General features: G+C 44.1%; 3 protein-coding genes and 2 long non-coding RNA genes across 5 annotated transcripts in view; 3 read left to right on the top strand and 2 right to left on the bottom strand.

The window, feature by feature from the left end:
- The first annotated feature begins 3395 nt into the window (after window positions 1–3395).
- Window positions 3396–6604, top strand: LOC116063536 (CD5 antigen-like). Its single transcript, XM_031318530.2, has 4 exons — window positions 3396–3472; window positions 5556–5642; window positions 5833–5865; window positions 5989–6604. Exons 2-4 carry the CDS (start codon window positions 5603–5605, stop codon window positions 6279–6281), a joined length of 366 nt encoding a protein of 121 aa, XP_031174390.2. The 5' UTR covers window positions 3396–3472; window positions 5556–5602; the 3' UTR covers window positions 6282–6604.
- Window positions 6381–8812, top strand: LOC118494081 (scavenger receptor cysteine-rich type 1 protein M130-like). Its single transcript, XM_035996511.1, has 4 exons — window positions 6381–6405; window positions 6871–7102; window positions 7153–7409; window positions 7656–8812. Exons 1-4 carry the CDS (start codon window positions 6381–6383, stop codon window positions 7724–7726), a joined length of 585 nt encoding a protein of 194 aa, XP_035852404.1. The 3' UTR covers window positions 7727–8812.
- Window positions 8813–19352: 10540 nt separating this feature from the next.
- Window positions 19353–57352, bottom strand: cdc27 (cell division cycle 27). The gene is made up of 20 exons (XM_031318537.2): window positions 57151–57352; window positions 53655–53730; window positions 53412–53559; window positions 48860–48985; window positions 47041–47138; window positions 46694–46836; window positions 46037–46257; window positions 45806–45911; window positions 40668–40777; window positions 39457–39556; window positions 38892–39072; window positions 26448–26620; window positions 25762–25914; window positions 24943–25023; window positions 23246–23373; window positions 22591–22708; window positions 22357–22485; window positions 20506–20580; window positions 20125–20254; window positions 19353–19674 (listed from the first exon to the last, which is right to left on the bottom strand). Exons 1-20 carry the CDS (start codon window positions 57175–57177, stop codon window positions 19583–19585), a joined length of 2415 nt encoding a protein of 804 aa, XP_031174397.1. The 5' UTR covers window positions 57178–57352; the 3' UTR covers window positions 19353–19582.
- LOC118494101 lies at window positions 21843–22148 on the bottom strand. Its single transcript, XR_004896158.1, has 2 exons — window positions 22007–22148; window positions 21843–21959 (listed from the first exon to the last, which is right to left on the bottom strand). It is a non-coding gene; the product is annotated as an uncharacterized LOC118494101 (long non-coding RNA).
- Window positions 57353–67997: 10645 nt separating the features above from the next.
- LOC118494099 overlaps window positions 67998–71254 on the top strand; it is an 18543-nt gene continuing 15286 nt past the window's right edge. Inside the window, exon 1 of the long non-coding RNA XR_004896157.1 lies at window positions 67998–68558. This is a non-coding gene — a long non-coding RNA (uncharacterized LOC118494099). The remainder of the gene's footprint in view (window positions 68559–71254) is intronic.

Here is a 71254-nt window from a genome sequence, read left to right as displayed (position 1 = left end):
TGAACCAAATTAACCTCAAAAACATGAAGTCTAGTGCTGTTTTCCGAGCTCACTCACTTTGGGCTTGTAGCCAAGGCAGTTTGCTGGCATCAGGAGGAGGGCTGCTGTCTTGACGGCCCTAAAAAACTGGCGGATATCCATTTTTAAAATCCATTCATTACATGAGACGCAATGTAGTGTAGGATAGTGACTGATGAATCTTTGATGCAGTCTGCTGCTTCCTGCTGGCTACGCAAGAGATTGGTCAACACACACAATGTAGCGCAATGGATAGACTTCGTCTTAGGTTTAACAATCTATGAAACTAATAATGAACAATATGAAACTAAAAAGACATAAGCTTCATTTAGAATGGCTTAGGAACAATTTAGAGGTGGATAAACGCAATTTAGAGGTGGATAAACGCAATTTAGAGGTGGATAAACGGAATTTCCGAATTTCGGGAGGTGTGTAAACTGTGTTTATGTGCGTTTAGCCTCCACTACGTCCCTGGGCGTGTCCAAATCCACTTTTGCTAGTTTGATGGCAGAAAAAAGGGTCCGTGCGCCGGGTGCATGGTTCTAAAGGGTTGTACTTAGTGTCTTCATTAATCAGAGGTGTGTTTTGGGCGTAACATGCAATCAACCAATCAGAGATCATCTCCCATTCCCTTTAAAAGCCAGGCGCGTTTGGACCTTGGAGCATTGCTATTATGATGGAGGATTTGCACCGTAATATTTTTATTTGTAATCTTCTGCATGTGTGTGTGCATCGGGCTTTGTGCTGCGCTGCACACACACACACACACACACACACACACACACACACACACACACACACACACACACACCTCCTCCTCCTGTCCCTAATAGATGAACTGAAGAAGAGAAGGACAGCACTATTAAACCAGTGTCTCTGCTGCTCTCTGGTGGACAGAAGTTGAACTGCAGAGAAACAAAACAAGATTCAGATAAATTAAGTTACATTTTTATTGAATTTCCAGGAAATGTCAATGCTATCAAACACACACACAAAGAACAAAAGCGTTCAAAAACATTAAAAGTTTCTTGTAATGTATCTTAAAGTGTAGAAACTATATTGGCCAGACACTGCTGTGATTCTGTTGCTGCTAAAATGTTACTCAATTTCCTTTTTCTCAACGAGGCTGTTCTCTGAAAAGAAACGTCTGTATGTCTGTGTGTGTGTGTGTGTGTGTGTGTGTGTGTCTGTGTGTGTGTATGTCTGTGTGTGTGTGTGCGTCTGTGTGTGTGTGTGTGTGTGTGTGTGTATGTCTGTGTGTGTGTGTGTGTGTGTGTGTGTGTGTGTGTCTGTGTATGTCTGTGTGTGTGTGTGTGTGTGTATGTCTGTGTGTGTGTGTGTGTGTGTGTGTCTGTGTGTGTATGTGTGTGTGTGTGTCTGTTTCTGTGTGTATGTCTGTGTGTGTGTGTGTGTGTGTGTCTGTGTGTGTGTGTCTGTGTGTGTGTATGTCTGTGTGTGTGTGTGTGTGTGTGTGTGTGTCTGTGTGTATGTCTGTGTGTGTGTGTGTGTGTGTGTCTTTGTGCATGCTGGTGTGTGTGTGTGTCTGTGTGTGTGTGTGTGTGTGTGTGTCTGTGTGTGTATGTCTGTGTGTGTGTGTGTGTGTGTGTGTGTGTGTGTCTGTGTCTGTGTGTGTGTCTGTGTGTATGTCTGTGTGTGTGTGTGTGTGTGTGTGTGTCTGTGTGTATGTCTGTGTGTGTGTGTGTGTGTGTGTGTGTGTGTGTGTCTGTGTGTGTATGTCTGTGTGTGTGTCTGTGTGTGTGTGTGTGTGTGTGTGTGTGTGTGTCTGTGTGTGTCTGTGTGTGTCTGTGTGTATGTCTGTGTGTGTGTGTGTGTCTGTGTGTGTGTCTGTGTGTGTGTGTGTGTGTCTGTGTGCATGCTGGTGTGTGTGTGTATGTCTGTGTGTATATCTGTGTGTGTGTGTGTGTGTGTGTGTGTGTGTGTGTGTGTGTATTTCTGTGTGTGTGTGTGTGTGTGTGTGTGTGTGTGTGTGTGTGTGTGTGTATTTCTGTGTGTGTGTGTGTGTGTGTGTGTGTGTCTGTGTGTATGTCTGTGTGTGCATGTCTGTGTGTATGTGTGTGTATGTCTGTGTATGTCTGTGTGTATGTGTGTGGATGTCTGTGTGTGTGTATGTCTGTGTGTGTGTGTGTGTGTGTGTGTGTGTCTGTGTGTGTATGTCTGTGTGTGTGTCTGTGTGTGTCTGTGTGTATGTGTGTGGATGTCTGTGTGTGTATGTCTGTGTGTGTGTGTGTGTGTGTGTGTGTGCATGTCTGTGTGTGTGTGTGTGTGTATGTGTGTGTATGTCTCTGTGTGTGTATGTATGTGTCTGTCTGTGTGTATGTCTGTGTGTCTGTGTGTATGTCTGTGTGTATGTGTGTGTATGTCTGTGTGTGTCTGTGTGTGTGTGTATGTATGTCTGTGTGTTTGCACTTTGTGTTGCATGACCTTTGTATGAAAAGTGCTAAATAAATAAAGATTGATTGACTGTTTTTAGTGCACTGACGGTTGGCCCTATTGTAACATCTGGATGTGTAAATAGTGTAAACCAGGGGTCACCAACACGGTGCCCGTGGGCACCAGGTAGCCCCCAAGGACCACATGAGTAGCCCTCAGGCCTGTTCTAAAAATGAAAAATTAATATTGACATTATCTGTTTCCCACCTTGTTAAGTCATTGTTGATAATTATTGTGATAAATCATTAACGTAATCAGTGTCTTCACATAGATGAGTATCATTAATAATCATATATAACAAAAGGCAAACTGAGCAAATTTGTTATTTCAGAAGAGTGTATCAAACTGGTAGCCCTTCGTATGACTCAGTACCCATGAAGTAGCTCTCAGTTTCAAAAAGGTTGGTGACCCCTGGTGTAAACCATTGAGTGTCAACTACTTAACTTACTGCATTCTGGTGCCTTTTAAGAAAGTATACACAGTTCTGTTTTACATACATGTTGAAGGGTTAAACCAGATCCTCATTTCCACCCTTCATTTAGGGCCTCTTTTTTATTCATTGAGTTTATAAATAATTTATCAGCAGCTGTGGAATGCAAACACTTGTGGTAGGCTGAAGAATCTGTGTTCCTGGTATCTGAGGATGATGTTAGTGAGATTGAAAACACCCTTAGTAATGAATTAGAAAGTGTAAGACAGCGGCTCTTGGCTAACAAGCTTTCAATAGATTTGGGTCAAACAAGTCAATCCTGTATAGAACCAGGAAGAATCTGTTGAGAACAAAAATATTAAAAGTATCTTGTAATGCATCTTAAAGTGTGTTTTAGAAAGTGTTTCATAACAGGGAACACTATTGTCACACACACAAATGTTACTTAAGTCAGCAACTTATGTTCCTGTTTCTCACTACAAGGCAAAAGATGCCATCCCTGACACAGTGTCGTGTAGACTTTGTTCTGCTCGGTACAGTCGTTTGACAGCTGAAATCAGGAACAAACTGCAGGTAATGTAGAATAATTTGATTCTGTATTTATTAAATGTGAACCCATGTTAGTAGGGATGAGTTCAGAAGTGTAGTACTGCTGACAGAGATAACGTGGCAATTCCCACCTGGAGGGCAAAACAAAGCCAAAATGTCAGATAGTTGTTCACTCTGATGCATGAATTGAAGAGAGATAAGCCGGGGCTGTTTCTAGAGAATCTCACATCAGAACAAAACCCACAGAGGAGGATATTGTAGATTTGTGAAATTTTTACGTTGGTCAAACTAGGTGTATCTCCTATCTCCATGGTCAAACCAGCTCATTTAATTTAAATACTTTTAAGGACAATTGCTTCTCGAGCGGCGTTCCTATGTCTGGCTGCTCCCTGACACTTCCCTCTGCTCTCTGGATTCTACACAAGATATATTGCTATGTAGCTAGTCTATATATCGACAATGGTTCATTCACGGGATAGTTAACCCGAAACCTCTGAGCAACGTTTAGGGCTATAAATGTCAAGTTGTAAAGGAAAATTGGATGGTGCAACAAGGCAGGCCTGCTTAAATAGATCACGTTACTGTATTGTGTCAACAGTTAACTTCATTTAATATTGTATGTGGCGTTTTCTTTTACAGGGTGCTAATGTTCCACCAAAACAAGTTCCTTCCTGAGACTATTTAGCAGAGCAACTGTCGCTGCATCTGGGCTTAGCACCACCCAAGACCATTGTGATTGGTTTAAAGAAATGCAATTTCGACGACGATTTTTGTGAACGAGTATATGCTCATATAGCCAGACTTTCCTCCATGGCGCTGTGGAGGAGGGTGCTCTGGTTTATTGGCATTTCTTTAAACCAATCACAATCGTCTTGAGCGGTGCTAAGCTCTGGACGGAGCCACGGCGCCTCTGCTAAATAGTCTTAAACAGAACTTGTTTTGGTGGAACATGTATACTTTCAAAAGTAGTTTAGTTGTGCAACAGAAAACTCAGATAGGACAGATAGTCTAGCTAGCTGTCTGGATTTACCCTGCAGAGATCTGAGGAGCAGTTAACCATAGTCCTCAGAAATCCACCAGAGGTTAGAACGCCAACACAAAGACAGAGGAAGGGGACGGACATCCGGCGGCAACGGAGCAAACCCGGAAATAGATGTTAGTTTCTGACCTCCGCTGTTAGCTAGCGTGCTAGTGAGCCATCCTCTTCCCAGAATCATGTCCGGCGGTAGAACTGCATAGTGAAATGCAATCGATACGCAGATTATATAACAACCAAATGACACATTTTCTTGCAATGGCCTTTCTAAAATGAGCAGTAGGGAAAGTTACAGTATCATGTTATGAACGAGGAGTTGATGAGCAGCGTAGCTAGTGTGCTAGCTAGTTGAAATACACACACTTAATGATTAAAACACCGCAGTGGGTGCTTTATATGGGTCAGATGTGCCTAAGACTTTCAGTTTCTATAAATATTTTTTTCTCTTTTGAGAGGTGATCTAAACACTTGTGGGTGGTGAAAGATGAAGATTTGATATGCTTGTGCAGCAGCTCTATGGAGTTCCCAGTGTGTTTTGCCCGCCAGGTCTCCACAACAGTCACATGACTGAAAACTATGAATAAAGGCTCTGAAAAGACACTAAATCCAGTGAGAAAAAGTTGCCAATGTGTGCATACACACATGACAATAACTAATGATAAAATTATAAAAAAATCACATTTGTTTTTTTAGTTGATATTTTTAAACTCTTAATTCTCCTACAAAACAATTCCTTACGTAGTCCCTCCTTTAACTTTCATGTAGACTAACAAGATATGATACAGATATCTAACAAGTGGAGACTACAAAAAAGCCTCTCGGGGGTTTACCCTAAACTCAACAGGTATACATTTTGAATTTACTGTGAAATTTTGGTAAATTTTTCACCATTTCCAGGTGTTGTACTTTAATAAACTCCTCCTACAGGTTTACCCCAATCAAATTAAAAAATATCCCCCCCGGAAGGGGTTAGCCATATGTGTAGTTGTGTGTGTGTACTGTGAGAGCAATAGAAAGTCCAACTCCCTGTAAGTGTTCTGTGACTGTAACCGAACCTCTTCCTGTTCGCAGATACACCGAGGACAGCACACAGGGTTATCACAGAAGTCCACCTGGACATGGATCACCTGTTGGTGCTGGTACTGCTGTGCAGCTCTGGTAGGACTGCTTTAAAGATGATGTGTTATTATCATAAACTGTAAACCATAGTCCAGAGTGAGTTCAATGAGGTGTTTCTGAGCTGCTAAAAGTTTCTTTACAGAACAACCTGAAAGAGTTTGTTGTGTCCACTGCTGTGGTCACATCATGCTGCTTTATACTGATGTTTACCTTCTGAATTTCTCCTCAGGACTCCAGGCTGAAGGAGAACTAACCTCAACAGGTACACAGAGAAATAAAGTAGAAATAAAGAATCACTGAAGCAGAATCAGCGGTTTCAGTTTGATTTTCTCTTAATTCAATTCACTCATTTTGGTAACTAATCATAACTCTGGTTTCTATTTAGAGTCTGTCAGGTTGGTGGGAGGAGACAATTGCTGTGCAGGAACACTGGAGGTGAAACATCAGGGAGAATGGAGAGCAGTGGAGGGTCACAGTGCCTGGACCCTGAAGACAGTAGATTTTGTTTGCAGAAAGTTGGCCTGTGGCTCTGCTGTTTCCGTAGGAGAGAGCGAAGAGCCCTCGTGTAGACCTATGTGGAGGATCCCATATGAATGTGTTCCGAATGCATCTGATTTGAGGAAGTGTGCATCATCAATTTCCCACTCCACCCTCCTGACTCTCAACTGCCCCTGGTAAGCCCATCAGTGACATAATCTATGACATCATCTATGACAGTAATGTTCCCAGGTAGATACACACATGCAGCAGCTAGAATGGCAGCAGACTCCAGCAGCCATGACGGAGTCTGATGAGCTGCTGGGTCAGTAAATCAGCTGCTGAATGCACCAAGATATATATCTGCAGATATGAAAGATACATGTCTGCTGCTTCAGGAGTCCCCTGGGCCGACCAGCAACCAGCCTGAAATGACTCCTTCCAATGCAGTGAGGAATGAACAGAGATGTATTTTAGGGAAACAAAACAACCATTACACAAATGCATGGCCTAACAAAGAGGGGCCAAGACCTCAGGTCAAGACTCAGAAGTGTACTTACATTTGAAGGGTAAACCTTTTAGTCAGATTGGATGGGTGGTTTGATAGGGGCATAAAGGAAGCCATCTATACCTGGTTAAAGAAACCGTCACTCAACAGGAAGTAGGTCTCTGTCTCTCTTCTGTTGGAACTGTGCTGAGTCCAGTTTGAATCACTGAGTTGTTGTTTGATGACATCGTTTTATTTAGTGTCTTTTCTCTCTCTCTATTGTATCTTCTATCATCTCTCCAGACTCTGTCAGGCTGGTGAATGGGACCAGTCTGTGGTCAGGCAGACTGGAGGTGAAGACTAACCCGTCGACCCAGGGATGGTCCTCGGTGTGTGAAGATGACTTTGACCAGCAGGATGCAGAGGTGGTCTGTAGGGAGCTTGGCTGTGGGGCTCCTTCAGTCCTCCAGGGGGCACTCTATGGAGAAGTGGAGGCTCCAATGAGGACCAAAGAGTTCCAGTGTGGAGGCCATGAGTCTGCTCTTCTGGACTGTAGAAGCTCAGGATCTCTCTGGTTTCTGTCAGGTTGGTGGGAGGAGCCAGTCGCAAATATAAGGGAGAATGGAGACCAGTGAATGACTTTTATTCTGTCCTGACCCTGAAGGAAGCAGCTGCTGCCTGCAGAGAGTTGGACTGTGGCTCTGCTCTTTCTGTAGGAAAGAGAGAGTCCTCACGCAAACCTGTGTGGTTAGTCTTGTCAAGCTGTGTTGAGTCTAGATCTGCTCAGAGGGAGTGTGCTACATCATTTTACACTTCCTCCATCCAGGATCTCATCTGCCCAGGTAAGCCCATCAGATCATTTTCAGGGATCATTTTCTAAACAGATTTTTACTCTGGGTCACAGATCTAAAAAAAATAAGAAAGTGAAATGTTTGAACTTGTCTGTGTGGAGAGCAAAGATGTGGAGTACCTGAGCAGAAGAAACAGAACAGAGAAATTTGCAGATGATGATGTTGAGTTACTGTTTGAAAACACGTTAAAAGTGTTAAAAAATGAAAATGTCTGTCTGTGTGTCTCTGTGTTTCCAGACCTGCTGCTTCAGCCCGACATCTCTGTGTCCTCCTCCATGGACGGGATCTCTGAGGCCCAGCAGCAGTGATTCCAGGTGTTCTGGCGCTCAAACTTCACCATCAGCTGCTCCATCCAGCCACAGTACCCAGGAGGCTCCTTCCAGCTCACCTTCACCTCCTCCGACTCAGCACACAACTCCACCGAGCCAGCTGTCAATCACTCTGCCCACTTCCTGTTTCTTGTTGCAGAGCCTGCCCACCAAGGAAGCTACAGCTGTGTTTATCACCTCTATGTTTTCTCTCATAACTTCTCCTCTGAGAGCCGTCTGCTCTCTCTCACCGTCATAGGTAAGCTGACTGTTTACAGGATTGGAAAAGATGATTGGTCCAAACTGAGTGAAAATGATCAGCTGACATGTTTCTGGACTGACACTGTGATTACTGTCATCTTGTGTCATATAATAACCATACTTATACAAAGTGTTTAAATGGCAACAATAAACAAACTGGACAGAGCATGTGTGGTTTCCAGAATAACTCTGGTTCTCTGAGAACTGAGTGAGGTGTTTCACTATTAGAAGCACCTTCTGACGTGACCAATCACAAAGCTCCACTGCCACCACATCTGTCCTAACATCCCTTAGCCCCTAACTCGCCATTTTCATGTGTAGTTCCTCCACCTGACAGAAGCAGGAAGGGTGGGTGGTCTGATACCTCAAACCTGTTTTATGCTTCTTGCGGTGAGTGCAGTCGGGCGGTGTGGACAGTGATATTACAGAACTGCAGCCTGGGGGGCTGTGTGCAAAGGCCCTGATCTGAGCTGTGCACATTTAAGCTTTTGTAACAACCCTGACTGGGCCAATCATTGCAACAGAACGGGTTGCAATGATTGGCTACAAAATAGAAGAACTCCATTTTTGGAACCGCTCTGACTGCTTTGACCGCTTCAGTATAAAGACGGATGATGACGGTTCCTGGCAATCATGTGCACTGTCTACATTGTTCTGACCAGGCTGACAGCGAGAAGCATGAAACCAGTCACTCAGTGCTCTGAGAACCGGGTTATCATGGAAAACTTTTTCCAACCTCACTCACTAACTCACTGTGGGAAATATGGTCCACCCCCAAACTGCAGGAGGACCGACACTCTCCTCATGGTCTGCCCCACTCTCATTTCCCACTAATCACATAATTTGTTCGGCCCCAGTTGTTAGTAACAATATTTAACAACAATTCACATTGAAATCGACCCTATCCTGATCCACCCCACCTGGCGACCTGGGTTGAGAAGGAGAGTGCATCAAACACAGTCAACCTGGGTATAACCCTGATTGAGCTATCGGTATGAAAGGGGTATATATAAGAAGTCCACGACACACAGAGCTGGTTGGTCTTCCTTTAGTTCTGTTTGTTTTGCACGGGGCAGAGAACTTTACTCACCGATAATTCTAAGTGGTGATGATCGATTTTGTAATCGTATCGCCTGAGGCCGCATGTTTTGGACGCTCAAATTAAGAGAGGGGATAAGCTGTCACCAGATCACCATCTGATCAGTCCCTCCAGGATTTTGCGACGTTGCGATCGCAACAATTCACGCAAATTCAACCAATCACCGTGAATTCAGTGCGACTTGCAATTTTTACCAATCACAGAATCTTTTCCACAAATTTGACCAATAACCGGAGTTTAGAATAGAATAGTATTACAGCAGTCACACATGCCAGACTTTGCATTAGTATGTGACTCTGAGAGCCACTGACCAACCAGACTTTGGGTCAGTATGTTAGGACAGGTTGACGTAACACGAACATCTCACATTTACCAACAAAACATATAGCAAATAACAATGAACAATAACAATGTAAAGATCAACAAGCCACTGGCAGAAATGTTGATTCATTCAATAAATTATTATTGTTTGTCTTAAATCCACCAGCCATTTTCATATTATACCAACATTTGCAGCATCCTGAGGCTTGTTGGTTACTAGGAAAACTCAGCCCGGAGTAGTTTTATTCTCCCCGAAACAAGTTTCCTTTTATTTTTAAAGAAGTATGCCAAAAAAAATACAAAAGACATCGCAACTTTTATCGCAATTTTTTACAAAAGCTCCCGCAAAATCAGACATTTTGGGCTGCAACAATCTCAAAAAAAAGCCGCGAAATCCTGGAGGGACTGTCTGATGGTGAGTTGGGTCAGGGGGTGGGGGAAGACTCTGGACAGACCTGGTAAGCCCAAACAGGTAGTGCGGGATTTGTCATCCAGGAGGTCTCGGGAAGCAGCAGCAGGGCACCGAAGGGCTGCAGTCTTTGCTGTGAAAGAGGCAAAGCAGGTGTGGGAGAGGTTTGTAGAAGACATGGAGAAAGACTTTCACAACTGTTGAACTCATATTGTGTGAAGTAATTAATGTCAATGTGTTTATCAGATCCATCAGATTAGACACCTTTTATCATTGTGGTCGTCCTGCTGCTGACTCTGCTATTGGTTGAACGTTGTCCTTTACTTCTACTACAACTACGCCTGTTGTTTGGACCACGGGGGGTCATCCAACTTTTGTATTCATGAAAACAGCAAAATTTCAAAGTGGCTTGTTTGGTGCATATTTTTCCATGTAGCTCTCAGTCTCTGCCCCCCATCGCTAGCAGATAGGTCCCTCCCTATTTAGTCAGCCAGACAATTTGAGCTATAGCTTTGTAGAGACCGTGGGATTTCCCAAACTGAATAAATCCCGCCCGCACATATAAACCCAAAACTGCTCTGCTAGCTCCATCGTGTTGTAACTAAGACATCTGCTGAAAACGTAACTGTATTGATTAGCATGATTGCCATACTGTTTAGTTCAAAAACATCCAAAACACCAAACTACGAAAACATAACGGCCCAGACGCAAGCTTTTATTTTGAAAAGTCGAAGCTTGGGGACAGCACCAGCCGGGAGGCATGAGACAGGAGGTCTCCAGGCTGCAGCCATACCTGACTCAAATATCCTTTCGGTCCCGGTGATTATTTGTGAAATTGTGCAAACGACAGCCTTTTCAAGGCATTTGAGAAGGAAGGAGTGGTAGCATGCAAGCTCCCAAATTGACGCTCGTCTGAGAAATGGAGTTTTGGATAATGTTCAGCTTGGGCAGCTTTACCTTTATGCTAAGCTGAACATTATCTGAGGAAGCAACCAGTTCATGTGTTGGATTTGTTATTACCCAGTGTGCTTTGTTGGTCTCAATGTTTTATTGTTTTATTTCATGTGAATACTAGTTTAATAGAGGAGTAACTTAATATTTGAAGTAATGCAGTAATGCAGGAAGTGTGCATTTAGTTTCCATGCTTATTGTGTTTCCACAACAATATTAGTGAGTAAATCTACTGAAATGGCCACCATAACAGTGGAGTGTGATGTGTAAGATGAGAAAGCAGAGGTTAAGTCATGTAAACAGCGGCTATCTGTACATTTTTGCCAAGCGCAAACCAGTACAGAAGGCATCAATAAATTATTGGGGAGGGTCATGCCTCTTTTCCCAATCATTTTGGAGGGTCATAGAAAAATATATTGCTGGCGAAAGGAGGGTCAAGTCTATTTTGACTAAAGATCCTAAAACTCCTCCGGTAGCCACTCAAATAAATAACGAACAGTCCCTAAACTAAACGGTTAAAAGTTTGTAATACACTGCTTTAAAAGTTGCTAAAAATAACAGAAAACTAATTTATCCAATTCAATTCAATTTTATTTATAGTATCAAATCATGCAAATAAAAAACTCATCTTTGATGAAACATTCACAGGAATTAATCTGCTGATCAAAAATCCAAATCCCTAGTTTCAAACAAACTTCCTGCAGTTCACTATTTGGGTTTAATCAGTGTGTATACTGTTGTTATGCTTTAAATATAACATACAATATTACACTTAGTCAGTTTACTGAACGATAAAAAGCCCCACACCATTCCTAGTCATCCTGGACATAACATCTGCCCATTGCACATGCTATATATTATTTGTAAATTCTGCACTAAACCATTCAGCCTCTTTTTCTTTATGCAACAGTTACGTTGTATATATTTGTTTCTGTATTTATTGTTTATGTTTAATATGTGTCTTTGTTTGTTCATGTATTTACCATTCACCAAGGAAAATTCCACATCGGTGTAATTGTGGCAATAAAGCCTTTTCTGATTCTGACATCTGTGTGCTGTAATGTGTCTCCAGGACAGCAGGGGGCAGCAGCCAGACAGACAGGAGGACATGGAGCTGGACTATTATAACCTGGGTGTTCCTGCAGCTGAAGGAGGGCCGACGGAAGAGGAAGCAGCTCAGGGAGCAGAGTAGCACCTCGACTCAAACTTAATGTCTCACATTGCCAGACATTACTCCACAGCGCGGAGGAACAGCTAACGTTAAATGCTGGCTATGTTGACAGTCATAAAAGCCTGTGCATACACGGAGCTCTGTACCCAACTGACAGACACCCTATCTCGGTTCAAAATGACTCACCGTTTGTTGGCTACAACCGCTGAACAGGCTACACGGTTGTTAAATTGCATGTTTCCATTATGAGGAAGTCAAACTTGCGGTTTTTGTGAAGGTAGTTGTTAACAGCAGTGGCCCGCTTGCCTGGTCCTACGGTAACGTTAGCAGTTATCACATTTAATTTGCTTTCTTTGTATGTGAGTGCTTTGCATTCACCAGAGTAGAAAACTTCAAGGCTTTGGTTAGGACTTACTATCTATTACCAGAATCGATCTGATACAATTATCAATACAATATCTACAAATCAATACAGTGCAGAGACTTACTTTCTTTTTTGTTTAGCAGCAGAGAAATGCGCCGTTTCAACAAGGTCTTCCATGTGATCGTAGACCTTTCAGAAGCTTTTTAATCTGGCCAGGAACTGCAGTGCCTGTGTGCAATAAATCCATAATCATGAATCCATAAATCATGTTTGGTAATGTTCGATATATTCGCTTCGCTTCATACTAGGGTAGTTGTGATTGTTTAGCATGAAAGCTAACATCAGGGCCTTTCCAAAGAGATCTTCTGTGCGATCATAACCATTCTACAAGCTTTTTTATCTGGCCTGAAAGTACAGTGTCTTTTCGGAGACTTTGCACAACAATTAAGGAAAAAAAAATCCACGGTTGACTGTTAGCATCGGCCATCCTGACTCCCAGAATGTTGTCAGGTGAGTGTGTTGACCAATCAGAGGCTGTCTCCCTGACTATAGTCTTGAAATTATTATGAGACAAAATCCAAACTCCTTTTCACCTTATTGACGTTTTCACAGCTGCCGACCAAATATCAGATATATATATAATATTATAAATTAATCAATGTGCCTCTGGATTAAAGACTTCCTATCGGACCGCTCCCAGAGGGGGAGGACAGGCCTCAGGGTCCTAAATGTTACAGCTGGTTTCTGTATGTTCAGCAGTAATGGGAAATGTCCCAGTTCTGCTCGGCAGGCGTTGTTGGAGCCAAAATTATGATTTCAATATTAACTTTTATTTTGATAAATTGTGGATAAATGCAGTGATAGTTACAGTAAACTAGACTCATTGTAAACTGACACTTTGTGTTGATTGAGCTTGATGCGTGGCATATCGTCACAGCCTTTTGACAATCAGCTGATTAGGGCAGTAAATGCATCAGCTGGTGTATAAGAGCAGAGCTGTCATTCAGTTTGGGGCCTTTGGTTTGGAGCCATACAGTTTTTTGACCGCTGTTTCAAGTACTGCTCAGAACAGTTACGTGATTGTGAGTTGAAGTTGTTTTTTGTTATATCTTTTATTTTTGCTCTGCTGTCAATGCTGGTACACCATCTGGTAAGGACAGTTCATTATTTTGTGGAAAAGAAGAAAACGTATCAAATGGAAGTTTGAGTGATAAAGAAAAATAAATGTGAAAACAGTGGAGTGATTCTTGTTTAGGCGCGTCGACCAAGGCCCATTCCAAAGGAGAAGAGGGATCGAAAACGTCAGTAAGTTGCTCTCATAGACGTTATTTGGTGTTTTCCTTTAAACATTAAAGAGTTCTTTGACAGAATTTAGTGTGGAGGGCCTCTATTAGCGGGCCCAAAATTTCCCTTCCATATAGCTCTATTCGTACAACTACATAATGAAATGTTAAGGTTAAACAGTTTGGTTTGTAATGCATAAGTTGCCCTGTGTGCATTTTCTTTGAGTGGATGTATTGCCTTATTGAAATTTCCTGATGCAGATAAGAAAGGATGAAGTAAGATACTAAGATAGGATTCCTAAAGTTAGTTAGGATTTACCAAATTGGTAACACTTCTATCTTAGACTGAAATGTAGGACACTACAGAATAAGTTCCCAGCGTTGCTGTTGACACAGATCTGTCTGTAGTTATTAGGTCTGGTTGATTTCCATTTTGATGTATTGTGGTGATCAGCCCCTGGACCCAGGCATCAGGAAAGCAGCTATGGAATATTATTCCTATCTTTATTCAAGAGCGCATTCTTTCCATTTGAGATCATGTCTCATTGAATTCGCGATCATATTCTGTAAAAGTTTCCCCTCAAAACCTTGCTCTCACACTCACATAGCCAGTGCTTGAGCTTGGATTTGCTCTGCTTCTGCTCAAACTTTCTGCTTGGACTCAGATATGTTGTTGCTTGGACAGATTTCCTGCTCTCAGCTTTGGCCCTTCTCACACTCTGCTGCTAACCGGGTTTATTTACCCGCGCCATTCAATGCTTTACGATAAGTACATGTCAAAATATATGACAAAATCTGAAAGTGAAACCACTGAGAAATGCTCTCAAATTGAAAGAACGCACTCTATAATGAAGATAGTTATACAACTCCATAAGCAGCCAGATGTCAGCCCCATATGAACAGTTTAAAAATTGAAGTTTGTAACTGAGGGGTAAGGTTTTTCAGAATTTCATTGTCGATGCAATATGTGCCACAAACTTGTTTTGGATTGAGAGATTTCAATAAGTTTGAAACTCTTTTAAGCAGGGGCGTAGGAATGAGTTTAACATTGGGGGGGGACACATATCGGAAACCTAACAGATCCGTTAATGGTTTACAGAAAATATGAAATATGTCATAAATTAACTACACTGCAAAACATTCACCAACATACTTTATTTTACTAAAAAGATACATTTGTAAAGATAAAGGAAAACACATTTTGAATGGCAGTAATTAACTGATAAATATCAAATCAATTATTTAATTGCAGGCCTAATCATCCAGTTTTGTAGATTAATAAATAACATATATTGATCAACATTAGAATTCAAATTTTCTGAATAAATTTTCTTTTCTTAGTTGTATCTTATGCCTCAATGAACAGACACAGACACATGCAAAGGTTAAGGTGAAAGGCAAAAACAGCATCAAGAATTTTAACATATAAACCAACTCATTTTTACTCTCGAGTGTGATATCCTTCCACATTTCCACTAATTAACTGGTGTGCGAAGGTAAAGGTAAACGAAAGACATTAGAATGGATGTAATGAACTGATAAATATCAATTCCTATGTAGTTTTCTGTCACAAATAAAAGTTGGATAGCACTGTACAGTCCTGCATTCAATAATTTGCGTGCTGTGATTTTTTTCAGTGTCAAACATGTGCCGTGGCACACAAAAGGTTGAAAAACACTGGCCTAGGCAAAAGAGCCAAAATATGTTTTCCTCCTGTCATTTGCAGCCACAAATATATACCACCTACCTGCAGCTCTGCAGTGCTGGCTCTCCCTACATCACCCTCACCAGTGTCACCACTGTTAGTTTCCAGCTAACTTCATCTGATCTCTAATATGAAAGCAGTGGAGATGGATAAGGTATAGAAAAATACTGATGGGAATGTCATGAACAAGCGAAAAACACACAGACAGACAAACTCCTTTCTAGATGTGGGAGATGTGTAACGTTGCTCGTTTTCAAGTTACATGGGTTAAGTTAATAGAAAAATCATGTTCTTTTACAATCATCTTAAATACTGTTTTTAGTGTCAAATCGCTTTTGTTCATTACATTACTGGAAAGTACGCCATATTTTCGCCAGCCAACGTTGGCTAGTAACGTTAATAGTAACAATGTTTACCTAGCAAGAGTGTACTAGTTACATGTTGAATCACATCAGCTTAACATCAACAAGTCTAACGTTAGACAGAACATATAATTATCCTCCTGGACAAAATTATTACCAACTCACATTTCCTTTCTTTCTTTTCTTCCCAATGACAAAGAAATCTTAAACTGAGCTGCTGCTGTCTTTTCATCTTAACCTCTGACGACCTGTCGCCAGCTTCAGACCCCCGCTTCCCAAACAGTCTGAGCCGTTGAGGGGGCGGCCCGGTGACAAGACGCTCTGTTGCGCTTTCAAAATAAAAGCATGCGAGTTAAAGATTTCAAAATCAAATATTTTTCTCCTCCGCTGTATAATTTTTGGGTGGGACAAATGCGACTGTCTCCAATATTGGAGGGGACACGTCCCACCCGTCCCCCCCGGTTCCTACGCCCTTGCTTTTAACACAGGGGTAATGATCAGTTTGGTTTCTGTCCAGGTCTTCATGTGGGATACTTGTGTAGAGGTCACTAAAGTAGTTCTCCAGATGTCTGATGTTCGAGAATGCAACTTCTGAAGAAATTGCGGTGTGAATGCTGTATGCTAAAAGGCCGACACTACACTGGATTATTGAATTGAATTATACCAATAATGTTTGAAAGATGTGGAATATATATATATATATTATTTTTTATTTTTTTTTATTTTTCTTAAAGCTGACAATCAAAACGATGGCTTCTATTAGGTTAAAGAAGCAGCTGAAGGAATATGAATGAGATGGAAAAATAAAAAAATAAAAAAAGCTGTATTGAATATTTTTAAAAAAGGCTGGATGGGATTTAAAAGTTGTATTAGGGTGTATAGTTCTCTCTAAAATAACTCCGTCTTCTCAATGCTTGGGTTTACATGTAGGGACCCTCATTATGCTACCGTTGAAGTGTGGTGCTATTTTCAGCCTTGTTAGTGGTGTAGAAATAGTGATTTACCCTCTGCCCCGAAAGCTAGCGTTAGCAGCTAACCACCAGTTTGCAGTAGCTTGTTTAAAGCTAGAGACACATTAGATTAGCATGAAAACATATCCCAGAGAACGGTTGACTCTGTACACATATGTTATTAACCCCTAGGTTCATTTTGCGCCAGAATTGTCCTTTAAAGGGGTTAAAGTGCACATAGAGGAAAGAGTTGTGGATTTGTAGTTTCTAAACTGTCCCAGAACTGATCCTGGTCTCCTGTCTCTCTACTCACCCGTCTGTCTCTCTCCTCACCTGTCTGTCTCTCTCCTCCCCTGTCTGTCCTCACCCGTCTGTCTCTCCTCACCCATCTGTCTCTCTCTTGCCCAGTCTGTCTGTCTCCTCACCCATCTGTCTGTCTCCTCACCTGTCTGTGTCTCTCCTCACCCGTCTGTCTCCTCACCTGTCTGTCTGTCTCCTGCGTTGGGGTTGGGATGCAATGGGGAGCAGGTGATTTTAACCATAGACTGTTAATATTAATGGACAGAGCATGTGTGACGTCACCCATTGGTTTGTGGAGATCTGCTATGAGTCGTCGATTTTGCCGTTACGGGCGCAGCCATCCTGGTTGGGGATGTGATGATTTTAGACACTCGGGAGGAGTGAGGGAGGAGAGAGGGCGGAGTGAGGGAGGAGTGAGGGAGGAGAGAGGGAGGAGTGAGGGAGGAGAGAGGGCGGAGTGAGGGAGGAGAGAGGGCGGAGTGAGGGAGGAGTGAGGGAGGAGAGAGGGCGGAGTGAGGGAGGAGAGAGGGCGGAGTGAGGGAGGAGAGAGGGAGGAGTGAGGGAGGAGAGAGGGAGGAGCTAGCTGAGAGTTGGCAACACTGCTTACACTCGGTTACGTTACACACTTTCACTGGCAATCACATCATAGCCACGCCCTATAACACATAATTCACTAAATGAACATCATTCTGTGTTGCAGAAGACTTAAAACTAGAGATTGAGACCATAAACTCATTATGAAAATGTTCACTGAGGTAATAAATCAAGTGAGAAGTGGGTCACTTTCTCATAGACTTCTACAGAAACCCACCTCCTTTAGCTAGTGCCCCCTGCTGGAAGTTAGAGAGAATGCAGGTTTAAGGAGTCTCCCCCTGCTCTAATTGACCCGTCGCTAAGCCCCGCCCTCCTTAGTTAATGTTGCTACACCTGTCAAGCTTTCGTACCTGGCACGTCCATTACAGTATGTATGCACCGGTGTCAGACATTCATAAGGAGATAATTAGTAATTTTTGGCAAACAGGTGAAATATCTGAGAGAGCAAGACAAAAGGGACTGCAGTATGCATTCAAGGGATATCTCCATGACATAATATGCAACCGATGAGAGAATAATTTAATCAAAATTTAAGCTAAATCCTATAGGTCATGCAATAATGTGAGCCGCCTCATACGCTGACCATTCAAATGGGAAACACACAAATTGAGGAACAGCTATGTTCATGCACAGCAGGGTAAGTGACATTTGAAAATAATCTAATAATTATAAATCAAACAGCTTATCCATAAATCTTGTGGAATAAACACATTAGCTTGAACAATTTGCAATGATAACATTCTCCTGCTTATATTTTTAGCAATTAATAAATGTCTTGCCTTTAATCATTTTAAGGATGGGTTAATAACAAATGTGTACCCACTCTGTTGCTCTCTGGGACATGTTTTCATGCTAAGCTAATGTGTTTGGAGCTTGAAACAAGCTAGCGCGGACCGGTGATTAGCTTACAACACTAGCTAGTATTCGGGGCAGAAAGACAGTAGCTTCCAAGACGGCGGCCGCCTGTATACGAGAACGCGACTGTCTTTATAATCTATCTTTTTAATAAACTGTCTGTACACTTACAAAGTTCTCAATGCTTCGGTTAACATTTAGGGACCTCATTATGCTACCGTTGAAGTTTGGTGATATTTTGAGCCTTTTTAGTGGTATAAATAGCGATTTGTTTTTACTTCACCTGTGCCCCGAATACTAGCATTGTAAGCTAATCAGCAGTCCGCGCTAACTTGAAAACACGTCCCAGAAAGCGACAGAGTGAGTACACATCTGTTATTTAACCCCTAGGTTCGCCGGAATCGTCTTTATTTTACGTTCAAATATATGCATTATGAACAAAGAACCGTCATTATTTCCAAGCAATGCTGTGCTAGCTAGCAGTAGAGTGTTCTTGCCTTGGAGCAAACGTATGTGTTTTTGCTAATACTGTCGACATTTAGCTAGTTGTGAATGGCCCCCCACCCCACACTGTTTGATCCACGCCTGGCCTTTCTCCCCTTGGGTTTTAGGTTTTGGGAAGGGAAAAATTCCACCACCTCGTCCTAACTTTTAGGATACCGGGTATCGGATTTGCACAACGCTTTGGCGTACGGTGTTTCCCTCGCTCAAAAGCTTGACAGACCTCCCGCGCCTAGTTACGGTTGCTAAGCCACGATTGGCCTGTGGCGGTTTTTAGGCGTGGCTTAGCGAAGGGTCAATTCAGATAGAATGCAGGTTTAAGGAGTCGCCCCCTGCTGGACTTCAGATAGAATGCAGGTTTAAGGCACTTCCGCATTTGCAGCACTTTGCCGCACCAGATGTGTTGTCCATTAATATTAACAGTCTATGGTTTTAACATTGCTCTGTCAGTGTAGAGCTCTGATTGGCTGTGGGCAGCAGAAAGTAAACAGACAACGGTGGGCGGGGTTTACACATTTTTATTGATTTATTTCCATAACGATGATAAAAAGAACATAAAAAACAGCTGTGATGTCGTACGAGGAGGAGGGGGAGGGGCTTCAGGGCAGCAGCAGTCTGTTTCAGCCAATCAGAGGACAGGGACGAAGGCCGGGGCGAAACTGGAGATCTGTCTGTCAGAATGTTGCCTAGCAACAGTACTCCTCCAGCCAATCAGGACAGGGGGGCGGGGCTAAAGGATGTCATCACTCTCCGCTGTGTGAAGCTGAGTGTCGTCAGCGTCCGTCATCACGCTGCTGTCCTGACTGTCATCTACCTCCGCAGCTAGACAGGTAGAGAGACAGACATGTGTATAACATTTACAGTATTCATATTCAATCTTGGTGTATCATCAGGGCTTGATGTTAACTTTGTTTGCTGTAGGAAACATCTTGTTTGTAAAAAGTTGACTGTGTGCTACAGTTCACTTGAAGAACCAGAGTAACAAGCCTTTAAATATGAATGAGCAGTGTAAACACCTAACGTTGTGCCTAACACTGCAGTCATTGAATATTCATCTGAGTATGAAAACATGCAGCCATTAAAAGAGCTTCTTCTTCTTCTTGAAGTGGTGCAGGGGTGGAGAAGATCAGTTTAAAATGGTTTCTAGTGAAGCTCAGGTGGAGTCAGCAGCTGAGGAGACTCTAATTAAACATGTAAAAAGACATGGGAACTTGAGATGTGCTGCCTTCACTTCCTGTGTTGGGACCTGTCTGTCTGATGTGCCTGTCTCACCTTCGTCCTCCGGCAGGTATCTCTTGTCGATGGCTTCTTTGATCTGGTTGTTGGCTCCTTTAGGATCCAGATCCATCGCCCAGCTGAAGTTCATCAGAGCCAGGTGGGTCTGCCCCAGCTTCTTATACACCTGAGAGACAGACAGGTTCATCAGAGAGAGAGACAGGTAGGTCTTCATCTCATTCTTTCCACCGTAAATTTGCTTCTATTGTCTTTGTATTGACTTTGTATGTTTGCTCTGCTGAATTAGTGCGAAATGCTGCATAACTACAGTCAGTTGTAGTTAACGCTCTGCTGTAGGGGCTTCATGTATTTCTATAAACCAATCACAGCCGGGGGAGGAGTCACATGAACACATGACGGGTCAGAGGTCAGACTTACCTTTCCTATGAGGAAGTAAACCAGAGACTCTTTGGGAACGATCTGTTTCAACTCCTCCAACTCCTGAAGCGCCGCCTGCAGACAGACAGGTCAGACAGACAGGTCAGACAGACAGGTCAGAGAGAGAGAGAGACATAATGTGTAAACCAGTTACGTGAAATCAAATTTTTGGATTGAATTTCAACACCTTTTGGGGCTGAGATCAAGCCCCCAGGAACAGCTACCATGAGTTCCCCTAACCCTTAGAATACATCCACGGTTCTGTTTTACATCTGCCAGACTGGTGAAAAAACATGGAAACTCACTAACTCTTTGTTATGTATTTATTAAAATCTGATAAAGGAGGGCGAAGTACTAAAGTGGTGCATCCATTGAAATGATGAAACGAGTGGTTGGTCTCGCTCCTTTAAACAGAATCATCAGCACAGATCAGGACTGATTACCTTGTTGTTAGGGTATGTATAGATCAGTATAGATCAGGACTGATTACCTTGTTGTTAGGGTATATATAGATCAGTATAGATCAGGACTGATTACCTTGTTGTCAGGGTATGTATAGATCAGTATAGATCAGGACTGATTACCTTGTTGTTAGGGTATGTATAGATCAGTATAGATCAGGACTGATTACCTTCTTGTTAGGGTATATATAGATCAGTATAGATCAGGACTGATTACCTTCTTGTTAGGGTATGTATAGATCAGTATAGATCAGGACTGATTACCTTGTTGTCAGGGTATATATAGATCAGTATAGATCAGGACTGATTACCTTGTTGTTAGGGTATATATAGATCAGTATAGATCAGGACTGATTACCTTCTTGTCAGGGTATGTATAGATCAGTATAGATCAGGACTGATTACCTTGTTGTCAGGGTATGTATAGATCAGTATAGATCAGGACTGATTACCTTCTTGTTAGGGTATGTATAGATCAGGACTGATTACCTTGTTGTCAGGGTATATATAGATCAGTATAGATCAGGACTGATTACCTTGTTGTTAGGGTATATATAGATCAGTATAGATCAGGACTGATTACCTTGTTGTCAGGGTATGTATAGATCAGTATAGATCAGGACTGATTACCTTGTTGTTAGGGTATATATAGATCAGTATAGATCAGGACTGATTACCTTGTTGTTAGGGTATATATAGATCAGTATAGATCAGGACTGATTACCTTGTTGTCAGGGTATGTATAGATCAGGACTGATTACCTTCTTGTTAGGGTATGTATAGATCAGGACCGATTACCTTCTTGTTAGGGTATGTATAGATCAGGACTGATTACCTTGTTGTTAGGGTATGTATAGATCAGGACTGATTACCTTCTTGTTAGGGTATGTATAGATCAGGACTGATTACCTTCTTGTTAGGGTATGTATAGATCAGGACTGATTACCTTGTTGTTAGGGTATGTATAGATCAGTATAGATCAGGACTGATTACCTTGTTGTTAGGGTATATATAGATCAGTATAGATCAGGACTGATTACCTTGTTGTTAGGGTATGTATAGATCAGTATAGATCAGGACTGATTACCTTCTTGTTAGGGTATGTATAGATCAGGACTGATTACCTTCTTGTTAGGGTATGTATAGATCAGGACTGATTACCTTCTTGTTAGGGTATGTATAGATCAGTATAGATCAGGACTGATTACCTTCTTGTTAGGGTATGTATAGATCAGTATAGATCAGGACTGATTACCTTGTTGTTAGGGTATGTATAGATCAGGACTGATTACCTTCTTGTTAGGGTATGTATAGATCAGTATAGATCAGGACTGATTACCTTGTTGTTAGGGTATGTATAGATCAGTATAGAATAGATAGTATAGATTACCTTGTACTTGTCGTTAGCGAACAGTATGGAGGCTCGGTGGAACTTGCAGAGCGGGTTTTTGGGGTCGATGCCGATCGCTCTGTTCAGAGTCTCTAAAGCTGCATCTGACTTCTTCAGCGCATGCTGCACCTACACACACACACACACACACACACACCAATTAATCAGTGTTGAACATGCTATGTGCTAAATGAGCAGCTGCTGTGGATGGAGGATGCTAACATGCTAACGTACCACTCCGATGTGACAGAGCAGCACAGAGCTCTGAGGGTTGATACTCAACGCTTTCTTAAAGTGGATCTCTGCCAAGTTGAACTTCTCCTGTTTGTAGTAAATCATCCCAAGACCATACCTACACACACACACACACACACACACACACACACGTTAGACTGTGACAGAGATGTGGACCCTCTTGGCGTAGGCACATTTTTGAAATGTGAACTTTAAAATGTGATCTATTAACTGCTCCAGAGGTGATGTAAAGAGGAAATGAGTTCAGGGTGCTAAATGAACTGTGTCTAAGAGAAGATAACCCTTTGTTTAGATCACGATGATGAGAGAGTGACCTACGTACAGTTCATTCATTACAAATGTTGACTGAATATATCTGTAGTCTGTTAATGACAAGAGCTGCAAAGATGGATTAGCTGTCAAATTTAATCGTTGACAACTAATCCAACTATTTTGATAATAGATTAATCAGTTTGAGTAATTTTTTTATTAAAAAACGGTAACACTTGTGTGATGTCAGCTTGTTAAATCTGAGTATTTCTCTATTTACTCTTTTATAAATCTATATTTAATTATAGATTCATAGATATATCTATATGTGGGTGTGTATTCCCGGCGGGTGCTACTCCCACCCTGGTTACCACGGTGATCGTACCATGCGTTGTAGTGCCGGTTGTTGACTCTGATGGCGTTACGGAAACAGGCGAGAGCTCGGTCCAACTCCTCCGTCAGAACAAACTCATGACCCAACAGAGTGTACGCATACGCAAAGCCCGGGTCCACCTGAGACAGACAGGCAGGTAGACAGACAGGTGAGAGCCAGGTAGACAGACAGACAAGTGAGAGACAGACAGGTGAGAGAGAGTCAGGTACACCGACAGACAGGTGAGAGAAGGACAGGTGTGAGAGAAGACAGACAGACAGGGAGACAGACAGGTGAGAGTCAGACAGGTGAGTCAGGTAGAGAGACAGACAGGTAAGAGTCAGGTAGAGAGACCGACAGGTGTGAGAGAGAGAGAGAGAGAGAGACAGGTGAGGGAGAGAATCAGGTAGACAGACAGGTAAGAGTCAGGGTGTTTCCACACCGATAGTTTGGTTCAGTGTGAAGTTGCTGCATTGTTTCATGTTGTTATGTAAACGTTCACACTTCACTTTCTCCTCCAAACCATACGACAACGTTGAGTAATGTCACTCACAAAACAATGTCTGGAAAATAATTAAAATTAAATGAGCTGGTTTGACTATGGGAACTTCCAGAACACAGGACCGTGTTCTGTTTTTGTTGCTCCTGCCCCAGACACATCTGACCAATAAGCAGCAAAAAATTAACAAAATAGTAACAATACATGTCAAAAAAAAAAGCATCAAATAAGTCGAAAATTGACAAATGGTGACAAAAATGTTAAAAAAAGTAGTGATGCATTTCAGTTCACTTGGATTTTTCTCCTTGTCAAACAAAACCGAACAAAGGGGAAAACTCTACAAGTTTAAACTCATTGAATGATTCAGATCAGAGCAAAACAATAACAACAACAACAACAACAACAGGTACAGAAACGCCCAAGCAGACCAGAGTTTAGTGGTTGGGTCTGCACCAGAGTTTAGTGGTTGGGTCTACACCAGAGTTTAGTGGTTGGGTCTACACCACAGTTTAGTGGTTGGGTCTGCACCACAGTTTAGTGGTTGGGTCTACACCAGAGTTTAGTGGTTGGGTCTACACCAGAGTTTAGTGGTTGGGCCTACACCAGAGTTTAGTGGTTGGGTCTGCACCAGAGTTTAGTGGTTGGGTCTGCACCAGAGTTTAGTGGTTGGGTCTACACCAGAGTTTAGTTGTTGGGTGTACACCAGAGTTTGGTTGTTGGGTCTACACCAGAGTTTAGTGGTTGGGTCTACACCAGAGTTTGGTTGTTGGGTCTACAACAGAGTTTGGTTGTTGGGTCTACACCAGAGTTTGGTTGTTGGGTCTACACTAGAGTTTAGTGGTTGGGTCTACACCAGAGTTTAGTTGTTGGGTCTACACCAGAGTTTGGTTGTTGGGTCTACACCAGAGTTTAGTGGTTGGGTCTACACCAGAGTTTAGTGGTTGGGTCTACACCAGAGTTTAGTGGTTGGGTCTACACCAGAGTTTAGTGGTTGGGTCTACACCAGAGTTTAGTGGTTGGGCCTACACCAGAGTTTAGATGTTGGGTCTACACCAGAGTTTAGTGGTTGACCAATCACTATTAGACCAATGATCCAGGGTTTGGTTAAAAATGAACAAACTGGTAGTGGGTGAAAGAAACCTAAAACTAACCCACAGACTAGAACGAGTATGCCCATCTAACCTTAGTAACCATGGAAACTGCAGCTCACCTGGATGGCTCTCTGGAAGAACTTGATGGCGATGTCGTGCTCCCTCTGCAGACTGAAGCAGTTTCCTGCTACACACCAGGCCTGCAGACAGACATATATGTATTAGAGCTACACGATGTGAGGAAAATATGTAATAGCGATGTTGAATATAGCGATAATGATATCATTTCAAGATAATAAAGTGTTCTCAGTTCTGCTGCTTTCAATATTTTGTTAAAATACAACAAACTTGCTTGTTGAGTTTAAAACTTTTTTTCCAACTTTCTTTTATTGAACAAATTGAACGTTGAATTAAATATCAAAAGCAGCACTAAAAAAAGAATAACCATTACATTTAAAGTGCAGATTCTGCTGATATTTTCTTTCAACCAAGTCAAAAAAGCTGACTGTTGCGATGTGTTTATTTTGCCATTTTTTTATCGTGAATACGATGAAAAAACTATATACTGTGCAGCCCTATCGTGAATACTGACAGAATATACTGTACACTGGGACACATATGTTAAAGCTGCTGCTGCTGGTTCACAGTCTCTTTGACAAACTAAAGCTCCCGACCACAAGATGTTTTGTAACTGGCTGGATGCAGTGACTTCTCTGTGTGTCAGTCTGTTGTTGTCAGAGGAGTTTTCAATTTTCCAAAGTAGCAGAGGATGTTGTCTTTGAAGAAGAAACAAAACCTCCTTGGGCTCAGGTTGAGGTCTCAGTCAGTTGGGGTAAGAGCCCGTTTTCGGCCCGTGCAGAACCTGGACAGGTGTGGTTTTTACCTCGGGACAGTTCTTGTCTATGTCGGTCAGGTCTTTGGACAGGTGTAGTTCTTACCTCTGGACAGTTCTTGTCCATGTCGGTCAGGTCTTTGGACAGGGCAGACAGGGCGACGTCTTTCTGCAGGTGCCACAGTGTGGTTGAATAAATCTCCATCCCTTCAACTCTGTACGACTCGATCCTGCGAACCTCGCTGAACAGACGCTCCGCCTGCCAACAAACATCATTACATCATTATTCACCTGAACAGAAACCATCTTGAGTTACCTGTGTACTGGGCCGTAGTGTGTGTTACCTGTGTGTAATGGGCCGTAGTGTGTGTTACCTGTGTGTACTGGGCCGTAGCGTGTGTTACCTGTGTGTAATGGGCCGTAGCGTGTGTTACCTGTGTGCACTGGGCCGTAGCGTGTGTTACCTGTGTGCACTGGGCCGTAGCGTGTGATACCTGTGTGCACTGGGCCGTAGCGTGTGTTACCTGTGTGTACTGGGCCGTAGCGTGTGTTACCTGTGTGTACTGGGCCGTAGCGTGTGTTACCTGTGTGCACTGGGCCGTAGCGTGTGATACCTGTGTGCACTGGGCCGTAGCGTGTGTTACCTGTGTGCACTGGGCCGTAGCGTGTGTTACCTGTGTGTACTGGGCCGTAGCGTGTGTTACCTGTGTGTAATGGGCCATAGCGTGTGTTACCTGTGTGCACTGGGCCGTAGCGTGTGTTACCTGTGTGTACTGGGCCGCAGCGTGTTACCTGTGTGTACTCGGCCAGTTCAAAGTAGGCCCTGCCGATGTGTGTGAGGACCCAGCCGGTGTTGTAGTGCTGAGGAGGGAGCGAGGTCAGGATGTTGATGGCTTCTCTGCAGTTGTACGAGCACAGTGCCTGGTAACCACGGCCCAGTTCCCGTAGCAACGCCATCACGCTGTCTGTACACACAGATATTTATAAAAACAACATCAGTGTGATTTCCTGTCAAATTTCACATAGATAACAACTTCCTGCTCTGTTTAGATCTGCAAAGATTAAAGGATTAGTTATCAACAATTACATTATTTTTTTTTATTATTACTAAACTAAAACTAAACTTAGCACAAAAAGTAAGGAAATTTGTGTTTGGTAGATTATTTAAACAATAAATGTCAAATGACATGTAAACCATGTCCTTATTGGAAGCAGTCCTGGAGCTTGGATAGGGCAGTGTCAGGCCAGGTTTTGATAGTCCTACTAGGGCTCGGCGATATGGCCTAAAAATAAAATCCCTGATTTTTTCCAAAATAATCTGTTTTAAGATTTAAATCGATTTTTTCTCCCCCTACTTAAAATCAGTCTGCAGATGACAAAGAAATTGTTCAAAACAAGTTTTAACTTTATTTTGTTTTGACTCAAACACACGCACACACATGGGGTATGTATACTATTCCAATTTTGTGGAAATATAAATTGGTTTGAGTGTTTTCCCTAGCTTTGTTTTTTTTTTTTGGGGGGGGGGGCTATATATTCAACAACAACAACAAAACGGATGCGTGAGATAAAGCTGTTTTCACACATACAGGTAATTCACTTCTCGTTCCTCGCTAAAAGTTCAAATCATTTTAACGTTACTGTGCATTAATCCGCAACCTTGTCCCTGTTTTCACCTGTTGCTGAGTAACGTACATTAACATCCCATGGTCTCTTGAATGTAGCATACCTGTAGCAAGCTCCTTCGTAGTAACTAGTGGTAAAAACAAACGTTGAAGAGGAGCTCCGTGCTACAGAGCGGCGATTGCTAGTTGTTTAAGCCGCTACAGACCTCCGTCACAGCTCGGTCGTATCAACGGCATTTAGTAGATGTGTTGAGCCGCAACAGAGTTCCTCAACACCGCTCCTTCAGGTCAGTGTTAGTTGGTGGTTCGGTTATCCGAGAATAGGTGACTCTCAGCCGGGGACAGAGCACCGGTCATTTCGGCGGAGATTACGGATAAGTAAGTAATGAAACGACTAGTTAAGAAAAGAATTAATGTTAGTCCCTGTCGCTGCCATGTTGTTTGTGTATCTCCATGGCAAACTCGCGGGGGGAGGGCTGAGCCCGTTCAGAGCTACGGAGCCCAGAGCGGAGTGTCGGCGGATTTAGAGGAGAAAATCGATTTTCATTTAAACAAATCGACGTTAACTACACATTCCAGTTAATTGATAAAATCGATTTATCGCCCAGCCCTATCTTCTACTTGGCTGTATAGTCCTTCTGACCGGGATTTATGTTGGGATAAACACAGCCAAACTCAGAAGGTTAAGGCTGGCTAAGGAAGAGGCGTTCAGGAGTGGGGACAAAGACAGATTTAAAGAGTCAAAGTACAAATTTAGCAAGGCAGTGAAGGAGGCTAAACATCGGTACTCTGAGAAGCTCCAACGCCAGTTCTCAGCTAATGACTCTGCGACTGTCTGGAAAGGACTTAGGCAGATCACCAACTTCAAGCCTAAAACCCCCCACTCCTTCAATGACCGACACCTAGCCAACGACCTGAATGAGTTCTACTGTCGATTTGAAAGACAAAAGGACAGTCCTGACACCATCCCCCACGACACCTCCCTACAGCTACAGCCACTGTGCATCACCTCCACCTCGCCCACCTCAGCAGGGTCCTGGGCCCCCCCACCAATGCCCTCCTTAAAGGTCCCCTCCACCCCCCCTCCCACCTCAGTGACGACTCTCTCCATTCACGAGAGGGACGTCAACAGACTGTTCAGGAGACAGATTCCCAGGAAAGCTGCTGGACCGGATGCTGTCTCCCCATCCAGCTTGAAGCACTGCGCTGACCAGCTGTCTCCAGTGTTCACAGACATTTTTAACACCTCACTGGAGACATGTCACGTGCCAGCCTGCTTCAAGACCTCAACCATAATCCCTGTCCCCAAGAAGCCAAGGACCACAGGACTTAATGACTTCAGACCCGTCGCCCTGACCTCTGTGGTTATGAAGTCCTTTGAGCGCCTTGTGCTTTCACACCTCAAAAGACCTCACCGACCCCCTCCTGGACCCCCTGCAGTTTGCCTACAGAGCCAATAGGTCTGTAGACGATGCAGTCAACCTGGCCCTCCACTACATCCTCCGGCACCTGGACTCCGCAGGAACCTACGCCAGGATCCTGTTTGTGGACTTCAGCTCTGCCTTCAATACCATCATCCCGGCTCTGCTTCAGCAGAAACTCTCCCAGCTTGGTGTGCCTGACTCCACCTGCAGGTGGATCACTGACTTCCTGTCTGACAGGAAGCAGCATGTGAAGCTGGGGAAACACGTCTCCGACTCACAGACCATCAGCACCGGATCCCCCCAGGGCTGCGTTCTTTCTCCTCTGCTCTTCTCCCTGTACACCAACAGCTGCACCTCCAGTCACCAGTCCGTCAAGCTTCTGAAGTTTGCGGACGACACCTCCCTCATCGGACTCATCTCTGATGGAGACGAGTCCGCCTACAGGTGGGAGGCTGACCACCTGGTGACCTGGTGCAAGCAAAACAATCTAGAGCTCAACGCTCTAAAGACAGTGGAGATGGTTGTGGACTTCAGAAAGAACCCAGCCTCACCTGCCCCCATCACCCTCTGTGGCTCCACAATTGACACTGTGGAGTCTTTCCGCTTCCTGGGAACTACCATCTCCCAGGACCTCAAGTGGGAGCTGAACATCAGCTCCCTCGTCAAGAAAGCACAACAGAGGATGTACTTCCTGCGGCAGCTGAAGAAATTCAACCTGCCAAAGACAATGATGGTGCACTTTTACACAGCCATCATTGAGTCCATCCTCACATCCTCCATCACCATCTGGTACGCTGCTGCCACTGCCAAGGACAAGGGCAGGCTGCAGTGTCATTCGGTCAGCTGAGAAGGTGATTGGCTGCAATCTGCCGCCGCTCCAGGACCTATACGCCACCAGGACTCTGAAGCGTGCTGGAAAGATTGTGGCTGACCCCTCCCACCCCGGACACAAGCTCTTTGAGCCACTCCCCTCTGGCAGGAGGATGAGGTCCATCAGGACCAAAACCTCACGCCACATAAACAGTTTTTTCCCCTCCGCCACTAGCCTTCTAAACAAGGCTCGGAATCCATCCTGACTCTCTCCACACCCCACCTCTGGCTCCTCATGCCACTGTACCTACTCTGCTGTAGCGTCCCTTTTCACTACTGTTTAACTTATTTTACTATTTATTTAAATTTATTTTATCGTTATTAATACGTACTGTGTGTATATGTTTATACTTATATTGTTTATATCTTTTTATCCTTCTTATATTTGTATGTGTGACATGCTCCAACAACACCATGACAAATTCCTCGTATGTGCAACGTACTTGGCAATAAAGCCCTTTCTGATTCTGATTTCTGATTCTGATTCTGATCAGGAGTAGTTGGATGTGATCTGACTGTGTGATCATCCCTCCAGGTGATCGCGCTGCAGTTTGTTCACTATGGTTAGCAGTGAGCCAAACTTGTGCAAACGTTAGCATTGGGCGCTATGTAGACGGCAGCGGTTAATAAAATGGCCTGTATATCACCGACAGGGCTTCCAGGTCAGGTGAGCAATGCTGGGCAACGATCCTGCTGTTGGTACTCCATTCATTATGCACAAAGATGCACAGTCCTCCTCCTTTGGTCTTACTGGAGTTCTTGTCTCGATCCTGCCGGTAGCTAGCTCGGCCTGCTAGCTGCCGACAACAATCCACGGAGCGCCCGGTGGTCTGGCTATGTCCTCCGGGATGTTATGAGCCGCCTGGAAGGCTCTCGTAACGGCTGTGTTGTATCCTAGTCCTATATTGATTAGTTCAGTGTGGCTGTACTTGCATATACACTGACAGGAGAGCTAGTAGCCGTTGCACAATCGCGCGCCGCCATCTTTGTTGACATTAGTGAATGTGTAGCGTTCCAATGCGTGTGTTGAAGTGTTTTTTTCTAAGTAATTTAAATACTCGATAATGTCAATTTACACATCGTTAACACAACAATGATGATATTATCGTAGACAATGTATATCGCCCACCTCCCATATCTCCACAGTCTGGGACCGAACTCTATCCTCCAAGATGACAACGCTCGCCCCCACAGGGCGGGGTTTATCAGAGACTACCTCCAGAATGTGGGAGTGGAGTGGATGGAATGGCCTGCCAGCAGTCCTGACCTCAACCCCATTGAACTCCTGCTGGCTGCATGTGTTACTGCAAAGAGTGAAAACTAGTTTTGTGTTCAAGTTCAAATTGTCTCACTGCTGTTTGTCACAAGCCTTTTTTTTTATATTTCGCTGTATATATACAGACAGTCTCGCAACTTTACCACTTTACCATAATTCTTGTTCTTGGGGATTCAAGATGGCCGCTGAAGGCAGGTGTTGATTGTTGGGCTCCACTAATCCACTAATGTTATTGAGTGCTTGGACCTACAACTTTTCTGTGCATACTAAGGGCAACCTGGCTGGTCCGAATGATGGTGAACACACTAAACTTTACTATTTTGGACATGGACATGCCTTTCTCCATTCTATCTGGGCATCTAAAAGTCTGTGCAAGAATGACGGAAACAGCGCTGTCAGGTCAACATCACGTCAAGATAGAGCGCATGTATCTAAAGTATTAATGGTGTTAATACTTTTATGCGATATACATCTGAACCCAGGCCCCACGCTTGAATGCCAGGCTAGCTCTGTGGAGGTGATGCCTGACACAGGTGAATCTGCGCAGGTGACACTGCCCCTGATTGCATCAGCGCCTCATGCAGCAGATCTGGAGGAAATGTTGACCCAGTGCCAGGAGCTGGCGGAGCAGCGTCATGCAGGGAAGCGGAGTGCATCAGAGATCCGTGTGAGGACATCGGACCGTGTACACACCGGTGAGCTACCCCGCCTGATAGATATCCTTTCGAGGACTGGACCGGGGGGCTACTTCGGTTGTGGGGACCGGCGAGGGCTTTCACCTTCGGTCGAGTGACAGAGCAGCGGCGTTAGCTGCAGCGGAGCGTGCTAACCTCTCTGAGTCTGGGGTAACAGACACTAGAGTTGGGGGAAAAAATCGATTCTTAGATGCATCTTGATGCAGGACGTGGACGATTCTGAATCGATTCACAAATGTCAAAAATCGATTTTCTGAAAAAAAAGTTTTCTAATAACGTAATATTGACGGAACGCAAAAGGCGGAACCCTGAAGCGCGGAAGTGCAGCGCCCGGACAGTCTGTGGCGTGCACATAATGACAGACGCAATCCGAAGCAATGGCTGAGCGCGAAATACGAACACCCTCCTCGTTAAAAGCTGACGTGTGGAAATATTTTGGCTTCTATGAAGTTGAAGGCGGAAAGGAGCTAGACAAGAGCCACACTATTTGTAAGTTATGTCAAACAAAACTAAAATATTTCGGAAACACGACAAGTCATATTACACGTTTCCACCCGGCTGTACCGTCCGTTGCTGCCAACCAGAGGACCATGGAGCAAACAATATTGTCAAAGCTTCCACCCGGCTCGGAAAGGGCAAAGCGAATTACAAAATCAATCGCAACATTTATTGCCAAGGATTTGCGTCCGTATTCAGTCGTTGAGAACCAGGGCTTTTGCGCTATGTTGCACACTTTGGAGCCGAAATACAACGTCCCATCTCGGAGATATTTTACAGATACAGCGATCCCCACACTCTACAACGAGACCAAAACCGAAGTCATGGAATCACTGAAGAAAGCGGGTAGGATAGCTGTGACATGTGATGCCTGGACATCCATTGCCACCGAATCTTATGTCACCGTAACTGCGCATTTTATTACTGATGAGTGGCAGCTAGCGTCTCATGTGCTCCAGACAAGAGCAGTGAATGAGAGCCACACGGGTGTAAATATCGCTGAGCTGTTAAAGAATGTAGCAGAGGAATGGCAGATCACTAAAAAAGCTTTAGTTTTAGTTACTGATAATGCATCCAACATGGCTGTTGCTGCTGAACTGTGTAAATTCCTGCATGTGAAGTGCTATGCCCACACGCTAAACCTGGCCTCTCAGCGGGCGCTCAAGTTGCCCACTGTGTCAAGGCTCCTGGGGAGGGTGAGACGTATTACTACGTATTTTCACCGCAGTACCACTGCAAAACACCAGCTTGAAGAGAAGCAGATTCTACTTGGTCTGCCGAAACACAAGCTGAAAATAGATGTGAGCACCAGGTGGAATAGTGCGTATGAGATGGTTGACAGGTTTCTGGAGCAACAGCCTGCAGCCTGCGCTGCCTTACTGTCTCCTCAGGTACGGAGAGGAAAGTCGGACATCTGCACACTCACTGAAGCAGACATCTCAAACGCAGAGGATATTATCAAGGCCCTAAAGCCAATGAAGGATGCAACTATTCTCATGTCAGAGGAGAGCAGCCCCTCCATCTGTTTGATTGCTCCTTTGCAAGCTCAACTCATCCAGGACACGAAGGACAGTAGTGGAGAGTCAGAGTCATCAATGGTCCGGGAGATAAAGCATGCCATCAGTGGGGACCTCAGCAAGAGATACAATAGCGAGCAGGGGAGAAACACTCTTTTAACAGCTTCTGCTCTGGACCCGCGATTCAAGGGCCTGCCTTTTCATTCTGAGGAGGAGAGAGGAGATGTATGGAAGACTGATTGCTGAGGCCGCATCACTAGAGGTAAATAATTCTGCCATTTTACTTCATGTAAAATGTCACTCTGGGCTTACTACTTAAGATTTAATAATAATAATAATAATAATAATAATAATAATAATAATAAATTATATAATACAAGGTTTTTCATATTGAATAGAACAAATACATTTTTGTTTTGTTCAATTTTGTTCAAAATAAAATGTGATTCGGATTGAAGCTAATGATTTAAAAATGTAAGGCTTTTGTGTTTACCTCTTCTTCTCATTGTGTTTACCTACAGCAAGAGGTGAGAGTTGAAGAGGAGGAAACCCCAGAGCACAACACATTGAGGGAAGAAGACACCCTGACCACTGAGGAGGAGCATCACCAAAGCCTTCTAACAAAAGAAAATCCTCATCTTCTCTGCTAGAGAATCTGCTGGGGCAGACCTTTACTGATGCTAGAGTCCAGCAGCAGCCCATGTCTGCCTATGCCAGAGCTGAGGAAGAAGTGACCAAGTACCGCAGTGCTCCATCACTCCCTCTCTCCGAGGACCCTCTTAGCTGGTGGAGTAAGAATCAGATGATATTTCCTCTGATTTCCAAGTTGGCCAAAAGATACTTGTGTATTCCTGGCACCAGTGTCTCTGCAGAGAGTCTTTTCTACCGCAGGTGATATAGTAACAGCACAGCGGAGCACACTTGCATCTGAACATGTAGACCAGCTCCTGTTCTTACACAAGAACTTACACATTAGCTCTCACTAGCTAAGCACATTTGCACTGCAACACATTTCATTTGCATAATTTCATTGTGGCCTATTTTGCTACAGCAAAATGTTTATTTATTTATTTTTATCTGAGATTATATTGCACATGTTGGTTTGAAGTCCATTTTATGCTAGATATTCAGAATATGCTGAAGTTTGTTATAATTTGTTAGTTATATTATTTACTACAAGTATGCCGCTAGTTCAGACACACATTTATTTTCCTGTTAGTTCTTTGCAATGTTAATAAAATATATTGGAATTAAATTCTTCATGGGTCATTACTTGGTACTTTTAAAGCAAAGTATATAGTCACACACAAAAAAAAGATTCAGATAATCGTTTTAGCATCGCATCGCCGCCCTCTGAATCGTAATCGAATCGTGAGGTGCCTAGAGATTCCCACCCCTAGTCAACACGCTACAAACACGTTCGGGCGGCTTAGATAGTAGTGCTGCACAGAAACAAAAGTGTAATTTACTCTTTCAAACTGTCAATCGTGCCCGTGTGCTTTGGGATGTAAAGTGCAAACCAAAGGGAATATTAGGCGGACAGTTAAATATACGTAGCCTTATCCCCAAACGTGATCAGATCTCTGCACTTCTCCTGGATAGGGCTGGGCGATATGGAGAAAATCAGATATCACGATATTCTTGACCAAATACCTCGATAACGATATTGTGGCGATATTCTAGGGTTGACAATTGGTGCTTTAACAAAATATCTTCACACTTAGATTTTTGATAAATAATCATCAATAATGTGGACATAATGTCTAAGTGGGTAAAGGCAAACAATAGAACAGCTAGAACAGTCTGGTAAGTTCAGAAAATGACATGACTTTACTGTAATGCAGCCTTTAAAACCAGGAAAAGACTAAACTTATGTCATATCACGATATTACGATATCCAAAATCTAAGACGATATCTAGTCTCATATCACGATATTGATATATTGCCCAGCCCTACTCCTGGACTCAAACTTGGATTACCTCTGTTTAACAGAATCGTGGCTCCACAGTAACATTCCAACTAATATGCTTGACATTGCTGGGTATCAGTGCTTTAGAAAGGACAGAATGACAGGCAAAGGGGGAGGAGTATTAATATACATCAAAGACACATTTAAATGTCAATTAATCGATCTGAACACCACCCTGGAATGTCTAGCCATAAATGTAACCCTATCGCCTTCTATGAATTTTAATATTTCTGTCCTTTATTATCCACCTTCTCATAATGTTAAGTTCTATGATGAATTAAATGTTATAGTTAAACAACTGGACTCTTATAGAGAGACAATATGGTATGGTGACTACAATATTAACTGGTCTGACAAAAACTGTAAACAAAAACAGCATATATGACAAAATTTAACTATCGACAAATGATTGTAGGACCCACAAAGATAACAAGGCAGACTAAGACTCTCATTGACTTGGTATTTACTAACAGACCAGAATGAATAACAAGGATTTATAATTTGATTACTGGACTCTCGGACCACAACATGACTTTGACTGTCAGGAAACTGACGAAGAAGCGCCTGCAGTACTTTGGTAAACCCGATTATGAAAAAATACAATTCATTCTACCGAAAGGTAAAATTCTGCAATTTGAAAGAGAACTTAAAAACATAAACTGGGAACAAATTATGACACTAGATGATGTAGAGGAGTGTTGTAACTCCATGACTACATCTATTACAAGTCTGATGGAAAAATTTACAAAGCAAATAAAATCTAAACAAAAAGATTCTACGGTGCCCTGGATAACTAATGAAATACGAAAACTCATGAAAAAGCGAGATTTAGCTTTGAAAACATTTTTAAAATCTAAACTTAATACCGATCTCCTGATTTATAGAAGTTTAAGGAATAAAGTCGTAAGTGAGCTGCAGAAAGCAAAAGTGACATATTACACTCATCTAATTGACAGTGCTAAAGGTAACAATAATTCACTTTGGAGGCATTTAAATAATCTGACTAATAAATCAAATAAACACAAAAAGATTACAGAACTTAACATCAATGGCAATATTATAACCGATTGTGCCACTATGGCTGATGGATTCAATTCATACTTTGTACAATCTGTTAAAGAATTAACAAAGGAATTCCAGCCTGTGAATCCTCTTAATCATTCACTGATAGTCACTGCAACAGATTCCTTTTATATTAAAGAGGTGTCGGATACAAAAGTTGCAGAAATAATCACTAAACTATCAAATTCCAAGTCTGATGACATTTTTAGGATGAATAGTTGTTTTCTTAAAAAGTATAAGGATGTTCTTGTCAAACCATTGACCCATCTTGTTAATCTATCCATAAGAACCAGTACATTTCCCAGTGCATGGAAAAAAGGAATAATCATCCCTGTGTACAAAAGTGGTAGCCTAGACTCAATGAGTAATTATCGCCCTATATCAATTTTACCAGTTTTATCTAAAATTATTGAAAAAGTTGTAGTAGCGCAATTGAATGACCATTTAGAAGCCAGACAGCTACTCCATCCACACCAGTTTGGGTTTAGACCAGGTTATTCAACTGAAACAGCAAACTGCTGTTTAATTGAAAATGTTAAAAAGTCCCTGGACAAGGGTAATGTGGTGGGAGCTGTATTTATTGATCTCAGAAAGGCATTCAATACGGTCAATCATAGTTTGCTTTTATCTAAAATGTTACATTTTAATTTTTCAAATGAGGCAGTGTTGTGGTTTACATCTTATCTCCAGTCCAGAGTGCAGTGTGTTAAAATTGATCAAAACATATCTGCACCCTCAAACATAAAAATGGGTATTCCTCAGGGCTCTATACTTGGCCCTTTGCTGTTTAGTCTCTTTATAAATGACCTACCTCTGCACTGCTCAGATGCCAGTTGTCAGCTATATGCGGATGATGCCGTTCTTTATGCACCTGCTAGGTCACCTGAGCAGGCTGCAGCTGTACTATCCACTAGTATGTCTGACATCCAACAATGGCTCATTCAAAATCAGTTAGCTCTAAATCTCTCAAAAACAGTTTCCATGTGCTTTTCCATTAAAAAAACTTGATTTAAAAAAGGTAGATTTAATATTAATATACAAAATAAAGAAATTCATCCAGTTACAGAATTTAAATATCTAGGATTGGTTCTAGATCCTCAACTAAAATTTGACAAGCACATAAAGAAAATCTTAAAAACAATACAAAGTAATCTCAACTGTTTCAAACTAATCAGAAGCTACATCCCAAAACAGGCAGCCCTGCTATACATGCATGCTATGATTTTTACTTGTATATCGTACTGCATGACAGCATGGGCACAAGCCGCTCCCACTGCAACCAAATGCATAGGTTCCGTATACAACAGAGCTATAAAAATCATGGATAAAAAACCAACACGTTACCATCATTGTACCATCATTAAGAAATATAATGTAATGAATTTTGAGAGCTTTAGCAATTTTTGCTTCCTTAAATTAATTCATAAGTGCATTAATCATTTAGCACCTAAACCACTAAGTTCATTTGTTGAGAGACTGAGCAGCACCAGAGTCGCTAGAAGTTCCTCAAATCATGACTGCAAACTACCATACTTCAGGACCAGCTTAGGTCAGACGACCTTCTCTGTGAAGAGCTCTCAACTCTGGAACTCATTACCGTCTAACATCAAGACTAGAACTGACTTTAGAGTGTTTACCTTCAGGCTCAAAAACTGGTTAAAAACAAACCAAAAGTGTATTCATTTTTAATTAGGTCAGATTTGTATTTGATATGCATGTTTTTATACTATGTTTATTATTCTATTTATTAGGACTGGAGTTGTTTATATATCATGTTTTGATTTTTTGAATTGAAATAGTTAAGTATGTAAATTTTATTTTGTATAAAAGCCCAACCAGGGACTGGAGTTGAAAATTAGCATTTGCTATAAACTTTTTATGCAGCACTTCAGTGACGAGCTTTGTTTTTGTCACTATGTCTGTTTGTATTGTCCCTGTCAAATAAATAAATAAATAAAAAAAACACTTGTGGGATCAGCTTGGGCGTGCTGTTGGTGCCAGAGTGACCAACACAACCACGTTGGCTGACTTGCGACAAATGCTAGGATGCCATCCCACAGCAGTGTGTGACCAGGCTGGTGACCAGCATGAGGAGGAGGAGCCAGGCTGTTGTGGCTGTGTATGGTTCTTCCTCACGCTACTGAGGCTCCTGTTTGTGAAATGAATACATTGTTCAATGGCCAATATGTCTTGTTTCTTCAAACTTCAATCATCCAATCCACCAAACCAGTCAATGGCAGAATAAGCTGTTTGGCATTGGCAGAGAAGATTTGGCAAATTTTTCATGGGCTCATCCCCCATACTCAGCGCTGCTGCTCATCCCGCAAATGCATGTTCCTTATAAATGGGGCACCATTTGAAAGGGAACTAAACAGGCTTTCCAACGGTATAACATTTATTGCCAAAAAGAATTGTTACCACAGAGAAATAATCTACCAAACACAAATTTCCTTACTTTGTGTGCTAAATTTATTTAGATAATCCATTAATCAGTTTGAGTCATGTTTTATAATAAAAAAGTGAAACTTGTGTGATGTCAGCTTTAAAATGTGAATATCTTGTAGTTTCTTTTCTCCTCTGTGACAGTGAACTGAAAATCTTTGAGTTTGAGAATCACTGATCCACCTTTTTTTTTTTCTTTTTTTTTTTTTACCATTTTCTGACATTTTAGAGAGCAAACAACTCATTCATTCACCCAGATAATAATCCACAGATCGGTAGTTGCAGCTCTGGTTCTGACTATAGAAGCTGAAAACGTTTGGGCTGACACTCAGTAGTTATAGTGTTAGTAATAGATTACCTGCAGCAGCCCTCTGGTACTGGGGGATCTTGGTGTCTGGTAGACTCAGACTGGGATCCAGTCTCAGGATGTCCAGGCTCTCGTTGAGGTTGCTGCTATTTGACGTCTTTGCTGATTTACATTTAGTTTTCCTGTTGGGGATCTTCGTAGGAAACTTCATCTTTAACTTCTTGCTGTTCTCCTGCACAGACAGAGACCGACGTTAGTAGGCAGCAGTACTTTAGTTTACTAGTATTAGTTAAGGCAGTACAGTATGGTAGTACTAACGTAACTGTGTCCCTGTTCGGACACATTCAGTATGACCCAGTATCCGGTCTGTTTGCGGGCACAGGGCTAACTCCCCACTGTAAGCTTCCTTTAACCCGATCTTGTAAAGACAAAACGTGTAAAATATTTGTTAGAAAGTAAGAAATTACTTTAGTTTGACACCTTTAAGTAACTGAAAACATTACATTGTTTATATTTAAACATTATCCTGAAAGTCTTACTGCAGTAGAGCTGGCCCTACAGTAGTAATACTGTAGTAATATACAGTATTACTGTAGTAATGTAGTAATAGGGTTACCTTGGCAGTAGAGCTGGCACTAGTGAACAGTCTGGAGCTTCTTCTGGGCTGAACGTTTGGAGGACCAGACATACTGGGACTGAGGACCTGAGGGGAGCCACTGAGAGACAGACAGGTCATCAGACAGACAGACAGGTCATCAGACGAACAGGTCATCAGACAGACAGGTCATCAGACAGAAAGCGTCACATTTAATAATAAACTGTAAATAAAACTAAGCAGCCGCTGTGTGCAGGATTAATGAATAAACAGACCCAAACAGAAATTCTGCAGTATTGTGCGTCCACAGGTTGTGCTAATGATGCATCACACTTGGCCCAGTTAAACAGCCCGAGCACGTTCACCCCAGAGTCCGTTCATTTGACTGGTGTGATCGCTCCGTGTCGTCCCGCCTGAAAGGGGTGGGCACGGTCCGGTTGGACTGTACGGTACGCATCAGTGTATCGCTAAACGTGCCTGGGTCTGGTTCTTACCATGCAGATTAACGGCGAGTCCAGCATCATAATGACCTAAGCGTGCTGTGGCCTGAATGTTTTATTGCAGTGTGAGTGCATGCCAGCTGGGTGCTCGGCGCGTTTAGAAGCGACTGGTCCAAGTATGAGTACGCCCTTATTTTAATGTGATATTTTCTAAGTAGAATCTGAATCTGCAACGTAACCAGTAACATTTCTCTGTCAGGTAAATGTAGAAGTATGTTTTCCTCAGTCAGTAGTACACAGTGGGGTCCTTCTGGAAGATATTTCGGGGTACAATGGTTCTGGAGAAAGCTGTGAGGCGAGCAGTCAACACAAACCATTTGCTTTACTCTCCACACAGGCAGCACTTTCAGGACCATATTTTCAGGATCGCCATTCTAGGACCCTAACTAGAAAGCGAGTGGGATTCATAATAACGCGACAGGAACACATTTCCACCAAGAATGGAAGAAGAGCACGTCAAGCCAAAAGTGTGAGTAACACTAGCTACTGACTGTGGATAACGTTATTTTTATTTGTGTAACTCTTACTGTGGAGTCTTGAAATGGACAGTGAAGTTAGCTGTGAGTTAACTAACTTTAAAAGGGTTAAAGTTCCTAACGTTACAATTATCATTAGCTTATGATAGCTTGCAACATAACGTTTTAGTTATATTTGGTGAGCCCAACTACAACTTACAGGTAATGACACATTCACCTGGAGGGTGGGAGGTCTGGGATTGGTTGCTATAGTTACCTGGTGTGAGCGGCAGAGGTCTGTGATTGGTTGAAGGGGATGGGGAGAACATCTCTGCTGTTTCCACTCTGACTGAAGACAGACTTTGACTGACTGATTCTGGACACAGACTGCCAGACAGACAGACAGACAGACAGACAGACAGGAGAGACGGACAGACAGTCAGGTGAGAGACAGACAGGAGAGACAAAGTGACAGATTACTAACAGGAAGTATAAAAGGACACCTCCCCTTTTTTATTGTGTCCGCACCTCAAGAACTAGGAACAATTGTAGTTCTAGAACTAGGAACCATTGTAGTTCTAGAACTAGCGATGCCTCGATTGATCACCCACCGATTATTAACATTAAAAATATGCGATTGGGAGATCACCAATAATGCCCACAATTAATGCACGTAATGTGGAACTAAAGTAAAGCCTAACTGAAGAGGTTCCACTATTTCTTCTGCGATCTGCGAGCGAATGTGTTAAGCCGGGTATGTAACCAAACACAGGAAGGCCACAGGGAAGCTGGATGCTTTACAAAATAAAAACACATTTCAAAATAAATCACCAGGTTGATGGTGATTTGGGCTGTCTTGACTTCTCAGCTGTGTGTAGATCGAAACAGGCGATCAGGCACACGGAGAGAGAGACAGACACCCATGATGAAAAGAAATCTGCTCTGTAGAGTGGAGAGGAGCAGGATAGCTTTGTGAGCATGTCTGGAGTGACCAGCAGGGAGTGTGGTGTGTCATAGCGTCCCTCTGCCTCCGATTGGCTTACCCTGGTATTCTTACTCTAACCCTAACCAATCCAACCATCGAAGGCAAGGAGTACTCGCCAATTTCTGAGGACTATGGTTAACTGCTCCTCAGATCTCTGCAGGGTAAATCCAGACAGCTAGCTAGACTATCTGTCCAATCTGAGGTTTCTCTCGCACGACTATTTTGCTAGCCTGGACTCTGGTCCATTTCATTGGTCCAGAGAGTCTGGCCACTTCCATTAATAAGTGTTAACTTCCTTGAAGGTGGGTTCTCTGTTGAAGTTTAAAACTACTGGATCTGCCCAGAGCCACTCTGGATCTGCCATAACCAATCACTAACGTTTGGTTGTGACGTCAGCTTAGCATCGCTAGCGTTAGCCTTAGCCAACTCCTTCACCGCTAACGGAGCGAGCCAGAAAATCAAACTGTTCCCGAACCCCATGTGGAGGAGGGCCAAAACATCATGGCCACCAACACAACTCAGCAAAGATTGTTCTTGCTCGGGCTTTAACTTCTGGATATTCTGCAGCGTTGCCACAACGGACCGAATGGCTTCGCTCGCATCTTTCTCCACCGCCATTACGGAACTACAACTCAAACTAGCACACAACCTCAACATCATTGTTCTCAGCCACTCCCTCTGTTCGCTGACTGGACCGCCAAAGATTTGGCTGGAGAAAACCCAAGAACATACCGCAAACCCAGTAAAATTACAGGTTGTGAAGGAATTTAAATATCTTGGGTAGAGGTCGACCGATATGGTTTTTCTCTGGCCGATGCCGATCTTTAGAAATCAGGGTCAGCCGATGGCCGATTAATGCTGCCGATTTATTTTAGCCGATATTTGGCCGATATGTGCTTGTTTTTAAACCTCTATTTGAAAAATAAAACGTAACACTAATATACACAGAATTTCTCAACAAAAACATTTATTGAACACTTCACCAATCTACACGTATAATGTAAAAACATACTGTAGCCTATATTGTATAAATAATGTATGAAAAATATATAAATAAACGAAACCGGTAAGAAGAAAATAAACTTTGTCAAATAAACCTTTCAATGAAAAAATAAAGTTTAGTGCACTTAGCAGCATTTATTAAACTTCTGAGAATACAAATCTGCTTCACAGAAAGTGACGTTATTATTAATCTCAACACTATTTCCTCCTAACTCCTGTTGAATCACATCAGACTAGGACTATCTAAAGTCACTTCTTCTTCACCTGGTTTGTTAGATCATTGTTCATTAGTTGAAGTGTTTCTCTGTGTTTTGGGGATCCTACTGTTGCATGTCCTGTTGACCTCATCAGGATCTTATCTGAGCACATTTCTGTCATTCAAACAACTCTGAGTTGTAATTTAAAACTCATCCAGCCAATTTAATAAAATTAAGGGTTTTATTCGTGCTCAAGTCCATAGATGCAGTTAATGGATACAGGCACGGAGGACTGAAGGCTCTGTTAGCAACGATTAGCGCCGTTAGCGGTTAGCTCCAGTTAGCTCCGTTATAGGAGTGGATGAGACTGCCACGGACAGGGGTAACAACCAGACTCTGATAAATGACATTCGGGGAGCTTCCACAGCGGTGTGGCCGCGGTGTTTTGTACGGTTTTATTAGTACAGTTAATCCCACGGTAAGAACACCAGCAACATGCTACTGCTAACGGTAGCGTCTGAACCTGAAGTGGCTGCGAGACACACGGCGCAAGAATTCACGAGGGGAGGGGCTGGAGGCAGCTGGTCTGGGTACGCTGTAAAAAATGTCGCCTATTTATGTTTTTAACACTAGGCTGCCCGCAGATGCGCCTGCTTATTAATCGGCTTGATATTGGCCGATGCCGATTATGTAAAAAAATGCCAAGAATCGGCCGATTAATCGGTCAACCTCTAATCTTGGGGTGCTAATTGACTCGAACCTCTCCTTTAAGTCACATGTGAAATAAATCTGTAAAACAATCAGGTTAAATGTTGCTAATTTTCGTTCCATCAGAAATCACGTCTACAGAGGCTGCCAAAATGTTTTTACATTCTATGATTTCCACCCATCTGAATTATTGTTTGACAAGCTGGTCCCAGTCAAACAATAGCACACTGAAACCACTTGAATCACGTTACAAACAAGCCATAAAAACTTTAGATAAAAAAACTAAGCGTTTCCATCACTGCTTAATTTTGAAGAAGTACCAGCTTTTAAGCTGGGAAGACCTAATGAAATATGTAAACGTATGTCTGATATATAAAGTCACTCACAACCCTTCTCAGGGCCATCCAATCTCTGTACGACCAAAGCGAGAGCTGTGTCCGGGTTCTCGGCAGTAAGTCGGACTCGTTTCAGGTGAGAGTTGGCCTCCGCCAGGGCTGCGCTTTGTCACCAATCCTGTTTGTAGTATTTATGGACAGGATATCGAGGTGTAGTCGGGTTGGAGAGGGGTTGCAGTTTGGTGAGCTGGGGATCTCATCGCTGCTTTTTGTGGATGATGTGGTCCTGATGGCATCATCGACCTGTGACCTTCAGCACTCACTGGATCGGTTCGCAGCTGAGTGTGAAGCGGCTGGGATGAGGATCAGCACCTCTAAATCGGAGGCCATGGTTCTCAGCAGGAAACGGATGGAGTGCCTTCTCCAGGTAGGGAATGAGTCCTTACCCCAAGTGAAGGAGTTCAAGTACCTTGGGGTCTTGTTCGCGAGTGAGGGAACAATGGAGCGGGAGATTGGTCGGAGAATCGGCGCAGCGGGTGCGGTATTACACTCAATTTATCGCACCGTTGTGACGAAAAGAGAGCTGAGCTAGAAGGCAAAGCTCTCAATCTACCGGTCAGTTTTCATTCCTACCCTCACCTATGGTCATGAAGGTTGGGTCATGACCGAAAGAACGAGATCCAGGGTACAAGCGGCCGAAATGGGTTTCCTCAGGAGGGTGGCTGGTGTCTCCCTTAGAGATAGGGTGAGAAGCTCAGTCATCCGTGAGGAGCTCGGAGTAGAGCCGCTGCTCCTTCACGTCGAAAGGAGCCAGTTGAGGTGGTTCAGGCATCTGGTAAGGATGCCCCCTGGGCGCCTCCCTAGGGAGGTGTTCCAGGCACGTCCAGCTGGGAGGAGGCCTCGGGGAAGACCCAGGACTAGGTGGAGGGACTATATCTCCAACTGGCCTGGGAACGCCTCGGGATCCCCCAGTCGGAGCTGGTTAATGTGGCTCGGGAAAGGGAAGTTTGGGGTCCCCTGCTGGAGCTGCTACCCCCGCGACCCGTTACCGGATAAGCGGAAGAAGATGGACTCACAACCTAGCTCCACCGCCACTTGGAGCCTATATCAACAGAAGATCAGACACTGCACGAGTCACAAGGGGATCCTCAAGAGGAGACTGTGTTATTCCGCTGTGGAAAAGTTCTTTTAGTCAGTCAGCCTGGTCCATCAGAGGGTCAAGAGAGTGGAACTCAATCCCAAACCACATCAGACAGTTAAACACATATACGTCTTTTACTAAGCAGCTAAAACACTGGATGGTCAATACATATACATGTCAGCACTAACACCATTTATTATTCTGTTAGTTTGAGTAAACATATATGAATTTTACTTATTGTTTCCCCCTAGTTTAATACTGATTTTATTGTTCTTAATGGCTGTGTCTGTTCTAATTCATATATATATTTTTTTACTTTATACCGTGTTGTATTGCCTTGTTGTATATCTTTCTGTTTTTCCGTTGTGTCTTGTTTTATGCTAAGTTATGTGTTATATTTTGTTTTGTTGTTTTCTGTCTCTGTGACGCGTTATGCTAAGTTTTGTTTTGCTTGTGTTGTTTTTTTGTATTTTAAAAAGCCTTTTTTAACATTGAAGGCAGGGGACTACAGATGAAAAATAGCCTTTTGGCTAATTCTGGCTTTTTTAACCCATGGGAAATCATGTGTTTTATTAAATTGCGCTGTCCCCTTCCATAAATAAACTAAACTGAAACTGAAGGAAAATGAAAATTGAGCAGTAGTACGTAGGAGGGCGGAGCCAGGCTACTATTTTGCAGCTGCTCTGTGCGGAGTTTAGCACCGCCCAAGTAGATTCTGATTGGGTCAAAGAAATGCCATTAAACCAGATCACGTTTTCCTCCCATCCCCGAATGCTATGTGGAGTAGCCAGACCCTCCTTCAGCACGCTTTGGAGGAGGGTCTGGCAAAGCGAGACTAGTCACACTATGGCGAGAGCAAATGATACGGCAGAAAACCAGATATATTTTTATAATGCACCAGGTTAATGTTTACATTAAGAACTGAGAAACTGAAAAAGGTTGTTTAAAGGACTTTTTACTTCTGCACCCATGGTGAAAAGACAGATATTAAAAGATCCATTTCTGGATTTTATTCATCTATATAAAGAAGTGTCAATGTGTGTGTACCTTCTTGCTGGGAGCTGTAGATTGTGTTTCCATGGTAGCTGAATAGTTCTGTAGATATGTGGGGTCTCCAGGGCTGGGCTCCAGGGGCAGGGGCAGGATACCAAAACTACAGACACACACAGACACACACACACACACCTGTTCTGTAAAAGTGAACTTGTCCTTCAAACCAGTGTACGAAGAGTCATGTGAGCACAGCTGTATCCGTCCAGCTGTTGTTGAATAACTCACCTGGGCGTCAGCGGGCTGAGGGCTGCAGGGCCTCCCAGTAAACTCCGCCCACTCTTGGGCTTGTTCTGTTTAGCCAATAAGGAGCCAGCTGATGCCATGGAAACCGTGTTACCCAACAGGGAGCCGGTCTCCGGGGAGATGAGGGAGGAGTCGATGTAGGACACCGACAAATCAGACGTCAGCTTTCCGTTAGACGATTCTAGATTCAAACGATTCAACTCCTGCAGACAAACACATATTTCAGTACTGAGAACTGTGTTGTAAGTTAAGATTCAATATGATATCTCCACCGACACTGAAACCACACCACGGCAAAACATCAAGAAAGGTAAAGACAGTACATGGAACTTAAAATTCTGTTTTTTAATCCTTATCTGCAAATACACAAACAAGTTGCACAAATCAAACAGACGGATTTGTTAATCCAGTTTGTATCTGTGAATGGAAAAGGCATTACTGGATCTGCTTTTTACACACAGAGTTGAAGACATACTTTATGTCAGTCTGAAGGAAAATGTCTGTTCACACAACTATAATGAGACATCTCTCTCCCCAAAAGAATATGTTTATATACATTAACATGAGTACCATCATCTAGTAATCTGATTACCGTTCCCTTTGTTCAGAGAGTATTAGAGGTGCGTCTGTGTTACATACCAGTGTGTCCTGGGGCGTCTCCATGAGGGCGGTGTCTAGGCGGTGGGAGGGGTTCTGGGCGGGGCTAATAGGCGGAGGGGGTGGGGCTAAAGAGTTTTGTAGAGACGACAACCTAAAGACCTGATCTGGATCTGGTTTCTCTCCTGAAACACACAGTGAGGATAGTTAGAGTGTGTGTGTGTGTGTGTGTGTGTGTGTGTGTGTCTGTGTGTGAGTGTGTGTCTGTGAGTGAGTGTGTGTGTGTCCGTCTTTGTGTCTCTATGTGTGTGTGTCTATGTGTGTCTCTGTGTCCGTCTTTGTGTGTGTGTGTGTGTGTGTGTGTGTGTATGTGTGTGTGTGTGTGTTACCTAGGTGACAGAGGTTCTGGAAAGGCGACCAGAGGAACGGGTTGAGAGTTAAACTTCTCTGAAAACACTCGGCACCTTTAGCAACACGATCTGTCTTGCTGCTCAGAGAGAGACAGACAGACGGACAGGGATGGAGACAGACAGATGGACAGGTGTTCAGACAGACAGGGAAGGAGAGACAGGTCATTAATCAGTGGGTCTAAAATCAATAACACCAGTAACAGCAGGTTTGGGATAAAATAATGGATTATCCAGTAAAAACCAAGGGTAAGCCTCTCTCCACAACGCGTAGCTCCTATGGAGCCATTTTGTTGCTACCAAGCCATCACCTCCCGTTAGCATCCCATTGACTGCCATTCATTTTGACGTCACTTTGACAGAGAATAACTTTACATCTGAAGAGTTTAAAGACTCTATTTGTCCATTGTTTATTTCTAAAGAAACACGACAATGTATAAAAGGCTCCATTACCTTGTAGCTCACGTTATGGCTCCGTAGCAGACGTTTTTATAAAAATAGGCTAACGATTGGGTCATAACCACGAGACTTACTGTCTCATAGTAGAGGAATTACCGTATAGTACAGGAGAAGATCTCAGGCAGTTTGGACTTCCATTAGCTGTTTAAGTTTAATTACTAATGTTAACTATCATTTTAGTGATCAATAATTAGCCTGTGTCTATGTTATCTCCTTACATATACCTACGCTCTCCGTCTCTGCTAGATTGGGAATGATTGAGATTTCTCTTGGCACAGCTACCAGAAGACTTCCAACTTTCAGACAGGTTGCTCACGTCACATCTACGTCTTCAAGCTCAGTTGGAGGCTGCTCAGTAACGCTCAGCCATCACCGGGAAAGAGACTTCACTGGTCTCCGTCCAGAGACACGGGACCTGCTGGTCCATTTATATACTGTCTATGGTAAAAATGGATCTTTCAAATAGCCCAGTAAACACGGCTGGCACATATTCAGATTACTACAATATAAACACGAGGAGGAAACACACTTGTTACCAGTTGTTAAAATAAAACGCTTTTACTTTAAATATCTGATATTTTCTTGATCAGTACGTCTTATCCTCTTCATAACAACGCAGGAAAAGTTAGCTATGTCACATGATTTAAGAACTAAAACATGTACATGTATACCACACGTGTTTTTTCTGGGCCAGTAAAGCACTGATCTATGGGAAAACTGAGGCTAGAGGGAACCATCTCTTTCATATCCAAGCTAGATTTAATTCTAACACCAGGCCTGTTCCCACCTGGTATTAAAGTCTGATCTGAGTGATCCGATCCCAAGTGGACAGCTCTAGGTACAGTACATGTGTTTTCAACTGTCTGTACAATGTGTCTCTGTGTGTCCTACACTAATGTCCTACATTGGTGAATTCGGGGATGTTTTATCAAACTAAAAATAACGTTATTTTCAAGGCAACAGCGCTGCCAAGAGATGGAGACAGCCAGGGATATAGGAGCAGGCAGCACGTAGGAAGAAAAACACGCACACGCACGCACACACACACAAACACTACTAACAGAATATGATAAGAACATCCAAAACACACGATTCACTCAGTGTTCTGTGACATGAGAAAGACTTTGAATGAGTAGGGTGGCCTACGGATTTGCACTGACAGTTGAGCAGGTGGTCTTTAATGTGGACACAGGACACGTTCCCGTTCTCACTGCTATTACAATATGGACACATGGGGCTCAAACGATCTGATGTCAATGCGTCCGGAGAGTGTTTTCAACAGTACTTTGAGCTGTCCACTTGTGATCTGATCACTCAGGTGAAAACAGGGTCAGACGTTTACCAGTAAATATGTCCCAATAATGAGAGGGTGAAGGAGGCAGAGTCTCCAAACTCTGTGATGATGTCATCCTGACTCTTCTGTTTGTTCAGCACTCCACCAATCAGAACCTGCTCTCCTTCAGCCAGCCTGACAGACAGACAGACAGGTGGAGAGAGAGAGAGACAGACAGGTGGAGAGACAGACAGATGAAGTCACTTCTGTTGTTTCATATCAGATGTGTCTTAAAATAAAAGCTTCTTAAACAGAAAATAAACTGTGTGTGTGTGTGTGTGTGTGTGTGTCTGTGTGTGTCTCTGTGTCTCTCTCTGTGTCTGTGCCTCTGTGTGTGTGTGTCTCTATCTGTGTCTCTCTCTCTCTCTGTGTGTGTGTGTGTGTGTGTGTGTGTGTCTCTGTGTCTGTCTCTGTGTGTGTGTGTGTGTGTGTGTGTGTGTCTCTGTGTGTGTGTGTGTGTGTGTGTGTGTGTGTGTGTGTGTGTGTGTGTGTGTGTCTCTGTGTGTGTGTGTGTGTGTGTGTGTGTCTCTCTGTGTGTGTCTCTCTGTGTGTGTGTAGGATGTGACGTTGCAGTGTGTGATGGCTGGGTTCAGTAAAAACTAGTCAAAAGAAGGCTTATGAACTATTTATTGAAAACAGTGACTAGGCTACATAACATTAACAGATTATTTTGAAATAAATAACTATTTACATATTAACAGGGCTTAAAGTGAAAAAACTCCTGAGCCTTTTTTTGAATGGGGGGGTGGGGGTAATTTGACTGGCAAAACTGTTAAAGTCCTTCTTACATTACACAATAATAAAAGTCATAATTTTTAAGAAGCAACAAGTTTTGGATACATTTGTGATAATATAACCCTACAATGAATCATTGTGAAAACTAAACTTTCTACATGTTGTGTTACTTTGGCCAGGTCATTATCAAAACAGAGAATTAGTTCATTCATGATGTTGTCCATGTTGATATTAGTTGCTTCATGTCCATTCATTAAAAACGTCTCATTGTTTATCTTTTCATATATCTAGATGTCTAAACTCTGGGACAAGGCCGTGATGTTTAAATACCTGCCATGCTGATTCCACACAGACAGCTTTGTCAAGGCAGTTTGGGCTTCAGATAGCTTTACACAGCGGCCATCGTTAATGACTAATCATGTTCCTCTATGAACATGCACACACGTTGTATTGTTTATATCACAAACACGGTCGGTCACAGCGGTAGCCGTCGTTGCCGGGGTAACGTACTCGTATGACAGAGTGCACGGACCGAAGCTTTGGGACAAGCATCTAATGACTAGCAGCCCTGTCTTACCGCTGCTGTCGTACAGGGTCTTCCTTCAACATGCACTGCAGAAGCCCCCGGCTCCCTCAGTCTGAGGCACCGTGCTGATCTGCTTCCCGTCTCCTCCATAGACTTATATAATATATAATATGTATAGTCATGTGAAAAAATTAGGACACCCATGCTAAAGTTGACTAAAAAGAGGAATAAGAAAATCATCTTTTGCAAATTGATTTTAATGCCTTAATTAAAAAAAAAATGAGGAAAAATCCAATCTTTAAAAGGACACCAATTTTCTTTGTGAATGAATAATGTATTGTAAATAAATAAATGTTCTTCCTTAAAATACAGGGGGCATAAGTAAGTACCGGCGGAGCTTTTCGTGCATCCCTGTGGAGGCTGGGGGCATTGAACCCGAGTGGACAATGTTCAAAGTTTCCATTACTGAAGCTGCGGTCTTAGGGTCTTAGGTGCCTCAAGGGGCGGTAACCCACGAACACCGTGGTGGACACCGGTGGTCAGGGAAGCCGTCCGACTGAAGAAGGAGTCTTTCCGGGATATGTTATCCCAGAGGACTCCGGAGGCAGTGGCAAGGTACCGAAGGGCCCGAAGGGCTGCAGCCTCTGCCGTGAAAGAAGCAAAGCAGCGGGTGTGGGAGGAGTTCGGAGAAGGACTTTCGGTCGGCACCAAGGTGCTTCTGGAAAACCATTCGCCACCTCAGGAGGGGGAAGCGGGGGAACCATCCAAGCTGTGTACAGTAAGGATGGGACGCTGTTGACCTCAACTGAGGAGGTAATAGGGCGGTGGAAGGAGCACTTTGAGGAACTCCTAAATCCGACTAATACGCCCTCTATGGTAGAGGCAGAGCTGGAGGATGATGAGGGGATTTTCGTCAATTTCCCTGGTGGAAGTTGCTGACGTAGTTAAACAACTCCACAGTGGCAAAGCCCCAGGGATTGATGAGATCCGTCCAGAAATGCTTAAAGCTCTGGGTGTGGAGGGGTTGTCTTGGTTGACACGCCTCTTCAACATTGCGTGGAAGTCGGGGACGGTGCCTAAGGAGTGGCAGACCGGGGTGGTGGTTCCCCTTTTCAAAAAGGGGGACCAGAGGGTGTGTGCCAATTATAGGGGTATCACACTTCTCAGCCTCCCCGGTAAAGTCTACTCCAAGGTGCTGGAAAGGAGGGTTCGGTCGATAGTCGAACCTCAGATTGAAGAGGAACAATGCGAATTCCGTCCTGGTCGTGGAACAACGGACCAGATCTTTACTCTCGCAAGGATCCTGGAGGGAGCCTGGGAGTATGCCCAACCGGTCTACATGTGCTTTGTGGATCTGGAGAAGGCGTATGACCGGGTCCCCCGGGAGATACTGTGGGAGGTGCTGCGGGAGTATGGGGTGAGGGGGTCCCTTCTCAGGGCCATCCAATCTCTGTACAACCAAAGCGAGAGCTGTGTCCGGGTTCTCGGCAGTAAGTCGGACTCGTTTCAGGTGAGAGTTGGCCTCCGCCAGGGCTGCACTTTGTCACCAATCCTGTTTGTAGTATTTATGGACAGGATATCGAGGCGTAGTCGGGGTGGAGAGGGGTTGCAGTTCGGTGGGCTGGGGATCTCATCGCTGCTCTTTGTAGATGATGTGGTCCTGATGGCATCATCGGCCTGTGACCTTCAGCACTCAATGGATCGGTTCGCAGCCGAGTGTGAAGCGGCTGGGATGAGGATCAGCACCTCTAAATCTGAGGCCATGGTTCTCAGCAGGAAACCGATGGAGTGCCTTCTCCAGGTAGGGAATGAGTCCTTACCCCAAGTGAAGGAGTTCAAGTACCTTGGAGACTTGTTCGCGAGTGAGGGAACAATGGAGCGGGAGATTGGTCGGAGAATCGGCGCAGCGGGTGCGGTATTACATTCAATTTATCGCACCGTTGTGACGAAAAGAGAGCTGAGCCAGAAGGCAAAGCTCTCGATCTACCGGTCAGTTTTCATTCCTACCCTCACCTATGGCCATGAAGGTTGGGTCATGACCGAAAGAACAAGATCCAGGGTACAAGCGGCCGAAATGGGTTTCCTCAGGAGGGTGGCTGGTGTCTCCCTTAGAGATAGGGTGAGAAGCTCAGTCATCCGTGAGGAGCTCGGAGTAGAGCCGCTGCTCCTTCGCGTCGAAAGGAGCCAGTTGAGGTGGTTCGGGCATCTGGTAAGGATGCCCCCTGGGCGCCTCCCTAGGGAGGTGTTCCAGGCACGTCCAGCTGGGAGGAGGCCTTGGGGAAGACCCAGGACTAGGTGGAGGGATTATATCTCCAACTGGCCTGGGAACGCCTCGGGATCCCCCAGTCGGAGCTGGTTAATGTGGCTCGGGAAAGGGAAGTTTGGGGTCCCCTGCTGGAGCTGCTACCCCCGCAACCCGAGACCGGATAAGCGGACGAAGATGGATGGATGGATGGATAAGTAAGTACACCCCTATGTTAAATTCCCATAGAGGCAGGCAGATTTTTATTCCAGGATCCAGGATACTATGCATCCTGATAAAGTTCCCTTGGCCTTTGGAATTAAAATAGCCCCACATCATCACATACCCTTCACCATACCTAGAGATTGGCATGGTTTTATTTCAGTTAGCCTAATAGCTAACTGAGATAAGATCCATATCAATGCAAATCAAACCAGCTATTAGGCTAACTGAAATAAAACCATGCCAATCTCTAGGTATGGTGAAGGGTATGTGATGATGTGGGGGTATGGTGAAGGGTATGTGATGATGTGGGGGTATGGTGAAGGGTATGTGATGATGTGGGGTATGGTGAAGGGTATGTGATGATGTGGGGGTATGGTGAAGGGTATGTGATGATGTGGGGTATGGTGAAGGGTATGTGATGATGTGGGGGTATGGTGAAGGGTATGTGATGATGTGGGGGCCAAGGGAACTTTATCAGGATGCATAGTATCCTGGATCCATGAAATAACTGGCCTTTAAAAATAAAAATCTGCCTTCCTCTATGGGAATTTAACATAGGGGTATGTATAATTATGGCCCCTGTATTTTAAGGAAGAACATTTATTTATTTAAAATACATTATTCATTCACAAAACAAATTGGTGTCCTTAAAAGGTTGGATTTTTCCTCATTTTTTTAATTAAGGCATTAAGATCAATTTCCAAAAGATGATTTTTTTATTCCTTTTTTTAGTCAACTTGAGCATGGGTATGAATACTTATGAGCAGCACTGTATGTGTGTGTGTGTGTGTGTGTGTGTGTGTGTGTGTGTGTGTGTGTATGTGTGTTCTTACTTGCTGAGTTCGACGCAGCATTTTGCCAGCAGGAATCTAACCTGCGGTGTGGAGCAGCTGTGGGCCTTCAGCAGCCGGTATGCTTTATACGGCTTCCCAGAGCGGTAGTAACATGTCGCCAACAGGTAGAGGGCGTCCTCTGACCTCACTGACAGACAGACAGACAGACACACAGGTTAGACAGACAGACAGACAAACAGTTGTTCAGACAGACAGACAGGTGTTCAGACAGACAGGTGTTACCTTCAGCGTAGAGTCTCTCAGCGAGGAAAACGGCGTCCAGGAAGGCGTAGTGGTTCAGAGCCTGCCACACTGCAGCCTGAACACAGAGAGGGAGACAGGTTTATGATCAGACAGAGACAGACCTTATTCGGAATATCCAAACAGAATATACTGTTTCTAGGAGTCATATGAACTCAGATTAACACATATTAGTGTCAGAGGTAAACGGACCAATCAGATGAGTTTCTACAGTCAGTCAGGATGTTTATTTACAGTAACACACTGTGTACTACAGCTGCAAAGATTAATCAATTAAATTCCTCTCCAACTATTCTGATAATCCATGAATCAGTTTGAGTCATTTCTTATGATAAATCAGGTAAACTAGTGTGATGTCAGCTTGTTAAATATGAATATGTTCTAGTGTCTTCTCTCCTCTGGGACAGGAAACTCAAGATCTTTGAGTTGTGGACAGAACAAGACATTTAAGGACGTTATGAAATACTGCTAACACTGATGTAACAGGCTAACCTCTGGAACACAGAAATAACAGCAGCCTGAACGTGTTCATCATAGTTTTCACATGACCTTAGGGCTCTCTGGGAAGGCCCACCTGGAAACCAAACTGCCCCCCCTCTGTCTGCTAAGGAGGGTTAGGGTTACCATGACGACAAACTGTCTGATCAGCTTTACCAAAGTGGAGATTAATGTCAGATAGTTGTTGTTCATAAAGAGAGACCTAACCCTAGCCTGGGCTGTTTCTACACAATCACACCTCACAACCAACTCCCTGAGAGGACGCCCTGCACTATCAGACAGACACAGACACACAGAGACACACACACAGAGAGACTCACACACACACACACAGAGACACACACACACACACACACACACAGAGAGACTCACACACACAAACACACACACACACACAGAGACACACACAGAGAGACTCACACACACACAAACACACAGAGACACAAACACAGACACAGAGACACACACACAGAGAGACTCACAAACACAAACACACACACACACACACAGAGACAGACACACACACACAGAGTTTCTACACAATCACACCTCACAACCAACTCCCTGAGAGGACGCCCTGCACTATCAGACAGACACAGACAAACAGAGACACACACACACACACACACAGACAGGCAGACAGACAGACAGACACACACACACACACACACAATCGCCTGGTCCAGCTAACCATCTCTCCATCTCCGTTCCCCAGACAGTGAGACAGCTGCTCAGTTAGTATCAGCAGTGAGACAAGTAACAGCAGCGAGACAGGTAAGAGCAGTGTATCCTGCTCAGTGAGACAGGTAACAGCAGTGTATCCTGCTCTGTGAGAAAGGAAACAGCAGTGAGACAGGTATCAGCAGTGTATCCTGCTCTGTGAGACAGGTAACAGCAATGAGACAGGTAACAGCAGTGTATCCTGCTCTGTGAGACAGGTAACAGCAGTGAGACAGGTAACAGCAGTGTATCCTGCTCTGTGAGACAGGTAACAGCAGTGAGACAGGTATCAGCAGTGTATCCTGCTCTGTGAGACAGGTAACAGCAGTGAGACAGGTATCAGCAGTGTATCCTGCTCTGTGAGACAGGTAACAGCAATGAGACAGGTAACAGCAGTGTATCCTGCTCTGTGAGACAGGAAACAGCAGTGAGACAGGTAACAGCAGCGTATCCTGCTCTGTGAGACAGGAAACAGCAGTGAGACAGGTAACAGCAGTGTATCCTGCTCTGTGAGACAGGAAACAGCAGTGAGACAGGTAACAGCAGCGTATTCTGCTCTGTGAGACAGGAAACTGCAGTGAGACAGGTAACAGCAGTGTATCCTGCTCTGTGAGACAGGAAACAGCAGTGAGACAGGTAATAGCAGTGTATCCTGCTCTGTGAGACAGGAAACAGCAATGAGACAGGTATCAGCAGTGTATCCTGTTCTGTGAGACAGGTAACAGCAGTGAGACAGGTATCAGCAGTGTATCCTGTTCTGTGAGACAGGTAACAGCAGTGAGACAGGTATCAGCAGTGTATCCTGTTCTGTGAGACAGGTAACAGCAGTGAGACAGGTATCAGCAGTGTATCCTGCTCTGTGAGACAGGTAACAGCAGTGAGACAGGTATCAGCAGTGTATCCTGCTCTGTGAGACAGGTAACAGCAGTGTATCCTGCTCTGTGAGACAGGTAACAGCAGTGTATCCTGCTCTGTGAGACAGGTAACAGCAGTGAGACAGGTATCAGCAGTGTATCCTGCTCTGTGAGACAGGTAACAGCAGTGTATCCTGCTCTGTGAGACAGGTAACAGCAGTGTATCCTGCTCTGTGAGACAGGTAACAGCAGTGAGACAGGTATCAGCAGTGTATCCTGCTGTGAGACAGGTAACAGCAGTGAGACAGGTATCAGCAGTGTATCCTGCTCTGTGAGACAGGTAACAGCAGTGTATCCTGCTCTGTGATTGGACAGAACAGAGATTCTGTTGATCTTCTCTGTAATAAAAACACAAACTGCTGCATGAACCAACAGACAGTTCATTTCTGTTGATGATGTCACAAATGTAGCGATGATGTCATTTTGGTCCAGCAGATATTCGTACTGACGTCACTGCAGTCTGTTTTAACTGTGTTTAATCTGACATGGCAGCTAACAGCTGATGGCTAACACTCTTCATGTTACCGGCAGCTAGCTGCTGTTAGCTAGCATGCTAGCAACGAGAGGCTAACACCAGAGAGAGTGCTGCGGCTGCTCTGCAGTCAGACACTTTGATTTAATTCTCTTCTAACCCGTTTATGTTCACTTCTAACCTTTAGAGGTGAACTTCTGCTGACTGAAGCCTCTCAGCTAAACGTTAGCTCCACTGTTAGCTTCTCAGCATTAGCGATGCTAATAATACAAAACTCCATTTGAGATCTGGCTGATTATTATTATTATCATCAGCAGAAAAACACAACTCTCTTAAAGACCTTTAAGCAACCAACACGGCCCGCTGATGTATTCGGTACACACGGTCTGTTCGGGTAGAATATAAACTTTAATAACAGTTTGCTGTGGAGCTAACACTGCGACCCACAGGCCAAGTTAATGTTTTTAACGTCGTATTATCTAACCTAAACACAGGTTGGGTATTCAGTCTAAGCCGAAGCGACGAGAAACATAAAGCAAATCACCAAATATCACATCAATTATTCCATTTAGTTTATTTCGTAACGAAACCACCGGGAATCTAAAAACTGATACGACCTCAGGTATCTGAACTAGCATAGTGTGAAAGTCTTGAACCAAACGGCTCTAATATTGTGTTGAACCAAAGGGCCCCTGGCAGACCAAACCTCCCTGTAATTACCGGGGTTTTTAATAAAACGTCCCGTGTAGCTAGCGGCGGGCTGCGGGGGCCTGTGGCGGAGAGAGGGCTCTCACACCGCGGACTGGACCGGCCGCTGAGGCCGCCGGAACACGCTTCATAAACACATGACAACGAAGTGAAGATGTGTTTGTACCTGGACAGGTTCCTGCAGCACCGTCATTCCGCTTCCAGACTCCGTATATCTGTTCTTGTCGTCTGTTTTCCCTCTTTTCTGTCGGCTCTTTCTTTACTTCAGTCTCCAGGAGGAGCTGCGGCCGAAGATTTGAACACACCGACCGTTAGCAGCCGAGCACAGCCGAAGAATACCGAGCAGGGTGGAGGGCCGGGGGCGGAGATGACCGACAGTTAGCAGCCGAGCACAGCCGAAGAATACCGAGCAGGGTGGAGGGCCGGGGGCGGAGATGACCGACAGTTAGCAGCCGAGCACAGCCGAAGAATACCGAGCAGGGTGGAGGGCCGGGGGCGGAGATGACCGACCGTTAGCAGCCGAACACAGCCGAAGAATATCGAGGAATGATTGTGGCATATCTATAAGTGTTGCATTAGCGCCATCTACTGGAGAGAGCTGGATCTTCTACTGGAGAGAGCTGATCTTCTACTTGAGACACACAAGTAGTACATGTAATAGTTATGTGTAACTCTTATCAAACTTTGATCGAGTGTGACATCATTAAGGTTAGCAGAAAGACCTCTGCTCTCTGTGGAAGAAACAGAAAAATCTAAACTCAGCTCGACCGTGCACTGTTTCTGTAAATGTGTAGTTATGCCGTCAGGCCGGTGCTGTTATGTTCCTTCATTCATCCGGCTACTGAACCCACACCGATTATCTAACTCTTGTTGGCATGTTGATGTGTTGCTGTCATGACTCTTCTACTTTATTTATTATATTATGGGATAGACTGTAAAAATGAATTGCCCCTCTGGATTAATAAAGTTTTCTGATTCGGATTCTGAATCTGAAAGGAGGTTTACAAATAAATTTCCATTGAAAAATACTAAGTTGAATTACAAATGATGAAATACGAGTTATAAAATAGTGGCATGGACACAGATACACATTTACAGATAGAAAACACTGAGTTCTTCCAGTCCCTCCAGGATTTCATTTACAGATAGAAAACACTGAGGCCCTCATGTACGTACATTTGTGAATGTAGCGTTATCAGCACCATGGCCAATCCACAGAAAGAGCACGCTGTGATACTTTAGCTCACGTAGTTTTTACCAAACCTGCAGCTCATCAGGTAATCAGCGCCTTTCTCCGCCCACTATGCCGTAAATTGTGCTGTAGCAAAGCGTTAAGTACTGTTGCTATGATAGGGCTGAGTGCAGACTGCCATATTCCCACTGCTGATGCTAGGACTGATTGAAATGATCCTGATGCCAGTATGTGTAACGTAGCGAGGAGTTTAACAGCTGCTGGAATGGAATGTGAACGCTGAGTCTGAGATATGATGTCATCTTTGATTTCTTCCAGTAACTGTAATATTGCATGGCTGCTTAATGTGTAACGCTTAATGATTTCCTGTTCACTCCACTGAAAAAGTGTGATCCTTGTGGCAGCTCGTCTCCTTGGCCTATGTCTTCGTCTTGCTCGGATTACTGCTGCCATTTCACCAGGAGGCATATGCCAGGAAACCCACTTCCTGTTTTACAACTGCTTTTAAGAGGCAGATAACATTCACCGCAAAATAGAGGCGTGCTTTCACAGGCGGTTTTTGTACATACAGCAGAATACATAATTAGGCGCACTTTATGCTTCCCCTCCCATCTCTTTATGGGAAACTCCCACTTTCTCCTTCACCCTCCCAAGAATGCATATGAATGACACGGAAAAGCACAGTTTGCCATTTTCAGTTCCCGCGACAAGCAGTCTGTGCTTTTACCTTAGTGCGGCCTGTTAGTACATACCTCGCCATGCTGTTACCTCAGTGCGGCCTGTTAGTACATACCTCATCATGCTTTTACCTCAGTGTGGCCTGTTTGTACATACCTCGCCATGCTTTTCCTCAGTGTGGCCTGTTAGTACATACCACGCCATGCTGTTACCTCAGTGCGGCCTGTTAGTACATACCTCGCCATGCTGTTACCTCAGTGTGGCCTGTTAGTACATACCTCGCCATGCTGTTACCTCAGTGCGGCCTGTTAGTACATACCTCACCATGCTTTTACCTCAGTGTGGCCTGTTAGTACATACCTCGCCATGCTGTTACCTCAGTGAAGCCTGTTAGTACATACCTCGCCATGCTTTTACCTCAGTGCAGCCTGTTAGTACATACCTCGCCATGCTTTTACCTCAGTGTGGCCTGTTAGTACATACCTCGCCATGCTTTTACCTCAATGCAGCCTGTTAGTACATACCTCGCCATGCTTTTACCTCAATGCAGCCTGTTAGTACATACCTTGCCATGCTTTTACCTCAGTGCAGCCTGTTAGTACATACCTCGCCATGCTTTTACCTCAGTGTGGCCTGTTAGAACATACCTCGCCATGCTTTTACCTCAATGCAGCCTGTTAGTACATACCTCGCCATGCTTTTCCCTCAATGCAGCCTGTTAGTACATACCTCGCCATGCTTTTACCTCAGTGCAGCCTGTTAGTACATACCTCGCCATGCTTTTACCTCAGTGTGGCCTGTTAGTACATACCTCGCCATGCTTTTACCTCAATGCAGCCTGTTAGTACATACCTCGCCATGCTTTTACCTCAGTGTGGCCTGTTTGTACATACCTCGCCATGCTTTTCCTCAGTGTGGCCTGTTAGTACATACCTCGCCATGCTGTTACCTCAGTGCTGCCTGTTAGTACATACCTCGCCATGCTTTTACCTCAATGCAGCCTGTTAGTACATACCTCGCCATGCTTTTACCTCAATGCAGCCTGTTAGTACATACCTTGCCATGCTTTTACCTCAGTGCAGCCTGTTAGTACATACCTCGCCATGCTGTTACCTCAGTGCGGCCTGTTAGTACATACCTCATCATGCTTTTACCTCAGTGTGGCCTGTTTGTACATACCTCGCCATGCTTTTCCTCAGTGTGGCCTGTTAGTACATACCACGCCATGCTGTTACCTCAGTGCGGCCTGTTAGTACATACCTCACCATGCTTTTACCTCAGTGTGGCCTGTTAGTACATACCTCGCCATGCTGTTACCTCAGTGAAGCCTGTTAGTACATACCTCGCCATGCTTTTACCTCAGTGCAGCCTGTTAGTACATACCTCGCCATGCTTTTACCTCAGTGTGGCCTGTTAGTACATACCTCGCCATGCTTTTACCTCAATGCAGCCTGTTAGTACATACCTCGCCATGCTTTTACCTCAATGCAGCCTGTTAGTACATACCTTGCCATGCTTTTACCTCAGTGCAGCCTGTTAGTACATACCTCGCCATGCTTTTACCTCAGTGTGGCCTGTTAGAACATACCTCGCCATGCTTTTACCTCAATGCAGCCTGTTAGTACATACCTCGCCATGCTTTTCCCTCAATGCAGCCTGTTAGTACATACCTCGCCATGCTTTTACCTCAGTGCAGCCTGTTAGTACATACCTCGCCATGCTTTTACCTCAGTGTGGCCTGTTAGTACATACCTCGCCATGCTTTTACCTCAATGCAGCCTGTTAGTACATACCTCGCCATGCTTTTACCTCAGTGTGGCCTGTTTGTACATACCTCGCCATGCTTTTCCTCAGTGTGGCCTGTTAGTACATACCTCGCCATGCTGTTACCTCAGTGCTGCCTGTTAGTACATACCTCGCCATGCTTTTACCTCAATGCAGCCTGTTAGTACATACCTCGCCATGCTTTTACCTCAATGCAGCCTGTTAGTACATACCTTGCCATGCTTTTACCTCAGTGCAGCCTGTTAGTACATACCTCGCCATGCTTTTACCTCAGTGTGGCCTGTTAGTACATACCTCGCCATGCTTTTACCTCAATGCAGCCTGTTAGTACATACCTCGCCATGCTTTTCCCTCAATGCAGCCTGTTAGTACATACCTCGCCATGCTTTTACCTCAGTGCAGCCTGTTAGTACATACCTCGCCATGCTTTTACCTCAGTGTGGCCTGTTAGTACATACCTCGCCATGCTTTTACCTCAATGCAGCCTGTTAGTACATACCTCGCCATGCTTTTACCTCAGTGTGGCCTGTTTGTACATACCTCGCCATGCTTTTCCTCAGTGTGGCCTGTTAGTACATACCTCGCCATGCTGTTACCTCAGTGCTGCCTGTTAGTACATACCTTGCCATGCTTTTACCTCAGTGCAGCCTGTTAGTACATACCTCGCCATGCTTTTACCTCAGTGTGGCCTGTTAGAACATACCTCGCCATGCTTTTACCTCAATGCAGCCTGTTAGTACATACCTCGCCATGCTTTTCCCTCAATGCAGCCTGTTAGTACATACCTCGCCATGCTTTTACCTCAGTGCAGCCTGTTAGTACATACCTCGCCATGCTTTTACCTCAGTGTGGCCTGTTAGTACATACCTCGCCATGCTTTTACCTCAATGCAGCCTGTTAGTACATACCTCGCCATGCTTTTACCTCAGTGTGGCCTGTTTGTACATACCTCGCCATGCTTTTCCTCAGTGTGGCCTGTTAGTACATACCTCGCCATGCTGTTACCTCAGTGCTGCCTGTTAGTACATACCTCGCCATGCTTTTACCTCAATGCAGCCTGTTAGTACATACCTCGCCATGCTTTTACCTCAATGCAGCCTGTTAGTACATACCTTGCCATGCTTTTACCTCAGTGCAGCCTGTTAGTACATACCTCGCCATGCTGTTACCTCAGTGCGGCCTGTTAGTACATACCTCATCATGCTTTTACCTCAGTGTGGCCTGTTTGTACATACCTCGCCATGCTTTTCCTCAGTGTGGCCTGTTAGTACATACCACGCCATGCTGTTACCTCAGTGCGGCCTGTTAGTACATACCTCACCATGCTTTTACCTCAGTGTGGCCTGTTAGTACATACCTCGCCATGCTGTTACCTCAGTGAAGCCTGTTAGTACATACCTCGCCATGCTTTTACCTCAGTGCAGCCTGTTAGTACATACCTCGCCATGCTTTTACCTCAGTGTGGCCTGTTAGTACATACCTCGCCATGCTTTTACCTCAATGCAGCCTGTTAGTACATACCTCGCCATGCTTTTACCTCAATGCAGCCTGTTAGTACATACCTTGCCATGCTTTTACCTCAGTGCAGCCTGTTAGTACATACCTCGCCATGCTTTTACCTCAGTGTGGCCTGTTAGAACATACCTCGCCATGCTTTTACCTCAATGCAGCCTGTTAGTACATACCTCGCCATGCTTTTCCCTCAATGCAGCCTGTTAGTACATACCTCGCCATGCTTTTACCTCAGTGCAGCCTGTTAGTACATACCTCGCCATGCTTTTACCTCAGTGTGGCCTGTTAGTACATACCTCGCCATGCTTTTACCTCAATGCAGCCTGTTAGTACATACCTCGCCATGCTTTTACCTCAGTGTGGCCTGTTTGTACATACCTCGCCATGCTTTTCCTCAGTGTGGCCTGTTAGTACATACCTCGCCATGCTGTTACCTCAGTGCTGCCTGTTAGTACATACCTCGCCATGCTTTTACCTCAATGCAGCCTGTTAGTACATACCTTGCCATGCTTTTACCTCAGTGCAGCCTGTTAGTACATACCTCGCCATGCTTTTACCTCAGTGTGGCCTGTTAGTACATACCTCGCCATGCTTTTACCTCAATGCAGCCTGTTAGTACATACCTCGCCATGCTTTTCCCTCAATGCAGCCTGTTAGTACATACCTCGCCATGCTTTTACCTCAGTGCAGCCTGTTAGTACATACCTCGCCATGCTTTTACCTCAGTGTGGCCTGTTAGTACATACCTCGCCATGCTTTTACCTCAATGCAGCCTGTTAGTACATACCTCGCCATGCTTTTACCTCAGTGTGGCCTGTTTGTACATACCTCGCCATGCTTTTCCTCAGTGTGGCCTGTTAGTACATACCTCGCCATGCTGTTACCTCAGTGCTGCCTGTTAGTACATACCTTGCCATGCTTTTACCTCAGTGTGGCCTGTTAGTACATACCTCGCCATGCTTTTACCTCAGTGCTGCCTGTTAGTACATACCTCGCCATGCTTTTCCTCAGTGCAGCCTGTTAGTACATACCTCGCCATGCTGTTACCTCAGTGCTGCCTGTTAGTACATACCTTGCCATGCTTTTACCTCAGTGCGGCCTGTTAGTACATACCTCGCCATGCTTTTACCTCAGTGCTGCCTGTTAGTACATACCTCGCCATGCTGTTACCTCAGTGCAGCCTGTTAGTACATACCTCGCCATGCTGTTACCTCAGTGCAGCCTGTTAGTACATACCTCGCCATGCTGTTACCTCAGTGCAGCCTGTTAGTACATACCTCGCCATGCTGTTACCTCAGTGAAGCCTGTTAGTACATACCTCGCCATGCTTTTACCTCAGTGCTGCCTGTTAGTACATACCTCGCCATGCTTTTCCTCAGTGCGGCCTGTTAGAACATACCTCGCCATACTTTTCCTCAGTGCAGCCTGTTAGTACATACCTCGCCATGCTTTTCCCTCAATGCAGCCTGTTAGTACATACCTCGCCATGCTTTTACCTCAGTGCAGCCTGTTAGTACATACCTCGCCATGCTTTTACCTCAGTGTGGCCTGTTAGTACATACCTCGCCATGCTTTTACCTCAATGCAGCCTGTTAGTACATACCTCGCCATGCTTTTACCTCAGTGTGGCCTGTTTGTACATACCTCGCCATGCTTTTCCTCAGTGTGGCCTGTTAGTACATACCTCGCCATGCTGTTACCTCAGTGCTGCCTGTTAGTACATACCTTGCCATGCTTTTACCTCAGTGTGGCCTGTTAGTACATACCTCGCCATGCTTTTACCTCAGTGCTGCCTGTTAGTACATACCTCGCCATGCTTTTCCTCAGTGCAGCCTGTTAGTACATACCTCGCCATGCTGTTACCTCAGTGCGACCTGTTAGTACATACCACGCCATGCTGTTACCTCAGTGCGGCCTGTTAGTACATACCTCGCCATGCTGTTACCTCAGTGTGGCCTGTTAGTACATACCTCGCCATGCTGTTACCTCAGTGCGGCCTGTTAGTACATACCTCACCATGCTTTTACCTCAGTGTGGCCTGTTAGTACATACCTCGCCATGCTGTTACCTCAGTGAAGCCTGTTAGTACATACCTCGCCATGCTTTTACCTCAGTGCAGCCTGTTAGTACATACCTCGCCATGCTTTTACCTCAGTGTGGCCTGTTAGTACATACCTCGCCATGCTTTTACCTCAATGCAGCCTGTTAGTACATACCTCGCCATGCTTTTACCTCAATGCAGCCTGTTAGTACATACCTTGCCATGCTTTTACCTCAGTGCAGCCTGTTAGTACTTACCTCGCCATGCTTTTACCTCAGTGTGGCCTGTTAGTACATACCTCGCCATGCTTTTACCTCAATGCAGCCTGTTAGTACATACCTCGCCATGCTTTTCCCTCAATGCAGCCTGTTAGTACATACCTCGCCATGCTTTTACCTCAGTGCAGCCTGTTAGTACATACCTCGCCATGCTTTTCCCTCAATGCAGCCTGTTAGTACATACCTCGCCATGCTTTTACCTCAGTGCAGCCTGTTAGTACATACCTTGCCATGCTTTTACCTCAGTGCGGCCTGTTAGTACATACCTCGCCATGCTTTTACCTCAGTGCTGCCTGTTAGTACATACCTCGCCATGCTGTTACCTCAGTGCAGCCTGTTAGTACATACCTCGCCATGCTGTTACCTCAGTGCAGCCTGTTAGTACATACCTCGCCATGCTGTTACCTCAGTGCAGCCTGTTAGTACATACCTTGCCATGCTGTTACCTCAGTGAAGCCTGTTAGTACATACCTCGCCATGCTTTTACCTCAGTGCTGCCTGTTAGTACATACCTCGCCATGCTTTTCCTCAGTGCGGCCTGTTAGAACATACCTCGCCATACTTTTCCTCAGTGCAGCCTGTTAGTACATACCTCGCCATGCTTTTACCTCAGTGCTGCCTGTTAGTACATACCTCGCCATGCTTTTACCTCAGTGCTGCCTGTTAGAACATACCTCGCCATACTTTTCCTCAGTGCAGCCTGTTAGTACATACCTCGCCATGCTTTTACCTCAATGCAGCCTGTTAGTACATACCTCGCCATGCTTTTACCTCAGTGCTGCCTGTTAGTACATACCTCGCCATGCTTTTACCTCAGTGCTGCCTGTTAGAACATACCTCGCCATACTTTTCCTCAGTGCAGCCTGTTAGTACATACCTCGCCATGCTTTTACCTCAATGCAGCCTGTTAGTACATACCTCGCCATGCTTTTCCCTCAATGCAGCCTGTTAGTACATACCTCGCCATGCTTTTACCTCAGTGCAGCCTGTTAGTACATACCTCGCCATGCTTTTACCTCAGTGTGGCCTGTTAGTACATACCTCGCCATGCTTTTACCTCAATGCAGCCTGTTAGTACATACCTCGCCATGCTTTTACCTCAGTGTGGCCTGTTTGTACATACCACGCCATGCTTTTCCTCAGTGTGGCCTGTTAGTACATACCTCGCCATGCTTTTACCTCAATGCAGCCTGTTAGTACATACCTCGCCATGCGTTTACCTCAGTGTGGCCTGTTAGTACATACCTCGCCATGCTTTTCCTCAGTGCGGCCTGTTAGTACATACCTCGCCATGCTTTTACCTCAGTGCAGCCTGTTAGTACATACCTCGCCATGCTGTTACCTCAGTGTGGCCTGTTAGTACATACCTCGCCATGCTTTTCCTCAGTGTGGCCTGTTAGTACATACCTCGCCATGCTTTTCCTCAGTGCAGCCTGTTAGTACATACCTCGCCATGCTGTTACCTCAGTGTGGCATGTTTGTACATACCTCGCCATGCTTTTCCTCAGTGTGGCCTGTTAGTACATACCTCGCCATGCTTTTACCTCAGTGTGGCCTGTTAGTACATACCTCGCTGTTACGGCCCCTCCTCTGCATTGCAGGGGAGGTTCCTCCTGCAGGCAGAGTAGGGTCGTTAGTGATTGGAGCCACCTGGGCTCAGGGTATTTAAACTGCTTCTAACCACTCTTCTCTCTCTCTCTGCTCCTCCAGGTATGATCCTGTTTTGTTTGTTCCTTTATAGTTTTATTTAGTTTTCACTCAGTCATCTTCATACACACAGATTTACTCATTCATGCACTTGACATACACCTTACATTATGACATGCTCATACTTCATTCCTTTTTCTTTGTTTAAAGTTAATTGCTTTGATTTACAATAAAATATCTTGATTGGCCTATACTTGTTGTTGGTGTCTCCTCATTCTTTGCCACAGGCTGTGAGCCGGCTTGTGACAAGTGGGGGCTCGTCTTTAAGTTAAAATTAATTATACTTTAGCCTGGCTTTAGTATTTTAGTTTACTTGACAATTTCTCATAGTTGGTTAAAGTTTTGGCTAGGTTGTCTTTGCCTTGTTATTGATTTGTTTGTTTGCTTGTAGTTTGACTTATTTGATTATTGTTTTGTAGTTAATTTGGGTTAGTAGTTTTGTTAATTTAGTTCAGATTGTCAAACTTTTGTTTGAGGGGATGCTTTGGTATGGCCAATATTATGGGAGAGAGCATTGAGAGCCATGTGTTCCTTTTGTTTGGTTAGCTTCATAGCTAAAATTTGGTTAGTAATTCTCTCTGGGCCTTTTCTGGGTTTTGTTTAGGTGGGAGTCCTCTCCTGTTGAGGCTTATCAGCGAGTGCCAATAGGAGGCTCGTGGTGTTTTTGTTTTAGGTGGCAGTGAACGTGGGTAGAGCTTCCCTTTTCCCTTTTCCCCTACATCGGCTCGGGAGCACCTCCGTGGATGTGAGGGGGGGCCGCCAGGTTCTGGTTGTCTTTTCCACTCCACTGGTTTTGTGTGCATAAAACCCCACCACATGTGACTGCACGAAGACCAGGGGCCAGTTAGTTAGTTGTTTTTGGAGGATAGTGGGGTGTGGCTCCTGTCCTTAAACCCAGATTGGCAGCAGGTGAGGTGTGTATTTTTTTTTTTTCTCCAGCATTTGTAATAGTTGTGTTGGTTGAGGAAAATGTCTTCTATTTTGAGTAGTTTTGTTCAAGCTCCTTCAGAGGTAGCTTTAGAGTTGTGTACTAAGGAGCAGTTAATTGAAATTGCTGACCATTATCAGATTGAGATTGCTGATAAAAAACTTAAAGAGACTGTTAAGGCTGGATTAAAACAGGGTCTTAGGGAAGAAGGTGTTCTTTGGGGTCAGTCTGCTAGTAGTGAGGGTGCAAGTTTTCAGTCTAGCCCTTCATTAACTTTTGAACAGCAGAGGGAGTTGTTGCAAATGCAGTTAGAAATAGCGCGATTACGAAATGTTAATGGTCCAGAAGGAGTACCACAGTTTGATGTTTCACAGAATCATCAATCAAAGCAGTTCTGAAGGTCTACGAGCTTGTGCCGGAGGCATATCGTCAACGTTTTCGTTATAGGGAAAAGCTAGATTCACAAACCTATTCTGAGTTTGTTCGCGATTTGACTTCTGCATTTAATCGTTGGTGCAGAGCTTCTGAAGTTAGTACTTTTGAGGGTCTGTCTAACTTGATTGTGTTAGAACAGTTCAAAGATTCAGTGTCTGACCAGGTTGCTACATACATTAATGAACGTAAAGTTAAGTCTCCAAGTGATGCAGCAGTCCTTGCAGATGAGTACAGGTTAACACATAAAAGTCATTTTGAGTCAAACAGTGACATGCACTATAAAAATAACTTTACTCCTAGGTATAGTAGGTCATCTTTTTCTGGAGCTTTGTTCCAAAGGCCTCAGCAGAAGTTTGGTTCTGGGGGGCCTAAAACACCGGTTAATGCTAATACGTGTCGCTATTGTTTAGCTGTAGGACATTGGAAGGAAGCTTGTCCTGTACTTAAATTAAAAAAGTTAGGTCAAGTTAAATCTGCTGTGATGGCAGTTCCTGTTACAGCCTCTGACCACCAGGGTGAGCTTTTTCAGCCAATAGTTGAGTTTGGTTCTGAGTCTTCCCAATGTGATTTTTCAGCCTTTATTTCAGATGGTGTAGTGTCTTTGGTAGATGGCAACCAAAATGTTCCAATTAAGATCTTAAGAGACACTGGAGCTTTAGATTCTTTTCTGGTGGAATCTGTTTTGCCGTTCTCTAAGGAGTCTGATACTGGCAGTTGTGTATTGATACGTGGCATGGGATTAGTTCCATTCGTCTCTCCTTTACATGACGTTACCCTTAAATGTGGTCTGGTAGAGGGTGATGTAGCTGTTGGGGTTAGACCCCAGTTGCCAGTAGAGGAAGTCCACATGATTTTGGGGAATGACTTGGCAGGTAGTAAGGTGTGGGCAGATGGCAGAATAAACATCTTTAAGAAGCAAGCTTCAGTACCCCCTGTAAAGGTATCTCCAGATTGCAATTGTGTGTCTCCGGAGGTATTTCCGGGTTGTGCTGTTACCCGCTCTGCTTCACGCAAGGAGGTTGAGAGTAAGCCAGAAAGTTTTGAGTTGCCAGTTAAACTCCAAATAGAACAGTTGACTAGTTCTAGAGAGTCATTGATAGCTGAGCAAAAGGCCGATACTACCTTGGCGGATTTGTTGGATAAAGCTGTGCCTGATTCAGTGGTGAGGAATAGTGCTCAGTGTTATTTTTTTCTTTAGGGGCTGTTGGTCAGGAAATGGGTTCCACACTGTGATCAGGGTCTAGGTGAACCAGTTTTTCAGCTAGTTGTACCTACTACTTTGTGAAATAAAGTGTTGCAAACTTCACATGGTGACGTGGCAGGTCACATGGGTGTTCGGAAAACGTATGATCGCATACTCCGTTATTTTTTCTGGCCACGTTTAAAGCGGGATGTAGCTCAGTTTATTAAAACTTGTCATACATGTCAGTGCACAAGCAAGCCAAACCAGGTGGTAAAGCCAGCTCCTTTGTATCCAATACCAGCCATAGGGCAACCTTTTGAGCATCTTATTATCGATTGTGTTGGGCCTTTACCACGGTCCAAGTCAGATCATAACTACTTATTAACTGCGATGTGTCAAGCAACTAGATATCCGGCAGCTTTTGCCTTGCGTACCATAACTTCAAAATCAGTAGTTAAAGCATTAACTCAATTTATTTCAACATTTGGAATTCCAAAAATCATCCAGTCAGATCAGGGGTCCAACTTTACCTCCCATTTATTTGCTCAGGTTCTTAAACAGCTTAAAGTTAAACATAACAAGTCTACGGCGTTCCATGCTCAGAGCCAGGGAGTTTTGGAACGTTTTCATCAAACATTAAAGTCTTTGCTTCGTTCATACTGTACAGAACTGTCTGCGGATTGGGAGGAGGGGTTACCTTGGCTGCTACTGGCTGCTCGTGAAGTAGTGCAGGAAAGCACAGGGTTCAGCCCAAATGACTTAGTGTTTGGTCATAAGGTGCGTGGGCCTTTAGCAGTGTTGCAGGATGGTTGTTTGCCTGAGGAACCACCTCGGAACCTTATTGACTATGTAAATGGTTTTAGGTTGAAGTTGTATAGGGCTGGTGAACTGGCGAAAGATGAACTAAAATGTTCTCAAACGAAGATGAAACTGAGATATGACGGACAGACTGAGCTGCGCAAGTTTAGTTCCGGTGATCGTGTACTCGCTCTTTTGCCTCTTGTAAGTTCACCTTTTCAGGCAAAATACTGTGGTCCTTTTACTGTGTTACGCAAAGTGTCAGATTTGAACTATCTTATTGAAACCCCTGGTCGTAGGAAGTCCTCTAAATTATGCCATGTGAACCTGTTAAAATGTTATCACTCCCGCGATCAAAGTAAAGATGACGGCACTCCAGTGGGGAGGTCAGCGTTGATGGCTGCTCCAGTCAGTGCATCTTGCGGTTTTAACTTTGTGGAGGGGCATGAAGAGGAGGATGTTCGTGTTTCGGATGAGGTCTTGCAAGGTCGGTTGAAAAATTCCCAGACTTTGCAAAACCTTGGGGTTTTGGTAGATCATTTAGACTCTGAGAAACGTGATGAAGTGGTAGCTCTTATTAGAAACTACCCTGGTTTGTTTTCTGACACTCCATCGCAAACCCATTTAATTGAGCATGACATAGACATCGGAGATGCTAGGCCTATCAAACAGAGATTTTATCGTGTATCTGAGGAGAAGAGACTGCAATTGGAAACAGAGGTACAGTATATGTTGGACAATGGTATTGCTGAGCCATGTTGTTCAAGTTGGGCTTCGCCTTGTCTTCTGGTAAAAAAGTCTGATTCCACTTTCAGACCCTGCACTGATTATAGAAAAGTTAACAATGTTACTAAAGCAGACCTTTACCCTCTTCCTAGGATGGAGGACTGTATTGATCAAGTTGGGTCAGCAAAGTATGTTGGCAAATTTGATCTTTTAAAGGGATATTGGCAGGTACCCCTTACAAAAAGAGCTTGTGAAATTGCTGCTTTTATAATTCCATCTGGTTTGTTCTCATATACAGTGATGCCCTTTGGTTTGCGCAATGCTCCAGCCACCTTCCAAAGGCTGATGAATCGGGTGGTCTCAGGTCTGGAAGGGTGTGCCGTGTATTTGGACGACGTGGTTGTCTACTCCGATACCTGGGAGGAGCATGTTTGGAGAGTGCAAGCCTTGTTCGAAAGACTGGTGTGGGCCAGGTTGACTGTTAATTTGGCAAAGTGTGAGTTTGCCAAGGCTACAGTCACATACCTAGGCAAGGTTGTTGGTCAGGGGTTTGTCTGTCCCGTGGAAGCCAAGGTCCAGGCTGTGAAGCAGTTTCCACAGCCTTCCACAAAGAAAGAACTGATGCGCTTCCTGGGAATGACGGGGTACTACCGTGCTTTCTGTAAAAAAATTTCGGTAGTAGTGTCCCCACTGACCAACCTGTTGAAGGCCAAGGTTGAATTTATCTGGTCCACCCAGTGTCAAGAGGCATTTGATGCAGTTAAGGCTCTTTTGTGTTTGGCACCTGTGTTGGCAGCGCCGAATTTTGGGAAACCTTTGAAATTGCAGGTAGATGCCAGTCAAATCGGTGCCGTGGCTGTGCTTCTCCAGGAAAATGATGACAATGTTGAGTGTCCAGTCAGTTTCTTCTCCCGGAAATTTAATAAGTATCAGGAAAACTATTCTGTAATTGAAAAGGAGGCTTTAGGTCTCATTTGGGCTTTACAGCACTTCGAGGTCTATGTTGG

This window comes from Sander lucioperca, chromosome 21, assembly GCF_008315115.2.
Source record: "Sander lucioperca isolate FBNREF2018 chromosome 21, SLUC_FBN_1.2, whole genome shotgun sequence".
Lineage (NCBI taxonomy): Eukaryota > Metazoa > Chordata > Actinopteri > Perciformes > Percidae > Sander > Sander lucioperca.
Note: the sequence above shows the minus strand (reverse complement) of the source record. Positions and strands in the feature narration are given on the sequence as shown.

Excerpts from the sequence above, each read along its gene's own strand:
- LOC116063536 (XM_031318530.2), top strand. The coding sequence starts at position 5,603 with ATGGATCACCTGTTGGTGCTGGTACTGCTGTGCAGCTCTG. Across the intron at positions 5,643-5,832 it reads GGTACTGCTGTGCAGCTCTG|GACTCCAGGCTGAAGGAGAA; the intron begins GTAGGACTGCTT and ends ATTTCTCCTCAG. Across the intron at positions 5,866-5,988 it reads AGGAGAACTAACCTCAACAG|AGTCTGTCAGGTTGGTGGGA; the intron begins GTACACAGAGAA and ends GTTTCTATTTAG.
- LOC118494081 (XM_035996511.1), top strand. The coding sequence starts at position 6,381 with ATGACGGAGTCTGATGAGCTGCTGG. Across the intron at positions 6,406-6,870 it reads GGAGTCTGATGAGCTGCTGG|ACTCTGTCAGGCTGGTGAAT; the intron begins GTCAGTAAATCA and ends TCATCTCTCCAG. Across the intron at positions 7,410-7,655 it reads CCAGGATCTCATCTGCCCAG|ACCTGCTGCTTCAGCCCGAC; the intron begins GTAAGCCCATCA and ends CTGTGTTTCCAG.
- cdc27 (XM_031318537.2), bottom strand. The coding sequence starts at position 57,177 with ATGACGGTGCTGCAGGAACCTGTCCAG. Across the intron at positions 26,621-38,891 it reads GTACCAGAGGGCTGCTGCAG|ACAGCGTGATGGCGTTGCTA; the intron begins GTAATCTATTAC and ends CTGTGTGTACAG. Across the intron at positions 20,581-22,356 it reads TCGCTAACGACAAGTACAAG|GCGGCGCTTCAGGAGTTGGA; the intron begins GTAATCTATACT and ends GTCTGTCTGCAG.